Raw genomic sequence first — 72,089 nt, 5'->3', positions numbered from 1 at the left:
CACCGAATCCTCCCACAGGACTGTGAGACGATCTGTAATGAATTGGACCAGAGAACCAAGTCTGGCCTAAGGTTGGTGGTAGCAATTTCCGGTGGAAAAGTGAGTGGTTTATTGACATCCACTAGCATTTTCCAATCACGGGCCACGTTCATCTGTCCTGTTTCTGGCTTAGGAGCGAGATTACCCGAATGAATGCTGCTGGTGTCAGAACATTAGTCGTTCTAGGGGACAAGGGGTTAGTTATTATCCTCTTGGTCTCTATTGCCGCTGCCAGAGTCTTCAAGACTTGGTTGTGACACCAGGTGTATCTGCCTTGGTGTGAGGCTGGTTTTACAACTTGCAAGGATATGCTGGAGGGTTGCTGGAATTGGGCACAGGGCACAAGCTGGGTCCTCACTGAACCACTGGTGGTGGCTTTTGTGTGAGAGAATCACATCATATGTAGCTCCAATGTGAAAGCTCAGTATGTTTGCTTCCGTCTCTCATATGTCCTTCCAGCTGACTTTTCTCCTCTCAGTGCGTTTCCACTGCATCCATTTTCCCTGCTTAGCCAGAGTCAGCCTTTGCACTTCTCGCTGGCTCTCCTTGTCACCACACTTCCTCGCCAACCATCTTCCTTTGCTCTGGAATTGTGGCCATGTGTCAGGTGGGTCCACTGGCTGCCAGAGCAAAGCTTCCCTGCCTGTTGGACTTGCCCCACAATGTCTCTATCCCTAAGGGCTGCTGTTGCTTGCTGCACCGCATCAGCTGGGGTCCATTTCAGCCCAGTTGATAAGGTCCGTGCTGCGTTACTGACGGTCTTGTCATGAGAGTCTTTGAGTGTCATCTGTAGACGCACCATAGAACACTTGAATTCCTCCGTAAGGCCAGTGAAAGGCAGTTCAGGGACTCCTTTACCATAGAGACTGATGTTTCTGAGACACCTTGAGACACTGAGCCACCTTACAAGACGTGCTTTTGTTTAAATGTTTTAATAGTACTGAAATTTCTGTAATATGAAACCACCCCCCCCAGTCAACTCCTCCCCTTTGAACGCTTTCTGCTTTCCACAGGAAACACTGTCTACATGACTTCTTGATCTGCTTGTGTCCCTCCCACCCCCAGTCAACTGCACTCAGTCCCTGGCACATTCCCTTGCAAAGATTGGGACCCTTGTCCCTTCACTCCCGACCTCACCACCATGTGTCGCCACCCACAGCTCCAATCTGCTCATTAAATTTGCTGACAACTCTACACTGGTTGGTCTAATCTCAAATAATAATGAGGCAGCCTACAGAGAGGAAGTCATCACCCTGACACAGTGGTGTCAAGAAAATAACCTCTCCCTCAACATCATAAAAACAAAGAAGCTGGTTGTGGACTACAGAATGAATGGAGACAGGCTAACCCCTATTGACATCAATGGATCTGAGGTTGAGAGGGTGAACAGCTTTAAGTTCCTCGGCATAATCATCACTGAGGATCTCACGTGGTCTGTACATACCGGCTGTGTGATGAAAAAGGCACAACAGCGCCTCTTTCACCTCGGACGGTTGAAGAAGTTTGGCATGGACCCCCAGATTCTAAGAACTTTCTATAGGGGCACAATTGAGAGCATCCTGACTGACTGCATCACTGCCTGGTATGGGAACTGTACTTCCCTCAATCACAGGACTCTGCAGAGAGTGGTGCAGACAGCCCAGCGCATCTGTAGTTGTGAACTTCCATTATTCAGGACATTTACAAAGACAGGTGTGTAAAAAGGGCCTGGAGGATCATTGGAGACCTGAGTCACCCCAGCCATAAACTATTCCAGCTGCTACCATCTGGGAAACAGTACTACAGCATAAAAGCCAGGACCAACTGGCTCCGGGACAGCTTCTTCCACCAGGCCATCAGACTGATTAATTCATGCTGACACAACTGTATTTCTATGTTATATTGACTGTCCTGTTGTACTTACTATTTATTATAAATTACTTTAATTGCACATTGCACATTTGAATGGAGATATAGCATAAAGATTTTTACTCCTCATGTATATGAAGGATGTAAGCAATAAAGTCAATTCAGTTCAGCATGACATGAAAGCCACTACAGATAGTGTACTACTCGGATGCTGCTGAAATGACAGGACTTTGAAGTCTACCCTGTGTTAGGTGGGAGCCTTTGCTGAATGCAGAGACCTGCATATTAATATGAAAACTAGTGATAAAATCTGAGTTCTGAAATAATATCTTCATATTTGGTTTTCCGGTCTTCACTAGCTGTAGTTAATTCACCTCATGGTTAAATAATGGTGGGTTGTGTGCATTTCAATAAGAAATCAATCCATAAATAATTGTTCCTCAATTTCAAAGGGCCACTGAGGACAGAAAGAAATGTAACTATCCCAGTACCTAGCTGATAATCGATTAATGTTGACCTATACTTTTAATATAGGTTATTAATCACATTCAAATTTCCACTGTATTTACTGTAAGGTTACCAGTTACATTTGAACAGCGGGGTCATGTGCTTCAAAGTTAAGCTAGCTTGGGAGTTTCAGAAACCTGCCTCAGACAGATCAGCCATTTATTTTAAGCTGGTATCTGTACAGACCCTTGCATGGTTTGCAGATTGCTGATGTAAATGAATCTGAGTAACAATAAGGTCACACAAAAAAGATTTATGGCATGCATGCTTGGGTAAATGTCTAGAATTCACCATTGTTGGGTTAAAAACATTCTATTCAAAGTTTGAAATGTTGGCAGGAGTTGAGCATCCCACACCAGTTGGATCTCAGCCATATAGATATCAGACTGAGATTTCACACCCTTATGCAGCCACTTTCATACTGATGACCAGCTAACCCACTTTCGTTCAATACAATTAAAGGTCTTTAAAGGCACGTACCACAAGCTCAAGTTCAGCTTCTACCCTGCTGTTATAAGACTATTAATTGGGTTATTAGTATGATAAGATGGACACTTGACCTCAGTATCTACCTCGTTATGATCTTACACCTTATTGTTTACCTACATTTCACTTTCTCTGTAGCTGTTACAGTTTATCCTGCATTGTTATTGTTTTACCTTGTTCTACATCAATGCATTGTGTAATGATCTGATCAGTATGAACAGTGTGCAAGATAGCTTTTCACTGTATCTCAGTACATTTCACAACAAGAAACCCATTCCAATTCCAGTTAATTGCCTGCATATGAATCATCTTCTTGTTATTCCTAACTCCAGCGGCCACCGTCTTTACTCCTCTTCCTCCTCTCTCCTAGACCATGAGCAACTGCTTACAACTGTTCAAAATTTTGCGTTGACATCTACTAACCATTAAAACGATTGAAAGGTTTCAGGCTAACACCTGGCAATAATCATTTAAATTATTCCCAGATTTAATACATCTTTTCAACAGCAGCTCTGGAGAATCTTTGGTAAGGTTATGATACTGGCAGCAATTTATATGTGAATAACCATGAACGTTTACAACTGAGGTTCTATCTTTTGTTTTTCTTGGCAATGGTTACATTTATTGGTTTTTTTTTAGAAAGAGATATATATTTTGTAAAGACAATGCAATATCCAAACAGGCATCTTTCAAATCAGTTGAATGAGATTAAATAATATTTTTAGGGAATAAACCAGCAAAATTATTAAATTAGGCATAATTTTATATTTTACTAGTCATTGTTGGTAGAGATGAATAGTTATTAGATGAACTATTATCATAACATCATCTAACTGCCTTACTTCAGCTCTTATTATCTCAAAAAATTTTCAGAGATTCTTTTTTCATTTAAGCACTTGCTTGACCATGGGAGGGGAATTACTTACAAAAGTTTAAAAATATTGAAGAGAAAGCTCAGAGACAAAAATTCCAAAGAGGTCCATTGCTTTGAGTTAAAATGATTTTTTCATTCTTTCATTTTTTTTCTCTCTGTTTTGACCTTGCTGGATAGTGGGATCAATACAGTGCTAATTGCCAGCTGGTGGTGTCGAGGCACCTGCACAGAACTTCGAGGTTTGAATCCTGCTGGCTCCTCACACATTTTCCATTTGCGCTGGGTTGAGCGTCAAGCTAGCAACTAGGCATTACAAAAACCAGACAAACGCTAAGGAAATGGAAAGGTTGATGCTGGATGTGCCACAAGGCGCAGAGAGAAACCACAACAACACTATTAATTAGACTAGATAACAATGTTGAACAATGGAGAAATAATGCATTCTCAGTTCCAGTTCCACTGACCAGTACTGGACAGAAGGACACTTTTACTTTCACCTGTCTTCAGCCAAATGAATAGCAAAAGATAGATAAGGCACCATGACCTTCAACTTGAAGTCTGGTAAATACATGGTCATGCAATAACATAAGTATTAAAGTATCAGTGCTATATGCTCAGGAATTTCTCCATAAGTATTTTGAAGACATCAGAAAAAAGGAGCAGGAGCTGGATACATAATTCTTTGTGCCTGCTTCACCAATAAATAGACAATAGCTGATCCTGGACCTCAATTTGTTCTCCCACCCAATTTCCATATATCTTGATTTCTTCTTTATCCAAATATTTATCAGTCTAATCCATAAAACACTCAATTACTTGGCAGCCACATCTCACCTAAGGGAGAGGAAATTCAAAAATGTACAACTTAGTTCAGCAATGTTTCTATTTGACCTAACAATACCTTCTCTATATTAGAGGCCATTTCCCCCAATAACGGCTGAGTTAAGCCTGACGTCTCTTTGCTTCCTGCTCATAACGCACTTTCCAACGTAGTTTTGCATCAACATAAGCGTAATGTCATTTCCTCTCTCCAGACCATATATGTCTCATGATATCACTTCCCTTTCTCAAAAAGTCCTTTGAGTACAAATTTTAGAAGACCACTGTCATCCCAGTACTCAACAAAAACAAGGTAACATGCCTTAACATTTACTGCCCAGTAGTTCTGATATCTATCATCATGAAGTGCTTTGAGTGGCTAGTCATGGCACACGTTGACTCTTGCTTTCCAGACAACTTCAAGCCATTGAGTTCTACGACTATATAGGGCAGAGGGTGAAAGACCGACAGACATAGTATAGCAGCAATGTGTTATTCCCCACTCTGACCTTTTAACCCTTCTCACCTGCCAATCACTTCTACCTGGGTCCCCTCCGCCTTCCCTTTCTTCTGTGGTCCACTCTCCTCTCCAAACAGATTCCTTCTTCTCCAGTCCTTGAGCTTCCCCATGCACCTGGCTTCACTTATCACCTTCTAGCTAGCCTCCTTTCCCTTCCCTCACCCCACTTTTCTTATTCTGGCATCTTTCCCCTTCCTTCTCAGTCCTAAGGAAGGGTCTTGGCCCGAAGCATCAACTGTGAAACATCAACTGTTTATTAATTTCCATGGATGCTGCCTGACCTGCTGTGTTCCTCCAGCATTTTTTGTGGGTGTTATGGAGTCGACTGCTTGGAGAGCTGAAGGGTTATAAGATGTGGTAATGTTTCCTTTCTTTCTGAGACACTAAGGTCAAAGGAACTAGCTACCAAAATAAAGTTAAAATGGAGGGTTCTGGCTCTTAAACACAGATATTTGTTCAGTATGGTGCAAAGTCAACTGGCTATGGTTGATGCCTGCTATTGGCCTACTGACAACTGGAAAGAAAGAAAGTACTAATTTTCTATATTTTTGTCTGTCTTTACTGGAAATTTTTGAAGTTCATTCCACAAGATAATTAGAGCCATGTTGATAGTACTCCAATGTCACCTTAAATCAACCCCAGTTTTCTCATATGTTACTAGTAATATGTTAAATTAATTACAAAACTAGTTTTAATATGAAAAATTGAAAAACATGTCTTTTTTACGCATTGTTTAAAATCTGGAGTGTTCCTTTAAAATTGTGCGTCAGGGCATTTACGTAACTGAGCACATTTGTATGTATTTGTATTTGGTGGTTACCTAGAAACAGTTTCCTGCTACTTGTCCCTATTAATATCTCCACTAGCCAATCAGAAAATACACTGAAGGCACACGCTCTGAATGCCATGTATGGATCTCAATACTGTATTCAGTTACCCACATTACAAATATAGTATGTGCATATTTGTGTGGCCACTAATTATAGCAACAAAAATAAACAAAATGCAATTCGGATAATTTAGGCAGAACTTTAGTTTGGTCATAGCAATGCGAAGGTATCTCTGATCTTTCCCCCACAGTTAAAACAGGGAACAAAAAAAAACTATCACTTCTAAGAGAGCTCTGACAACATTATATTCCCTCTGATGTTACTCACAGTGAGTCTGGTATTGTACTTTTTTTAACCAAATTTTTATCAAAGTGAAAATAATTCCATTGCCACTTATTTTCAATTGTTTACTCATTGACAATCCCTCAAGGTGAAAAATTTGTTTGTTTTTAAAGGATTTTAAAGTTAAACCATTGAACACTGAGTCCAAAGATGATGGATGAGTCCAATATGAAGTTAGCAGATTCTACTAAATTGAAAATGATTATTTCTGAATGGAATAGGTGTGGTTGGTTTGTTGTTCTCCTCCACAAATGCTCTTTCTGTCATTCTCACTTTTCCGTGTCCTGTTGCTCTTCATTGTTTCATTGTGTTGAGATTCTTGCAGAAGCCCATCTGGATTGGTCTAGGATGATGGTCTCCCACAGCTCACTTTTGCTTCTTTATGTTTTCCCTGAGATTGTCCTTGAAATGCTTTCTCCATCACCACTGAGCTCTGAGAAAAACAGTTTGGGAATCTAGAGTTCAGCTTGCATTTGATGTTGGATCTCCATAACTGCTGCCTCATCTGCTGCGTTCCTCTAGCATGATGTTAGATGGTCATTGTTTTAATGCTTGTAATGTTTTCATGGGAAAGAATCATCACAATGGTTCGCCTGTCCTCTGAATTTATATTTAACATCATGCACATATAAATTTAATGACACTGCTCTTTGCTTTGAGAAGTCCACTAAAAGTTGTCCATGTCTCCATTCCATGAAGAAAAAGGGGTTCACAATGTTTTCGTAAGCCATCAGCCAGATTTCAGATCTAAAATCATGGATGTCCAAAATCTGTTTCCGACTGGGTTTGCATATGTATCTCCAAATAAAGTAAGCATGGTAATGTCAGATTGTCAGATTCTTTGTAAAGCTTAAGCAATTGTAGGAGATGTCTCTGATAGGGCAAAACTGGAGTGAGCATGGGATAAGTTGTAAACAAAGCATCTGGCCAGTGAGTGAATAGGAGAGGAGGGAGGGAGTGAAAACATAGACAATAAAGACATACAAGTGTAGGAGTTGCAAATGCAGAACTGAAAGACATACCAGGAGATGCAGCTGGAATCTGAGGGAATAAGATGATCAAGATCTGGGACTGGTGGGTGGAAATATGGGGTAGAGGTGGGGAGTGATGTTTCTGCCTTCTGGATTTAATCTTCAATTCTCCAACTTCAGCTAATTTGATTTCTGCCTATACTAGTCATTCATCTATGAATACCGGCCCAGATTTTATTGTTTTTCCCCACATTTCTTTCCATTTCCTTTAGCAGTAGAGAACATGCCTCACTCACCTGCTGGAATTTCCCCTCTGTTGTGCACTTCAGAACTCCAACATTCTCTATCTGAGGTTCATTTCTCTGTGTTCTCACTCTCTAAGTGCTCCCAATTGTTCACAGGTCCTTATTTTTCAATAAATGAGTGTATATTTTTGTAAAACAAAATTAGCTACCAATATGTTTCTATAGATTTCTTTATTTCACTTACTGTTTCATAACAAACGTGGAAAAGAATGGTTTAATTGATTCCTGTTAATGTGGCATATTACTTTTCCAACCTTGTTGATACCTTATCTCCTGGAGTTTACGAAGCATTGACTGTGTTTGTTAAGGTATAATGTTCAGTCATCTCTTTATTGGATAATCCAAGTGTACATTTGTTAAACATAACAGAAAACTTCAGTGCTTCTCTATTACGCTTCTAATGGGCTAATTAGAATACATGATTCCTTCAATTGTAAGTCCAGAAAACTATAAATCTGAAAGGCTGTTTCCAGCTCAAAAATTTAGATAGCATTGTTGTTCCATATTTTCTCATTTTAAAAGAGCAAAATTCCATTGTCATTAAATAAGAAAATTGAATATTTTATTTGAGTATCAGGTTTGGAGGAACTCTTTAAGATATGAAACTCTGACTTATGAACTTGTACTTCTGATGTAAAAATATTGGCCTAGATTTTATGTTCAGTGGCAAAGGGCCTTTGCTGTATTCTAAAAAAAAACTTGCTCTAGAATTTATTTCTCAATTCTGATATTATAGAATATTTATCACCAACCACAAGAGATTCTTGTGAACCTACATGGAATACAACGTGCAGGCTGATTGACTGATCAGAACAAAACCTTCCCATTTATGAGAAAAATGGCAAATAAATAGCTCAAAATATTAAACACATTTAAATCATAGTTTGGAAAGTAAAATGCAAATATGGACAAACATCTCATGCCAAGGAAGAGACAAAAAGAGAAAAACAAAAACAATTTTAAAAAATATCTTAATTAAAAATCTCCCATTTCTGTGTTGCTCCAGAATCAGCTTTTCAGAGCCCGATAGATAGCTCAGCCATAATTATGCTTACTCATGACTGAATAAGATTTAAATTTAATGATTGCGTTGCAAGCACAGTGCTTTCACAATTGAATCACAGGACAAATTAAGGATGTTTATTGGATCTTCCACAAAGACTTGCAACAGAGAGGAACCAGGTGGAAAGGTCTACATTTAAGCATGCATGGGTAGATGCCAAATAACCAAGCTACACACATAAAAGTTGCTGGTGAACGCAGCAGGCCAGGCAGCATCTCTAGGAAGAGGTACATTCGCCGTTTCGGGCCGAGACCCTTCATCAGGACTAACTTGACTTTCATGTGTAGCTTGGCTACTGAGCCTGGTGGAACTATTTCTACTGACAGGAGAAGGGGCAAAGGCAGGTTACTGGCATGTCAAACCAGTCACTTCGGGCAGATGGGGCTCATCAGCCATGGTTGGCAGCTCATCAAGGAGAAGGAAAACTCTGATCTTAAACTTCCACTGCCTTGCAGCTATACCCTCTCATTGGGAAGGCTTCCAGAGTAAACCGTAAGGAAAAATTCAGAGCTAGAGTCCCTAAGGCAGTCCTACTTTGAGTTCAATGCTGACTGACGACTCCTATAGCTTCGCTGATGCCAAGCTATATCGGTCTCTGCCATTCCTTTTGATTCATCAGCTGTATGGAGAGAGGGAACCTGCTGCAGGGGCAACCGCTTGCTCTCCACATCGTACTGCTCTGGCTTGCATATCACGTAGACAGCTAGGACACAATATCCATGGTTAACCCCATCCAATAATTGCAGGTTCTTTTCTACCATTTCAACATGACTTCTATCCTCTTATATTAAAATATGAAGCTTTATATTTAATTGAAATTGTTGTCATGGTATTTCCTGGATGTGATGCACTTCCAGCACTCACTGCCTCCCTCCCTGCCATGTACATAATAAATTATATTAGGACTGATCTTCTCATCTGCAAATCCAGCTGACTTGACACCAGAGCCGGCATGACACATAGCACACTCCCATTGTAAATAGCGTCAGCCAAGGCATGCTCCCAGGATTAAATGGTGTCAAAACTGTTCAAATTGGAAACAAATAAATAAAGGTATCCGTTAGTCTTGCGAGGCCATGGATCTGCGCCTGGAAAGTCTTCACTCTCCAGGTGCAGGCCTGGGCAAGGTTGTATGGAAGACCAGCAGTTGCCCATGCTGCAATTCTCCCCTCTCCACGACACCAATATTGTCCAAGGGAAGGGCATTAGGATCCATACAGCTTGGTACCAGTGTCGTCGCAGAGCAATGTGTGATTAAGTACCTTGCTCAAGGACACACCACGTTGTCTCGGCTGGGGCTCGAACTCATGACCTTCAGGTCGCTAGTCCAATGCCTTAACCACTTGGCCACGTGCCCACAAATTGGAAATATTCACCAGCATTCAAAAACTATTAAAATAAATTACACTACTGAAAAAATAAAATTACAAGTTATAATTTTTCACCAGAAATAGCCAAACAATTAAATGCATTAATTTAAGTGGAAAAATGTTAATTAACTATGACCTAGCTCTTTCCTTCACAGCAGTTCCTTTTTGTCACTTAACCTGCCCCACATGCATGTGAATGGACTACTAATACTTTATACTTTATTGTCGCCAAACAATTGATACTAAAATGTACAATCATCGTAGCAATATTTGATTGTGCGCTTCCCGCTCTCTGGATTACAAATCGATTAATAGGGCATAGGTTCAACATACCCTGCCAAACTGCAGGAAATTAGCCTTCCACAACAACATTCCTCGAAGAATGTAAGCTGGTGGTCACAACACAACTACTAGTGTTTCTCAAAACAATGATCAACCATAGAAAGAACTTAATTAAGTATTTGCCTTCCTATATACAATTTACTTCTAAACCACAAGTCATTTTGGAATTAAGAATGACATTGAAAAACACTTAATTTTGGTAAAATAATGATATTCACAGAAAATATGTACTTACTATTTATGGAAAATTGCATAGTTAATAGATAATGTTCTGTAGTTTTTATGACCAGTTTATTCTATGTCATACACATTTTTAAAGATACCACATAAGCTAAGTCCTCTTGTGCATCACATGCAAGGTGACTTGGAGGCCTCCCACAGGAGTCTTTCCCAAAAGCTCTATAAAACCAAGTGTAAACAAGATGCAAACAGCTTTTATAATTCAAAAATGAACTTCATCCTTAATAATAAAAGATGAAACGCAATGCAGACAATTTTACACTTTTAGTGTCATTTGGCCATAGATTCAGTAGCATTAGCACATCTTTATCCTGTACAAACCAGAAACAAAATCAGAACCAGATTTATTATTACTGAGATATGAAGTGAAACTTGCTGTTTTGTAGCAGCTGTCCTGCGGAAGTTGCAGCAAGACAAGGGTTAACATAATGTCCAGGCAAGAATAGATTGCACATGGAGTGCAGGCAGCCCAGGCAAGAAAAGACTTTTGAAGAGCATAGTTTCCCTTTGCACAGCAAGGGGGTTGGAGACTTTTTTTTACAGATTCAAGACAATATAATGGAAGGATCCAAGGCACACACACCAACTAAAGGATAATACTTTACTAACATCATAGTATCATTAGTTGTCAGCTTATAGTTTCTTTTGACTTTTAACATCTGTGTTGTGAATGGTGATAGATCTCACAAGTAAGGAATTCAAACACACAGTTTACCAAATGCTTAAAATCTATAATCACTAGTCAGTTCTGTATAAAAATGGCACTTACCTGTTCAGATCTTGGAACAGTATAGTGACATGCTGTTCTCCTTGTGCACAGATAAAGTAAATTATGATTGGGGAATGAGTATGAGTTTTCAGAGTCCAGTTAGTCAGTGAAAAGACATAAATTGATAAATCACAAACATAAATAAATAGTAAAAAATATGGAATAATGAGGTAGTGTTCAGGGCTCATGGACCATTCGGAAATCTGATGGCAAAGGGGAAGAAGCTGTTTCTAAATCATTGAGTGTGAGGCTTCAGGTTCCTGTACCTCCTCCCTGATATTAGTAATGAGAGGAGGAGATGTTCTGGACAGTGAGGGTCCCAATGACAGATGCTGCTTTCTTGAAGCAGCACCGCCTTGAGGCAGTGCCTCGTGAAGGAGTCCACAATGGTACAGAGGGCTGTGACAATGGTGGAGCTGTAAAGCTCAGCAGCCCCTTGTGATCCTGTGCATTCGAGGCTCCATACTAGGCTGTGATGCAACTAGTCACAATGCTCTCCACCATGTGTTTATAGAAATCTGTAAGAGTCTTCAGTGATGTACCAAATGTCCTCAAACTCCTAACAAAGTAGAGGTGATAACACACTTCCCCTGAGATTATATTGATGTGCTGGGCCCAGCATAAATCCTCCAAGATGCTGATGTCCAGGAACTTAGATCTGCTCACCCTTTCCACCCCTGATCCCTCAATGAGGCCAGTATGTGTTTTTCTGACTTGCCCATCGTGAAGATTTTGCTGATGTTAAGTTTGAGGTTTTTGTTGCGACATACTCAAGCAGCCAATCTGTTGTGTTCCTGTAAGCCCCTACATTGCCATCTGAAATTTTACTGACATCAGTGGTGTCATCAGCAAATTTTCAGGTGGTGCTTGAGTTGTGCCTAGCCACACAGTCGTGGGTGTAGGGAGAGTGGATCGAGACATTGTGTTGATTGTCAGTGAGGAGAAGATGTTATTACCGATCACCGTTGCAACTCATTAGCCCCCGGGGTGATGCAGCATTCCATTGCCTGAAGGGATTCCCCACAGCACTCAGCACCTCAATGCCCAGTAGTGAAAGGACCTTAGACCGTGCCCTTTCTCCACATAATCTCCTGCATTTGCAAAAACACTTTACGACTGGCTTACTGCTAGCTTTTTGGCAAAAAAAAACACTGTTACTCATCCTATAAGAGTAGATATTTTGTTGGTGGACATTCTTTTCACTGATCTCCACATCTGCTGCTTCATACAATTGCCCAAACAGTACTTTTTCATTGTGCTCACTTGCTTATCGAGCACTCTGTAAGTGGTTTAACAAGTGAGTTCTATTGCTGTTTATTTTGTCCTTGGCTAAGGTTTGATCTGCATTCAGCTGATCATTCTACGCCTCCATGTTTGTTTATCCCTCTTGGTCTCTATTTGTATGAACTGACTTTCCCTTCTTCTGCTCTTTTGCTTACCTTGCACCTTGCTTGAGTACATCCTTTTTGGCAGTTGGTAAGACTCCACCATGGGCAGAACCACCTTCTGGATTGCCAGTGTATTCCGGGCAGACTGGAGGACTTGGCCTGTTGGTCCTTACAGAAAACATCCCCCAAGAAACAGCCTATGGAGTATAGAGTCCAGTTTTAATCAATCTAGTGGGGATGAACCAGTTTAGGTTTTAGCACATCTCTTTCACTCAAAGTGTCAGTCAACAGGAAATGAAAGATGGCCTTGTGGCCTCTACATCTTCAAGAGGGCATGCAGCAACTGCTGAGATTCCCTGTACGTTGCAGGGATGTACGTGCCTTCCACACTCTGATACCTTCTGGACAGTGCTTATAGGAGATCTTGACAGCAGATATCCAGCTAAACCCGCAGCAGCAGAGAAATACTAACTAATGCACTTCAAAGACCAAGGTACAGACTAACTGCTAACTCATCAGCAACTTATTGAGGTTATCTATGCCATTGGAAGATCAAAAGTGGAGTTTTTTCTGGCCTGAATGTATTATCAAAGTACAGTGCATATACAACCCTGAGATTTGTTTTCTTGCAGGCATACTCAATAAATCCCAAAACCATAATAGATTCAATGAAAGACCACTCCCGACAGAGCGGACAAAGACCAATGTGCAAAAGACAACAAACTGTGCAACTACGAAGAGAGAAAGACATGATAATAATATTAAATAAATAAGCAATAAATATCGAGAACATGAGATGACGAGTCCTTGAACGTGAGTCCATAAGTTGTGGAAACATTTCAGTGATGGGGCAAGTGAAGTTGAATGAACTTCAAGAACCTGGTGCTTGAGGGGCAATAACTGTTCCCGAAGCTGGTAGTGTGTGTCTTGAGACTCCTGTATCTTCTTCCTGATGGCAGCAGTGAGAAGAGAGTGTGACCTCGGTGGCAGGGGCTGCTGATAGTGGATGCTACTTTCCTGCTATATTACTCCATGTAAATGTCCTCGCTGGAGGGGAGGACTTTACCAATGATGAACTGGGCTGTAACCACTACGTTTTGTAGGGTTTTCCATCAAAGGGCATTGGTGTTTCCAAACCAGGCTGTGATGTAACCAGTCAATATACTCTTCAAACACATCTATAGAAGTTTGTCATAATTGCACTTAAGTGCTGGGTCCAGTACAGATCCTCTGAAGTGATAATACCAAGGAATTTAAAGATGGTTGCCATCTACACCTCTGATCTCCCAATGAGGACTGGCTCATGGATCTCCAGTATCCTCGTCCTGAAGTCAATAATCACTTCCTTGGTCTTGAGACATTAAGAGAGGTTGTTGTTGTGGCACCACTCAGCCTGATTTTCAATCATATTTTCAGTGTGATAGGATAGGCAGTAGAGTCTAGGGTAGAAGATGAAATACTTCAGATTTGCCTAGGAATATGCAGTTCTAATCAGACAAAGTTTTTATCACGATATTAGGCCAAGCATCTCTTCTGCTCGACAATCTTCCCACACCTTTAAACATTCAATATTCCCTCCATCCATCAACTGCATGCTGTGGTTTCATTATATACCAAATTCCCTAAATCTTCAGAAGCGCCTCACTGAGTTAAGGTTTTTATGATGTAGCAGGTGCATGGGAACACGTGAACATAAGAAACAGGAGCAGAAGCAGGCCAGTCACCCTCTCTGTCATTTGATAACATAACAACAAATCCAATCCTGGCCTCAATGCCACCCCCCCCCCCTCTCTCTCTCTACTGCCTGTTGACACCCTGACATTTAAATGCAATCAACAATCTGTGTTTGTTTATACCCAGTGGCTTGGCCTGTAAAACTCTCTGATTAGGGAATTCCAAAGATTCATGGCCCTCTGAGAGAAGATATTCATTTTCATTTCCATCTGAAGTGAATGATCCGTCAGACCATAAGGCATCGGAGCAGAATTAGGCCATTTGGGCCACTTTGTCTGCTCCACTATTTCATCGTGGCTGATTCATTTCCCTCTTAACCCCATTCTCCAGCCTTCTCTCCACAACCTTTCATGGCTTGACTAATCATGAACCTATCAATCTTTGTCTTAAATGCACCCAGTGACCTGCCCTCCACAGCTATCTGTGGCAATGAATTCCACAGATTCACCATTCTTTAGATAAAGAAATTCCTCCTCATCCCTGTTCTAAATGGACATGCCTCTGTTTTGAGACCATGCCCTCTGATCGTAGACTCCCCCTCCGAAGGAAACATCCTCTTTACATCCACTCTATCTAGGCCTTTCAACATTTGATAGGTTTCAATGAGATCCACCGTCATTCTTCTAAAGTCCAGAAATGAGTGATCCCTATTGTTGAAACTGTGTCCCTGGTTTTAGGGCAAACATACTCTCAACATCCACCTGTTATTGTCCTCAGAATCTTACGTGTTTCTGTGAGAAAACTTCTTATTTTTCGATATTTCACCAACTTTAGGTGCAACCTGTCCAATCTTTCCTTAAATATCAATGCCCTGATCCTAGGATTCAATTTAATGAACCTACTCTATATTGTCTCCAATGTAAATAAAGAAAAATCAAGTAACACCAGGAGTTATTTAGTCAGTGTTCTCTCCAAAGTTATGCCAATACTTTCCTAATGTTATGTTCTAAATCTCCCACAATAAAGGTTAACATTCCACTATCTCTTCTGATTATTTGCTGCCTTTTTTATTTCATGTATCAAGGCACCAGATCACTTCATACTGCAACATATTCTATTTAAAAAATCATTTGTTTTTTCTTTTCCTCATTCCTTCCAAAGTGGATAATCTTATTCTCAAAGTTCAAAGTCAGTTTATTATCAAAGTGCATATACTGTATGACACCATATACAACCTTGAGGTTTGTTTCTTAGATTTAGTTAGTTAATTCAATCTTCCTACATTTATTCTCTAGCTACCAACTTCTTAACCCCCGATTTAACCTTTTGACGCCCATTTGCAGGCTTCTTATATCCTCCTCATAGTTTAATAACCTACCTATTTGTATTATCAGCAAATTTGCTGCAGGACACCAAGTCTCTTCATCCTAGTTATTAATATTGATTACAAATAATTGAAGTCCCTGCACTGTTTCCTATTGCACTCAACTATGTATTGTCTGCCAATCTGAAAATGACCCTTTCATCCTGACTCCCTGTTTTCTGTTATTTATGTCAACTGATCACCCAAGGCCCATGCACTCTTATTTTGTGCAGTAACCTCATAGGTGTCACCTTATCAAAAGTCAAGTGAAACACCAAATACACTACCCCTAGTATGAGAGGGCATAATTGTAAGGTGGTTGGAGGAAAGTATAGGGAAATGTCAGAGGTAGTTTCTTTTTAAACACAGAGAGTGGTAAGTGGAACTGGGGCTGGTGGTAGAGGGAGATACATTAGGGACATTTAAGAGACTCTTAAATGAAAAAGAATATGGCTGAAAAAGAATGGAGAGCTATGTGGGTGGGAAACATTGATTGACAAGCCTTTACTGTGCTGTGATGTTCCATGTTCTATGTTCTATATTCCATGTTCCATGTTCTACATTCCATGTTCCATGTTCTACGTTCCATGTTCTATGTCCTACTGTACCTACTGATTCCCTTTTATTCACTCTGTTTGTTGTATCCTCAAAGAACATGACTAAATCTTTCAAACCCCACTTCTCTTCAAATTAGGTTGATTGTTGGTCTGTTCCCTTCAATTTTCCAAATATCCTGCAATTACCAGTTAATAATGGATTCCAGCATTTTCCCAACAACAGCGGCTGGACGTTGTTTTAGACATGACAGAACAGGAAGGATTAAATGGGGAGGGGTGGCATTACCAGTCAGGGAAAATGTCATGGCAGTGCTCAGTCAGGACAGACTGGAGAGCCTGTCTAGTGAGGCTTTATGGGCAAAACTGAGGAATAAGAAAGGTACGACTGTATTAATGGGTCTATATTATAGACCACCCAACAGTCCATGGAGTTTAAAGGAACAAATATATAGAGAAATTGCAGACTGTTGCAAGAAACATAAGGTTGCCACATTAGTTGATCTTAACTCTCCATATTTTGACTAGGACTCCCATACTATAAAAGGACTAGATGGGATAGAATATGTCAAATGTATTCAGGAAAGTTTTCTTAATCAATACATAGAAGTCCCAACAAGGGTGTGTGTGATATTTGATCTGCTATTAGGGAATGAGACAGGAGTGACAGAAGTCTGTGTAGGGGAACACTTTGTGTCTGGTGATCATAATGCCATTAAACATGGAAAGTAAATATGGAAAAGGATAGGTCTGGTCTGTTGGTTGAGATCTAAATTGGAGAAGGGCCAATTTTGATGGTATCAGAAAGGTTCTTGCAAGTGTGCATTGGGCAGCCTGGTTTTTGGTAAAGGTGTACTTCATAAGAGAAAGGCTTTCAAAAGTGAAATTTTGAGAGTACAAAGCTTGCATGTGCCTGTCTGAATAAAAGGTAAAGATAACAGGTTTAGGGAACCTTGGTTTTCAAGAGATTTTGAGGCCCTGGCTGAGGAAAAAAAGGTATAGGCCGGTAGGAACAAACGAGATACTTGAGGAATATAAGAAATGCATGAGAACAATTAAGCAAGAAATCAGGGGGGCTAAAAGAAGGTATGAGGTTGCCCTAGTAGACAAGATGAAGGAGAATCCAAAGGAATTCTACAAATATGTTGAGGGCTAAAGAATTACAAGGGACAAAATTGATCCTCTGGAAGATCAGAATGGTAATCTATGCATGGAGACAAAAGAAATGGGGAAATCTTAAGTTGTATTTTTTGGCATCCGTATTTATTCGGGAAGTGGACACAGATTCTATAGAAGTGAGGTAACACAGCAGTGAGGTTATGAACCTATACAGATTACAAAGGATGCGTTTGCTGTCTTGACATTAGGGTAGATAAATCCCAAGGTATTCCCTAAGACCCTATGGGAGGGAAGTGCAGAAACTGAAGGTAGCAAAGGTATTTAAATCATCCTTAGCAACAGGTGAGATAATAGCGTATTGGAGGATAGTTAATGTTGTTCCACTGTTTGAAAAAGGCTCTAAAAATAAACCAGGAAATTATAGACTGGAGAGCCTGACATCAGTAGTGGGAGGGTATTCTAAGGGACCGGATATATGAATATTTGGGTACACATGGACTGATTAGAGATAGTCAGCATGGCTTCATGCATGGTAGGTCATGTTGAACCAAGCTTGTAGAGGAAGTTACCAGGAAACTTGATGAAGGCACAGTAGTAGATATTGTCAACATGGACTTTAGCAAGGCATTTGACAAAGTCCCACATGGGAGGTTGGTCAAAAAGATTCAGTTGATTGGCATTCAAAATAAGGTAGTAAATTGGATTAGACATTGACTTTGTGGGAGAAGCCAGAGAGTGATAGTGGATGGTTGCCTCTCTGACTGGAGGCCTGTGATTAGTGAAGTGCCGTAGAGATTGGCTGTCATCTATATCAATGATCTAGATAACAATGTGGTTAACTGGATCACCAGATTTGCAGGTGTCACCGAGATTGGGGATGTAGTGTTCAGCAAGGAAAGCTATCATGCCTTGTAGTGGAACCTGGACCAGCTGGACAAATGGGTTGAAAAATAGCAGATGGAAATTAATGCAGACAAGTGTGAGTGTTGCCTTTTGGGAGGCCCAGCCAGGGTGGTCTTACATAGTAAATGGTAAGGCACTAAGGGGTGTGGTAGAACAGAGGGATCTGGGAATACAGGGCCATAATTCATTGAAAGTGGCAGCACAGATAGATAAGATCATAAAGCAAGCTTTTGGCACACTGGCCCTCATAAATCAAACTACTGGGAACAGGGGATGGGATATTATGTTGAAGTTGTATAAGGTGTTAGTGAAACCTAATTTGGAGGGTTGTGTGCGGTTTTGGTCACCTACCTACAGGAAAGAAGTAAATAAGGTTGAAAGAGTACAGAGAAAATTTACAAAGATGTTGCCAGGTCTGAAGGATCTGAGTTAAAAGGAAAGATTGACTAGGTTAGGAGTTTATTCCTTGGAACATAGAAGATTGAGGGGAGATTTGATAGAGGCATACAAAATTATGAGGGGTAAAGATAGGATAAATGCAAGCAGGCTTTTTCCACTGAGGTTGGGTGGGATCACAACTAGAGGTCATGGGTTAAGGGTGAAAGGTGAAAAGATTAAGGGGAACATGAAGGAAATTTCTTCACTCAGAGGGTCATAAAAGTGTGGAAAGAGATTCCAGCGCAAGTAGAGCATTCGAGCTTGATTTCAATGCTTAATAGAAGTTTCTATAGGTACATGGATATGGATAGGTATATGTTATGGTCCGGTCTGTGAAGTCTGCATTCCCGTTCACGGTCCGGTCTATCGATTTCTTATTGCAGGTTTCCTTGTTCCATTGGGTGCCTTAATTGAGGCACCTGATTCTTGTCTTGGGCTGGCACATAAATACCTCTCAAACCAAGGATTCCCTGTGGGACTGTCCCCTTTCCCCCTGAAGCCTTGCCTGAACACCTGTCAAGTTCAACTGCTGGAGTGAGACTAGAGCCTTGCAACTCAAAGATAAGGAACTATCTATTGTTGAGTTTGGAACTATTTATTTGTGTCCCTGTGCTTAGTGTCTGTGTCAAAGAAGAGTGCTGACCCTGGGTCCTGTTCCCTAGGAGGGGTCCTGACTCTGTGTAAAGTCTTGTTCCCAAGGAGGGGTCCTGGCTCTGTGTTCCGTGTTCCTGTGTTCCAAGTTCCAGGTGCTGTGTTCCAGTCCTGTCTAAGTCAAGGCTTCGGGTTCTCGTCCTGTCCATGTGCCTCGTCCAGTCCAGGAGTCCCTCGGCAAGTGTCCTCTGCAGTCATCCCGGTCCTGTGTCCAAGGAAGGGTCCTGCGCTTCAAGGAGGAGTCCTGGCTCCATACCCAAGAGCCTAACCAAGCTGAGTCCAAGAGCCAAGCCAAACCTAGTCCAAAAGCCTCGTCCTGCCCTGGAGTACCTCGTCCAGTCCAAGTCCAAGGCTCTGAGCGTCCAGTCCAAGTTCAAGGCTCTGTGTTCCTGTGATCCAAGACCAAGTCCAGGCACCGTGTTCCAGCCCTGTCCAAATCTGAGCTTCGTATCCTCATCTAGTTCCGGTGCCCTGCCTTGCCTAGCCTGGTGCTAGAGATTCCTCGTCCTGTCCCGTAGCCACGTCCTGTCCTTGCCAAGATCCTAGTCCCTAGTCTTAGCCTCGACCCGGGTTCCGATTCTGAGTCAGGACCCAGGTTCTTGTCCAGGCTCTGGTTCTGGAGTGTTCCATGTTCCTAGTCCAGGCTCCTTGTTCCTAGTTCCCTGTCTGGGTCTCGTGTTTCTAGTCCAGGTCCTAGCCCAGGTCCTGAATCCTAGTCTTGTCCAGGGCCTGTGAAGTTCCAGCGTTATTTCTTCCTTACTCACCTTGCTATCTCGATAAACCTAGTCCTGTTCCTAGTACTTCAGTGTCTGTGTCTTGCATTTGGGTCTGCCCCCAACGTCCCCTTATGATAGTATAGGGCATGGAGCACTATAGTTTGAATGCATGTCAATGGGATTAGGCAGTCTAGCACAGACTAGATGGGCTGAATGGCCTGTTCATGTGCTGTGCTTTTCTGTGACTCTATGACTAATGACATCACAATAAAGTTCCCTTCCAAGTCACAACATGAAATTAGCTATTTGGCCAAAATCCTGCAACCATCTACCTAAGCACCGTGAGGCTCAATTCAATGAGTGGAAAGCAGAGCTCAGTAAATCATAAACACAAGAGATGCTGGAAATCCAGAGTTACACAGGCAAAGTGCTGGAGGAGCTCAGCAAGGTTAGGCAGCATCCACTGATGGTTTGGGCTGAACCCCTTCAACAGGACCAATGAGATCCTCCAGCATTGAGTGAGTGAGTGTGTGTGTGTGTGTTACTCATAGTTTTTGTGAAGTCAACTAAAATCTGGTTTTGGAAAAAATAATCATACAACAGCAATAGATACTGATCTTCCCATAATGCCCGACTCCAATGATTAAAAAAAAACATTGGATTGTGTTCTATCCAGAATGGAAGCCCTTGCCATGAATATATTGCACATACTCGATCTATGGCGAATAGTGCCTCTGGTATCATAAATAACAGGAGTCTGTTTTCAGAGTTTACCACATAATTCAAACCACTTGCTCCCTCTGTCATTGCAACATTTAAACAATTATCGTAAAATTTATTTCCAACAGTTTCATATTCTTTTATTTCCAGAATATTCCTGAAGCACCATTAGAACAAATACTCATCTCACTGTTAAATTGTTTACTCTTGAGAGATTAATCAGAGGGGTAGAAGTCATCTGATACTTCACAGTTTCGGTTTAAGTCACTACCACGTGGAAACACAAACAGTGAGTCAGCAAGTTACTGATGTAACTGACTGGTAACCAGTACACCTTGAAAGAAACGAGGATAAGCAACTTTATATTGATATAAAATTATTTTTTTCAGTAATAATATTCACATATAAACGTAGAATCTCTGAATCCTGTGCTGATGGACACCAAAATATTATTCTGAGTGGAGTTACATTATTCGGCATTAAATCTGGATCTTTAGATTTTAATAACGTAAGCCAATGTTTTACTGATTTTTTCCCCCATCTGTAAAACTGTCTAGTGAAAGTTTGCGATGTCCATCTGTTCGATTACAGCACGCACGGTCTTCCCGCACCACGTGGCATTCCTTGTTGCATTTTAATGCTTTATTTGTTATTTTCGATTCGAGCCACGACAACATTCGTTCCCGGCCTTGCCTTCGGATCAATACAACAGATCTCAATGCCTTCACTGGGCTGCAGTTGCGTCATCTGAAAAAGGGCTCGGCGCAGGATGAGTAATCCGTTTTACCAGAAATCTGCGTGTCGTATCGAAAGTAGGAAGGGTGTCGTATCCTTGGTTTACCCTGCTCCCAGTTTCTTGTCAGTTTCATTAAATGTAAAGATCATGTGAAAATGGGAATTCGATTATCACTGTAAATCATCTCTTCTTATTACTTGCTGACAATTCCCCAAGGGAACGCATTCTGTTCCTGGAATTACGTGACTATTTCACGAATTAATGAAGGTCTTAAATCACTGTTGTTATTACCGTCTTACTAGCAAGCAGTTCGGCGAATACAGTAATTGAAAACATCACCGTGCCCCAAATTCGAGCACTGAATCCAGTAGTTTAAAAATGCAGTTTTTCTGCAATATCGGAAGGTCCTATGTGTATGCGCGTTCTTAGTCATCTTCCTGTTTTTTTTTGCAACCGCGTTAAACATCATCCTTACAATTACAGAGAAGGTTACGACTTCAGGAAGGGGGCGGTGCTCTTGCTAGTGTTTATTTCAAAGTTACTGAGGTGCACAAGGTTGAGAGGTTCGAGGTTCAAGGGATGAACCTTATTTAAGAGGCAAACAAAATTTGGCACGTCCCCTTTGACCCTCACTATTTTTTATCAATGCTCCCAGAAAACATGCTATCTGGATGCATTGTGGCTTGGTATGGCATCTGTTCTGTCCATGGCTGCAGCAAGCTGCAGAGAATGCTGGACATATTTCAGCAAATCGCAGAAACCAGCTTCCCCTTCACTGTCTCTCTCTATTCTTTTTGCTGCCTAAGTAAACATAATCAAAGAAACACACATAAAATTCTGGAGGAACCCAACAGGCCAGGCAGCATCTATGGAAAAGAGTAAACGGTTGACAATTTGGGCTGCGATCCTTCACCAGGACCCCATTCACCCCAGACATTCTCTCTTCTCCCCCTGCCATTGGGCAGAAGATACAAAAGCCTAGAGACATGTATCACCAGGGTCAAGAACTGCCTGGTTATAAGGCTATTGAACAGTTCTCCAGTGTAAGATGGACTCTTGATCTCGCAACCCACCATGTAATGAGCTTGCACCTCACTGCCTGCCTGCACTGTACTCTCTCTGTAAATGTAACACTTTATTCTGCACTCTTAACTTGTACTATCTTAATCCACTGTTAAAATAAATCAATCTGTATGAATGATAAGTTTTTCCGTGTATATTGGCATAAGTGACAATAATATACCAATTTACAACTAGACTTCGTATAGCAATGGTGTTAAGAGAGGAAAGATTGCCAAGGCAATTCAAAACAAAAAGATCCTAAGTGTAACATGAGGGCCATGAAACCGATGTCAAAAATAGTGGGTTTTGAGCAGGAAAGTGGTGAGACTTTGCTCACAACACACTGGAGGAACTCAGCAGGTAGGGCAGCATCCGTGGAAACAATCAGTCAACGTTTCGGGCCGGAACCCTTCGTCAGGACTGTAGAGGCCCTATAAAGGTGGGGGGAGGGTGGGAAGGAGAAGGCTGGTAGGTTCCAGGTGAAAAACCAGTAAGGGGAAAGATAAAGGGGTGAGGGAGGGGAAGCAGGGAGGTGATAGGCAGGAAAGGTGAAGAAGGAATAGGGGAAAACACAATGGGTAGTAGGAGGAGGCGGAACCATGAGGGAGGTGATAGGCAGCAGGGGGAGGGGACAGAGTGAGATAGGGATAGGGGAAGGGAGGGGGAGGGAATTACCGGAAGTTGGAGAATTCTATATTCATACCAAGGGGCTGGAGACTACCTAGACGGTATATGATGAGGCGTTGCTGCTCCAACCTGAGTTTAACCTCATCCTGGCAGTAGAGGAGGTCATGTATGGACATATCCGAATGGGAATGGGAAGCAGAGGAAGTGGGTGGCTACTGGGAGACCCTGTCTATTGTGGCGGATGGAGCAGAGGTGCTCAACGAAGCGGTCCCCCAATCTGCGTTGGGTTTCACCAATGTAAAGGAGGCCGCACCGGGAGCACCAGATGCAATAGATGACCCCAACAGACTCACAAGTGAAGTGTTGCCTCACCTGGAAGGACTGTTTGGGGCCCTGAATGGTGGCAAGAGAGGAGGTGTAGGGACAGGTGTAGCACTTACGCTTACTGGGATAAGTGCCAGGTGGGAGATCTGTGGGGAGGGACGTGTGGATCAGGGAGTCGCGGAGGGACCGATCCCTGTGGAAAGCGGAGAGGGGTGGAGAGGGAAAGATGTGCTTCGTGGTGGGGTCCTGTTGAAGGTGGCGGAAGTTGCGGAGGATAATGTGCTGGCTTTAGTTGGGCACTCTTGGTAAGGTGCAGAGGCAGCCATCCAAGAAACCAGAGATTATTGAATTGTAGAACTTTATAGCACAGGGGACCATTCAGCCCAACCCTTCATACTGTTAAAATGGATATCAAGTTATGCTCACTTCCCAGTTCTTGGTGCAGGGTGCAGCAGAGTATAACTGTTTAGATGGAAAATGAAGAGTACAGTTTTTGTTGTGCCTTTGAGTCTGGGACAGACAGTAGATGGTTCTTTGGATGGAGGAGATTAGAAAAAGTGTTATTTGATTTGGAGGTACTGAAGGACAATGGTCAGATGTCCTCAGAAAGAGTATTGGTGATAATACAGGTGTAGTACAGAATTCTGCAGCTCATTCATGGATGAGGACAGTTTTTCAAATATGGGTGGGTGAGGGAAGCCATAGTGAAGTAGGTCAAACAAATTTGCAGGCGACAAAAGCTCTGCCTGTCGCTTCTGCTAAGGTAAGAGTGTTATGGATATAGAAATGGGCTGACTTTGTTGAGAGGATCTGCACTTTCAATCCCATTTTTGGATTAAGAAGCATAATACATTCCAAGTAGTCTTGCCAGAATTTGTATTTTTTTTTTGATTTTTACATCCAAGTAGTGAAGTTCAGCTTGTAGCAGTGGTTTTCTTTCTTCTAATAAGAGTTTAGGATTTCACAAATTGAAACAACAATTCGCAAAGAATACTAAAGAATTTGTTCCTGAAATCACTTTGATAGTTTGCCGTCAAGATAATGTAGCCTACTGCAGTAATCTTGTGGATGAAGCACTGCTGATTATTATTGCAATATCACTATAGTAGGTACTTGAGAGTTTACATGTTAACCTCTGTGCTAATCAGTTCATGATTGCTTCTGTGAATCAAACTGCTCACAAAATGTTAATATCAAAATTTTGCATTCAAATAGAAGCATTCACTTCCTTTTGTTAGGCCTGCACAGGCAGACACCTCCCGGCTAATAGGAGTCATCGGTCACTCATTTCAGACTTATCACCTGCAGCCTACTTAACCCCAGTCTCATCCGCAGTCCTTGTTCACGCTTTGAACCAGCCAGTCTCAACTAGTTGCTCCTAGCCTTCAGTTACTTTGTTACCTAATGTGTTTAGTATCTGTTGTCTCTTGTTTTGTGGCCCCTTGTGGCTTGTTATTTAGCAGTCCATTATTTAATTTCACTCATCCTGTCAGGAAATGTAGAGGAGGCTGGACCAAAAAGCAGAGCAGTGGAAATAATTCAGCAGTGAATGAAAACTTTAATAACAGACTGCAAGATAACAAGCCGGGGGGGGGGGGGGACACAAAACAAGAGACAACAGACACTAAACACAATAGGCATCCTGGTAACTAAAGGCTAAGAGCAGCTGGTTGGTGAGCAAGGACTATGGCTGAGAGTTGGGGTTAAATAGGCTGCAGGTGATGCATTAGAAATGAGTGGCAGGTGACTCCCATTAACTGGAGATTTTGAGTTGTCTGCCTGTGTGGGCCTGACACCTTTCAAAAGGTCCTAAGCTGTTTTATTTTGTAGGAATCATGGGAGTCAATTTGTGCATGGCACACTTTCATAAGCAGTAATGTGATAATGGCCAAATATTGATTTTTGGAATTGCTAAATGAGGATTAGCTAGGGCTTGAGGATAATATTCCTCCTCTTCCTCAAACTATTGGAAACTTTGTCACTTTGTCTGAGATTCTCCCACTAACGAAAACATCTCAACATTTATCCTGTCACATCCCTTTAGAATCTTTATATGTTTCAGTCAGATCACCTCTCATTCTTCTAAACTCTGAAGAATAGTTTCTTTAGCTACTTGTGATAGCACAGCCCTCTTGTCAAAGGAAAGTGAAACCAACTATATGACAGCTCGTTCATAATTAGACAGATAAGTTGCCTGTTTCTGCTCTGAATCATTCTAAGAACACTTTTCAGCATCCTTACGTTAGCCCTGTCATCTGTAACTTGCTAGAAATAAAACAACATCCAGAGAGATGTGTATAATAAAAGATACAGGCTTAATATTTATATTCGGTATCCACACCACAACAATCATTTTGAATATTAAGTATGATGTAAAGGCTACAAAGACTTTTCAGTTTATGTCATTAAGCTACTCGATATAAAGGTTTTCTTGTACTGATTAAGCCTGTGTGTTGTTCTGCTGTTTTTGCTACTCCTGGGGCATCATGTGTTTTTGCAATTTTCAGACAATTTTCATTACCTGAAAATAAAGAGGTGAAAAAGGTTGAAGTTTACTTTAGGATATATCTAAAAAGTGGTTTGGGTCCCAGAGGGGAGCTGAATAACAACAAGAGACAAACATCTCTTTGAAAAGAAGGCTTTGTGTATCTCCATTTAAAAAGTCGTTGTTTTAAAAAAAAGATCTTTGTTTGGCATTTTCATCCGATTTCTTTATGTTCCCATTGGCTTTCTGGCAGGCAAAATTAGTTACTCAGCAGCCACACCTTAGCTGGTCAACTCTGGAGTCAACCATTAAATCAGGAAGATGACCAACTCAACTTAGTTGCTTGGTTTCCCAATATTCACTCTCTTTGAATGAAAGAGGTAGGACAAAAAACGTGTGCTTAGTTCCATAGAGCAGAGACGTAACCATGATTGATGCACCATTATTTTAGATACTAAGGAATTCTTTATACTTGTACAATTTATTGCATTACTTGCTTCTTCTACCATATATTGCTGATTTAAATACTCCTGAAGAGTTCGATTTACACTTGTCAAATAGTACTTTAACGGTCTAAAGTTCCCATTCTCAAACACCTAATTGCTAGGTTGCAATGCTTTCATGTACAGCTAAGAAAAAGCACATTTAGCACTGACATAATTTTAATTTAAAGTAAAATAGTCCGGCATCTCTGTGAATCAGTTCCTGATGTTAGCATCACTTCATCTATCTTCTTTAACAAAGTGCAATCATGAAAATGTTGATTCTGTGAGGGGAGTAGATAGGCGTTTCTGCGGCCGCAAACGAGACTCCAGGAGGGTATGTTGCCTCCATGGTGCAAGGGTCAAGGATGTCTCTGAGCGGCTGCAGGACATTCTGGAGTGGGAGGGTGAACAACCAGTGGTCGTGGTGCACACAGGTACCAACAATATAGGTAAAAAACGGGATGAGGTCCTACAAGGTGAATTTAGGGAGTTAGGAGATAAACTAAAAAGTAGGACCACAAAGGTAATAATCTCTGGATTACTACCAGTGCCACGTGCTAGTCAGAGTAGAAATAGGAGGATATTTCAGATGAATACGTGGCTTGAAAAATGGTGCAAGGAGGAGGGATTCAAATTTCTGGGGCATTGGAACCAGCTCTGGAGGAGGTGGGACTGGTACAGACAGGACGGTCTGCACCTGGGCTGGACTGGAACCAATGTCCTAGGGGGAGCGTTTGCTACTGTTGTTCAGGAGGATTTAAACTAATGTGGCAGGGGGCTGGGAACAAGTGCAGAGAGACAGAGGGGTGTAAAATGAGGGTAGAAGCAAAAAGTAGTAAGGTGAAAAGTAAAAGTGGCAGGCCGGCAAATCCAGGGCAAAAATCAAAAAGGGCCACTTTTCAACATAATTGTATAAGGGCTAAGAGTGTTGTAAAAGCAAGCCTGAAGGCTTTGTGTGTCAATGCAAGGAGCATTCGTAACAAGGTGGATGAATTGAATGTGCAGATAGTTATTAATGAATATGATATAGTTGGAATCACAGAGACATGGCTCCAGGGTGACCAAGGATGGGAGCTCAACATTCAGGGATATTCAATATTCAGGAGGGATAGACATGAAAGAAAAGGAGGTGGGGTGGCATTGCTGGTTAGAGAGGAGATTAATGCAATAGAAAGGAAGGACATTAGCCGGGAGGATGTGGAATCGATAGGGGTAGAGCTGCATAACACTAAGGGTCAGAAAACGCTGTTGGGAGTTGTGTACAGGCCACCTAACAGTAGTAGTGAGGTTGGGGATGGCATTAAACAGGAAATTAGAAATGTGTGCAATAAAGGAACAGCAGTTATAATGACTGACTTCAATCTACATATAGATTGGGTGAACCAAATTGGTAAGGGTGCTGAGGAAAAGGATTTCTTGGAATGTATGCGGGATAGTTTTCTGAACCAACATGTTGAGGAACCAACTGGAGAGCAGGCCATTCTGGACTGGGTATTGAGCAATGAGGAAGGGTTAGTTAGAAATTTTGTTGTGCGAGGCGCTTTGGGTAAGAGTGACCATAATATGGTGGAATTCTTCATTAAGATGGAGAGTGACCTAGTTAATTCAGTAACAAAGGTTCTGAACTTAAAGAAGGGTAACTTTGAAGGTATGAGACGTGAATTAGCTAAGATAGACTGGCAAATGATACTTAAAGGGTTGACAGTGGATATGCAATGGCAAGCATTTAAAGATCGCATGGATGAACTGCAACAATGGTTCATCCCAGTTTGGCAAAAGAATAAACCAGGGAAGGTAGTGCACCCGTGGCTGACAAGGGAAATTAGGGATGGTATCAATTCCAAAGAAGAAACATACAAATTAGCCAGAAAAAGCAGCACACCTGAGGACTGGGAGAAATTCAGAGTCCAGCAGAGGAGGACGAAGGGCTTAATTAGGAAAGGGAAAAAAGATTATGAGAGAAAGCTGGCAGGGAACATAAAAACTGACTGTAAAAGCTTTTATAGATATGTGAAAAGAAAAAGATTGGTTAAGACAAATGTAGGTCCCTCAGAGTCAGAAACAGGTGAATTGATCATGGAGAACAAGGACATGGCAGACCAATTGAATAACTGCTTTGGTTCTGTCTTCACTAAGGAGGACATAAATAATCTTCCAGAAATAGTAGGGGACTGAGGGTCTAGTGAGATGGAGGAACTGAGGGAAATACATGTTAGTAGGGAAGTGTTGTTAGGTAAATTGAAGGGATTGAAGGCAGATAAATCCCCCGGGCCAGATGGTCTGCATCCTAGAGTGCTTAAGGAAGTAGCACAAGAAATAGTGGATGCATTAGTGATAATTTTTCAAAACTCTTTAGATTCTGGATTAGTTCCTGAGGATTGGAGGGTGGCTAATGTAACCCTGCTTCTTAAAAAAGGAGGGAGAGAGAATCCGGGGAATTATAGACGGGTAAGTCTGACATCGGTGATGGGGAAAATGCTAGAGTCAGTTATCAAAGATGTGATAACAGCACATTTGGAAAGCGGTGAAATCATCAGGTGAAGTCAGCATGGATTTATGAAAGGAAAATCATGTCTGACGAATCTCATAGAATTTTTTGAGGTTGTAACTAGTAGTGTGGATAGGGGAGAACCAGTAGATGTGGTATATTTAGATTTTCAAAAGGCTTTTGACAAGGTCCCACACAGGAGATTAGTGTGCAAACTTAAAGCACACGGTATTTGGGGTATGGTATTGATGTGGATAGAGAATTGGTTGGCAGACAGGAAGCAAAGAGTGGGAATAAACGGGACCTTTTCAGAATGGCAGGCAGTGATGAGTGGGGTACTGCAAGGCTCAGTGCTGGGACGCCAGTTGTTTACAATATATATTAATGACTTAGACGAGGTAAGTAAATGCAGCATCTCCAAATTTGCAGATGACACGAACCTGGGTGGCAGTGTTAGCTGTGAGGAGGATGCTAAGAGGATGCAGGGTGACTTGGGATAGGTTAGGTGAGTGGGCAGATTCATGGCAGATGCAATTTAATGTGGATAAATGTGAGGTTATCCACTTTGGTGGCAAGAACAGGAAAACAGATTATTATCTGAATGGTGGCCGATTAGGAAAAGGGGAGGTGCAACGAGACCTGGGTGTCATTGTACACCAGTCATTGAAAGTGGGCATGCAGGTACAGCAGGCGGTGAAAAAGGCCAATGGTATGCTGGCATTCATAGCAAGAGGATTCGAGTACAGGAGCAGGGAGGTACTACTGCAGTTGTACAATGCCTTGGTGAGACCACACTTGGAGTATTGTGTGCAGTTTTGGTCCCCTAATCTGAGGAAAGACATTTTTGCCATAGAGGGAGTACAAAGAAGGTTCACCAGATTGATACCTGGGATGGCAGGACTTTCATATGATGAAAGACTGGATCGGCTAGGCTTATACTCTCTGGAATTTAGAAGATTGAGGGGGAATCTTATTGAAACATATAAAATTCTAAAGGGATTGGACAGGCTAGATGCAGGAAGATTGTTCCCGATGTTGGGGAAGTCCAGAACGAGGGGTCACAGTTTGAGGATAAAGGGGAAGCCTTTTAGGACCGAGATGAGGAAAAACTTCTTCAGACAGAATGTAGTGAATCTGTTGAATTATCTGCCACAGGAAACAGTTGAGGCCAGTTCATTGGCTATATTTAAGAGGGAGTTAGATAAGGCCCTTGTGGCTAAAGGGATCAGGGGGTATGGAGAGAAGACAGGTACAGGGTTCTGAGTTGGATGATCAGCCATGATCGTACTGGATGGCGGTGCAGGCTTGAAGGGCCGAATGGCCTACTCCTGCACCTATTTTCTATGTTTTTATTTCAACAGGATGTAATAGTGGATTAATTCATAAAAAATTCTGAGGCCAAGCTCGAATTCCCTATTCCAAATTAGAGTGATGAAGATAAAATTACTTTCAAGGATTTCAAACAGGTCAGTATATTTGCAATTGGTCTATGGGAAACTGGCAGTAAACGTTCTGGAAAACAATCATCAGAATGCAGACAGTACACCAAGTGGAATGAAAATTGTTGATGAGCAAAAATTTATTCTCAGATATTTTGACTAATGAAAAATTAGATGCAGGATTGAATGGATGATGAGGTTTAGAAAATCTATTTTTGACACCTGAGCATTTGAAGTTACAGCTTACATTCACATGGGACCTTGCTGCCTCTCTCTATTTTAAAAATTACCTTTTTTTTGCAGGACTGAAATAATTTAAGTGGAGAAAATATTTTGCTAATTATCACTTTCCTGCAGTTGTCTAAATTCATGAATGATTTGAAACTCATGTTGTTGAGCATGGGTTCATTATAGACAGTGGTTCAAACAACAATTGTGGTTTGTGTATATAGCTTCATACCAGCTGGCTGGATAGTTCCAGGGAATCCTTGCTAGGTTGTTATTCAGGGCCATATTGAATGTTCCAATATTTCATACTCCCTTTCCAACCATACACTTTGTACTTATTTTAATTTTCTCTTTAGTCTAACTACTCCTGATTGCACACTTTAATAACTTTATGCTTCTCATCTTCTATTCTTCCCCGTGCTCATATCTATTTTTCTACCAGTTCTCCTCCCTTTACCATTTTCTTCATCTTCCCTTTTCTCACTTCTTATTTTTTGTGTACTTTTCTTATTTTCATATATTTGTTATGTTCAGCTTTGCTTGTGCTCCAACAAACTATCACTTATGTATCTTCTTTGCAATTGCTCTGGAATGTTGCAAATGTTCTGTTTTTGTAGCTGTTTCAATTATGAACACTTTTACATATTTAGATACAGCATTTATTTATTATGTTTAAATAATGTTGCAGTGAATTTCTGGTGCAGTATGCAGCATTATTCAAAATGGAAGGGTATCTTTACATGGTATATATGTACTGTTTCCTCTGTATTCATATGTTTGTTCATAATCTGATGTTATTGGACAGCAGAGTCATGTGACCTGGCAAATTTAGAGCCAAGTCACAAAGAGTCTGGAATATTCACTCTGTCGGCTTGAAGTCTCAGTGTGTAAATTGTTTAAGTGCATTGCCTTGGAAATAATTAATGAATCTTGTTGCTGTGTTTCAATGCATTTGAAGTCTTAACAAAAATAGATCAGCAGCAAAATAAGAGCCCAAGCATAATACTGATTTCTTTTTGACACCACAAATTCTTAGGTAGTGCTTTTAAAACCCTGATGTTCATGTCAAACACAGCCACACACTCTGTCTGAATCTAATGCATTACTTCACTTATTATGTAAAAATGCAATCACTAAGTTTGAATGCTTGTTTTGAAAGGGTAGAGCAGAGGTCCTGTACAGGTTGAACTATGTTGGTGAACTATCATATGACAGAGTAATTCTGTGATTACACGTGAGGTATCATGGAAACCTCAACATCATAGCTCGTTTCCTACAGATTACATGCCCTGCAAGTGTTTCTCATTCTGATGACCTGCTTGGGAGAGTAACAAACTATAATGTTCATGACAACAATTCTCCCACAGATTCTTACAAAATTTGTTCCCAATGTAATGTATTTGCTATTTTCTGATTCCTTTCTCCCGTGATAATTATTTTACTGTTTCTGACATTGGAGTTACAGCTAGATATGGATGAAGGAGAAAGAAGGAGGTTCTGTTGTCAATCAGTATGAGCTGCCCTTTTCACTGGGAAAGTAATAGTCTAAATTGAGCAGCAGGGCAATGATACGTAGGAATACAGGTTCAACAGCTACTAAAAGCAAGGTGACGGGTTTAAAAGGGCCATAGAAAAGAAAAGCTACCGCTGGGATTCAATTCTAAAGGAATACAAATGAAGAGAAATTGCAATCAATGTACAGAATTCTTCGAAGCACATTTTGGTAGATGGGTAGAGTTCTTATTTACATATATAAAAAAGATGTAGAAGCACTGGATATAATGCAGTAAAAACTACAGTGACGGTGCAGATATTACCACTGTCAGCAAGGGCTGAATATGCTGGAGGTCTCTTTAAATTTCTGAAGGGTTTGAGAGAATATGTACAAATAAAATGTTTTTACTCATTTTGGGTGGGTGGGGTGGAAACAAAACTAACTTAAAGAGATAAGAAATAGAGGCAAAGTTCAAAGTCAATTTCTTATCAAAGTACATATATGTTTCCGTATACTGCCCTGAAATTAATTTTCTTGCTGGCACATACAGGAAAAAAATAAGAAATACAATATTATTTTACAAAACTATATCTATATCTATAGAACACCAATGTGCAAAAGAAGACAGTCTGTGGAAATAAAAATGATGCTGGGAACATGAGTGTAAAGAGTCCTTGACAGTGAGTTAGTAGATAGTAAAATCAGTTCAGAGTAGTGGCAATTGAAGTTATCCCCACTGGGATCGGGTGCCTGATAATTAATGGGTAATAACTGTTCCTGAACTGGTGGTGTAGAACCAAAGGTGTCTGTGCCTCTCCCCATCCGAACCTTAAAGTCTATTCTGCTATTCATCAAGATCATGTCTGATCTTCCACCTCAGTGTCGTTCCAGCTTCCTTTGACTCCCTTAATTTTCAAAAACTTAATGATTTCTATTTCTCTTCCATATTTTCCTTACTCTCATATTGTGTCAAAAAACCTGCAGATTCCTCAGTCGGAGGGAAAATCTTTCTTGTATCTTGCTTGTCGAGCAATTTAGAATTTTCAAAGTTTTGGTGAGGTCTCACCTTATACTCCTGAACTTTAAAGCACACTTAGGAGGTAAGTATAGTTCTAATTTACACATTATGGTCCAATTGCTCCATCTCTCCTCGTGGAAAACCTACCGCACCTGAAACAAGTCTACTAAATAACTGCTGCGCAAACAAGAGAGAATCTGCAGATGCTGGAAATCCAAGCAACACACATAAACTGCTGGAGGAACTCAGCAGGCCTGGCAGCATCTATGGGGAAAATAATATAGTCAACATTTAGGGCAGTCCCTTTAAGGTAAATACATTTGTTCTTAGGTGAGGAGATCCACAATGCCCCTGATGAAATTTCAATAAGATCCAGTACAATTGCAATAAAATTCCCTGACTCATGCAATTATAAACCTTTTTGTATTAAAGGCTATTATATCTTTCCCCCTCTTGATTGCTAGGTTCACCTTCAAAGACCTGTCTATTAGCACACCTGAGCTCTACACTATTCATCACCATTTAACAAATACTTTTCTGTTGTGCATCGGGGTGAATGGGCTCACATTTTACCACATTTTATTCCATATCCTCCACCATACTCATAGTCCCATCTAGTTTAATAACACTGGCAAGTGTGAGGACATCATTTTGTTCCCCATCCAAACATAGATTCTGAATAGCTGGGGCCCAAGAATCAATCCCTGCAGTTCCCCTTCTGACACGAGTTAGTTATTTATTCCAAATCCTTATTTTGTATCCAGTTTTAAGCCCATACTGGTACATTACCCTGAATCCATCTGCTTCATTTTGATGTAGGTGCTGTTTACTGTGATTTGATTTAATACAATTGGTCTCCAGAGCTATGAGTTACGTTGGGAAAAATCACCCGAAGGTTCCTCTCCTAAATTCTTTCTGGCAATTCCTGAATGTAGTTTGCTCGAAAGTGAGGAGAGGAATGGTTGGCAGTCTTCTAGCCTGCTGAATTGCATGGTCATCATTTAGAAGTGAATAATGGTTGCTTGACTAAATTACTTGAATTCCTGCTAGGATGTATGGTAAGGGACAAGAGGTAAGACTATGAAGTTAATTTTCTTTAATATTTATATTTTGTCTGGATAAGATTACTCATAAAGTTTTCCCTTTCACAAGGACAAGAACTTGGAGGTAGTCACCCCTAAGTTGCAGGAGACAGGAACCTGGATGACTATCAGAAGAGGGAAAGGGAATAGGCAGCTAATTCAGAGTACCCCTGTGGATGTTCCCCTCAATAATAATATACCACTTTGGATACTTTTGGGGGTGGATGACCTACCTTGGAGAAGCCACAGCGAGCAGATCTCAGGCACTGAGTCTGACTCTGTGGCTCAGAAGGAAGGGGAGGGGTGGTGCAGAGGCGAGCTGTGCTGATAGGGGATTTGTTGGTTAGTGGACTAGAAAGGAGGTTCTGTGAGTGAGAACGAGATTCCCAGATGATTTGTTGCCTCCCGGATGCTAAGGTCAGGGACATCTCAGGTTGAGTCTACGGTAATCTTAAGTGGGAGACTGAGCAGCCAGAGATTTTTGCATCACTGGGCTCACTTCCAGGTAGGTGTGAGCTGTACAGAAGAGATCATTTGCACTTGAATTGGAAGGGGACTAACATCATAGTGGGAAGGCTTCCTAGTGATAGGTCTATTGTTGTTGATCTGGATGATAATGTGGTAAACTGTATCAGAAGATTTGTGGATGGCACCAAGATTTGGGGTGTAGTGAACAGTGAGGAAGACTTGCAAAGCTTGTAGTGGGATCTTCACCAACTGGTGAAATGGGCTGAAAAATGGCAGATGGAATATAATGCAGACAGCTGTGAGGGTTTACACTTTCCAAAGACCAACAAGGATAGGTCTTATACTTGGGCACTGAGGACTGTGGTAGGAAAGAGGGATCTGAAAATATAGATCCATAATTCCTTGAAAGTGGTATCGCAGGTAGATAGGGTCATAATGCTTTTGGCACTTTGGCTTTTTAAATCAAAATACTCAGTACAGGAGTTGGGATGTTATGCATAAGATGTTGGTGATGTCTAATTTGGAGTATTGCGTGCAGTTTTGGTTACATACCGACAGGAAAGATGTAAGTAAGTTTGAAAGAGTACAGAGAAAATTTACAAGGATGTTTCTGGGACTGGAGGACATGAGTTTTAGGAAAAGGTTGAATAGGTTAGAACTTTATTCCTTAAAATGCAGAAGGTTGAAGAGAGGCTTAATAGAGGTAGACAAAATTATGATGGGTATAGATAGAGCAAATGCAAGCAGCCTTTTTCCACTGAGGTTGGTTGAGACTACAATAGAGGTCATGGGTTGAAGGTGAAAGAGGAAGTGTTTAAGGGGAACATGAGGAGGAACTTCTTCACTCAGAGGGTGGTGAGAGTGTGGAATGAGATACCAGCGGAAGTGGTGGATGCGGGGTCGATTTCAACATTTTAGAAAAAATTGGATATGTACATGGATGAAATTGGTATGGAGGGCTATGGTCTGGGAGCAGGCCAATGAGACCATGCAGATTAATGGTTTGGCACAGACTTGATCAGCCAAAAGGTCTGTTTCTGTTCCATGACTCTAACAGGAAAACTCAACTTCCAAAGCAGTGTCACCTGTTTTTTTTACCTGTAACAGTTAGTAATACATAATGTAAGTAATGCTTTTCTTTTGTAACCATTTTTCTTGATTATTTTCCTTCATAGATATATTTAAACATCAAATATATTTCACAGCAGAGACTTATTTTGGAATGTAACTCAAAAGATCATTGTAGGAAGTTGATTAATAGCATCTAAAAAAGTGATTAAAATATATAGCAAAATTGTTTCTCTGGTTTGTCAGAATACATTGAATGTGTGAGTTTCATTGGCAATAGTTTTTTGTGGTTGTCCATGTGGTTGCGGCCAAGAGAACTGATGTGGTGGAATAAGAGAACCATCATCAAAGTTGTCAACAATACCCTCATTATCCTTCAGGAGTCATTTTGCACTCCTTGCATAAAACAGTCTGCTAACCACAGCTTATAATTGAAAACCCATGACCAATTGATTCATCTTATAGGTGTGCAGACATGGTTTCTTTTAAATCAACTGCATTTTGTCTCTCTGATTCACTTCCAAAAGTGTTCTGTTTCTGCTAACATAATCATAGGATGGTTCCTATTAACAATTTTAGAGAAATTTATAATTTTTTCAAGTAATTCTATTCAAGTATCAGCTTGATGTGCTCAGTTTATTATTTGTAGAATAGTTACATAATTCCATTCTTTCCCTCCCCTCCCCAATGTAAGCAATAAAACTCAATTCAATGAATATTAAATGGAAGTGATAGTAAATATATGTAAAGTTTCAAAATGAACAAGTGGATAAAGCTGTGTATGTTGTTCTCTCCAGCTGTACAGGAGTGTTAAGACTGTCCTAAGTTACATTATCCTACATTAGTACTTTAAGACCTTCAGATAGGGAGGAGGAAAAAAAATCAACAGATTTATTTACTTTGGCCTAGCATCCAAAAGTGTCCGTTAGAAAGTATCTGAGTAGACCGTGTGTAACGAGTGTGCCCCATCACAAAAACAATCTTTGTGTAACAGTCTTATGTAACAAGTGTGCCTCATCACAAAAACAGTCTTTGCAGAGATCACTGTGAACCCCCAAATTCAGGGCACTGACCAAGGAGCGTATGAACTGCCAGAGCTGCAGGCTGGACAGCCTGGGTCTCCACCAGTGATGAAGACATAAGAGTGCACCGCAAACGGACCCCCGAAAGAGGGAAAGTGAAGATTAGCAGTGTCTGATATGTATATGTTGTGTTCACTCAAATAAAAATAAGTATTTGATAGAGTTAAGGAGATTATTGATTGAATGCTAAAGTAGGTGCAACTGTGAATCTCCAGGAAAGTATGGATTGCTACCTTTGGTGAGCTCAGTATTCAAGGCTACTTTGAGAAAGAGATGGAAAATTTGGACTTGTTTCGCTGGTTAAAGAAGATAATGTCTTCTTCTCCAAAATATGTTGTCCAGTAGATCTGATTACTTTGTCCGAGGAGCCTGCCAGACCTCAGTGAAGCAACAATATACTGGTTGGTAGAGTTAAACCATCATCCCATGTTCTGGTAGGCACAAAACTGGTGTGTTTGTATTATCCCCATTGTGCCATCAAGAATATGGCCAGTTAAATGAGAAACAAAATGAAGGATGAAAGCAATATCACAGTTAGGTACACAACTAATATTTCTTTTCTATAAAACTACATATTGCAAGAGTAAAATATTTCAATATACTAGTGTTTTCAGCAGGTAAGAGGATAGGGAAAATATTTATATTACTATAATTACACAAATTATTCTGTTTTGCTGCTATTTTGTACCCATGAATCCTATGGCTTTTTACTTGCATGCTGTCTATTTATTAAAATGAATGCAAACTGAGAAAAGGCTACAAAAAGTGATGGATACAGCCCAGTCCATCACAAGTGAAGCCCTCCACACTGTTGAGTACATTTACATGGAGCACTGCCACAAGACAACAGCATCCATCATCAAAGACCCCCACCATCCAGGCTATTCCGTCTTCTCACTACTACCAGGAGACACAGAAGCCTTGCGTCTCCCACCACCAGGTTCAGGAACAGATATTACCCTACAACCATTAGGCTCCTCAACCAGCAGGGACAACTTCATTCACCACTGCTCTGAACCGATTCTACAATCTACAGACTCACTTTCAAGGATGCTTTACAACCCCTGTTTTCAGTATTATTTAGTTTTGTTTGCACAGTTTGTCTTTTGCGCACAGTTTGTCTTTTGCACACGGCTTGTTTGTCAGTCTTTGTTGATGTACTGTATACTTTTTTTGTGAACCTCTATTTTTTCCTTAAAATGCCTACAAGAAAACAAATCTCAAGGTAGTAGATAGCAACACATAGGTACGTTGATAATAAATTTACATGGAACTTTGAAAACTTGAAGTATGTGGAAATATTCTTCAATTAAGTTGCAATTCCAGGAAATGTACAATTTCCTTGCAGGATATCTGGAATGTGTAGGCACCTACACATTCTTTCGACACAGTTTTCAGACAGTGGTACTGTCATGAATTCTTGAGTATGCAGACATTAATGTAAAACCTTATATAATTTTTCATCACTAGAGCATGTATTAAGTTGTAAAAACAAGATACCGTGTATCAGTCATCTGTTCCATTCACCATTGGAACCTGTGATTAAGATAATGTGAGTGAGTTGGATATCTCTTCTACACTGTATCCATCCTGTAATGATTCATATTAAATTAATTATGAATACGTGCTAGTGTTGTTGGAAATTCAAAATGATAGGCTGTATTCTAAGTTTTCAACTTTCCAAAGTTCAAAACTTAATTCTTTCAGTGCTGAAGAAGGGTCTCAGCCCAAAGTGTCGGCTGTTCGTTCATTTTCATGGATGCTGCCTGACCTGCTAAGTTCCTCCAGCATTTTATGTGTGTTGCTTAGTTTTCTAGAATGTCTGTATTGTGGCCTTTCTCTCAAAATATACCAATAAAGTTGTGTGGAATTGTCAAACTACTCACTCAGGTGTATCACAGACAAGAGAAAATCTGCAGATGCTGGAAGTCCAAGCAACACACACAAAATGCTGGAGGAATTCAGCAGATCAGGCAGCAACTATGAAAAGGAGTAAACGGTCAATGTTTCGGTCCGAGACCCTTTATCAAGATACACATCATTCAAGTGTGTCAATTAGTTTTAAACTCAGAGTGAGATTAAAGGACGGAAGACATAGAAAACAATGTTCTACCATTTTCCCAAAAAGTATCGTTTTCCCATATTACTTAGAATAGAGGTTTAGGGGAATGGATAGAAGGCAAAATTTAGAACTCATCTAACTTTTAGTCTCTGTTGTCAAAGTGTACAAGCAAGGAGGGTATAAAATTAGTCTTGAACCCAATCCTGTCTTTATTTCAATGAAAATATTAATAATTTTAATTAATTGATTTGGAAATCTATACTATCCAAAGTGAATTCTTAAGGAAACTGACTTTCAGAACATGAAATATATAATTTAATGCAGAATATAATATGAGAGGATAAATTTAATTTTATACAGTGGAAGTTATGAAGTGCCTAATCCAGGTAACATCACCAAGGGTTCCTTTGAATGACAACAATTTTCCAAAATTATAATGCATTTGTTTTTGTAATAAACTTGAACTTGGATTTTGGACTATTTGTGCAAATCTACAGTGACTATTTTTGGGATCTCTCATTTGTTGTGATACCACCCAATACGTTACAAAACGGCTTAGCTATAATTTATAGCTTGTTTTAACACACCCCCAGTCCATGACATAAAATTGTACTATAATTATAAAAGTATTGAATTTCCAATCTGGCAATTTGGAACTTTATTGAAATTGCTGTTAATATGATTAGCCAGCATACAAAAGATATCTTTGAAGGCAATGCTTTTATCTATTCCACACGTAAACTAAAGAGAACTTGCCAGGGTAGATTCACTCGATTGACAGCCTACTGGCTACCGAATAATATGTCTTGCCTCTCAATAAGAGCATAATTAGAAAGATAAATCATTTAAGAACTAAAGAAAAAAATACTGCACCTCTTCCTAGAGATGCTGCCTGGCCTGCTGCGTTCACCAGCAACTTTTATGTGTGTTGCTTGAATTTCCAGCATCTGCAGAATTCCTGTTGTTTGCGTAATCATAAAACAAGTTTTAAAGAGTTTTTGAAGGCAAAGAGAAGATGGGAAAGAGGTTTGGTAGAATTTTTAGGACTGGAAATGAATGGAAGAAGGCTAGGTGAAATCAGAATTTGAGAAATATAGGCGTACAGTATATTCTTGGAGAACGATACTCAGGTCGAATATAGTACGACGCTGCCTAAAACCGGGCTAAATTTCTAATAGTGTATCTGCTGTACTTTATCTGGAAGAGCAGTCAGCCAGATCTTTGGATTTCTGAAGCTTGTTGTGAAGAATTGTTCATATTATTTATGTTGTGCAACCTTACAATTTATGATTCAATACAACGTTTACCGCCCTTATGGTACTGCTTACTTTTCAGCTCTGTGACAAAGTTCACCTGCGTGACATCGGTTCCAAACTACTTAGGCAATGATTTTGATCCTAACTACAAAACCAACTTACTGGACTACTCTACGGCTCTGTACTCAGCCACTGTTCCCTATATCAATTAGCCGAGAAGTTAAAGTTTCTGTATTACAGAGGAAAAACGAAAACATTTAAGTAATTTCAGGGCTACAAACATTTAGGACATTATTTCATGAAGACACATACGGGTAAAGAACAGTATTCCAATGAAAATACTTCCAAACAAATGTCCGTTCAGTTTATATTCTTATGTGAACTAAAATAAACCTCTATAATCTACACTGCTAATAACGTCAAAATTACACCAGGAAAGTTTAAGCTATATTCAAGTATTATAGTCATTCGAATTAAAAATATAAATTGAAAATACTATACCCAATGTACATAAAGAAGTTGCTAAAGCTCAGTTAGGTCGAAAACATGTCACCAAACAACCAAGCCAGACCTGACGTGCAAAGGATCCGAAAAGGTGAAGGCTTCAGGTTTCTTTTCCCTTTTTAAAACATCTTTTACGCAGCTCCCAGACGTCAATTACCAGCGTTGCTGTATTCGGGAATTTCAAAGTACAATACTGGTTCACATCGGTACGAGTCAATGTTATCCAACTTCTTTCAAGTATCGAGACAGCTAAATCGGTGGTCAATTTTGTGGTCCCGCGTAGGCAGGGAGAAATGAGAACTGAGCCCTCGTTAGCCAAGTAAGAGTGGGTAAATTTATTGTGTGAGACATATCTTCCCGCTGAATAAAAACACTAATAACAGGGCAATGATTGAGAGAGTAACACCGTGAAGCAAATTCCAGCATTCGTAGTCATCGAAAATGAGTTAATTCACTGATCGCATGCGTTACTGACCACCGGATGCCAATTACTTACAATCATTTGACATTTATATTTTTACGCGTTTAAAACCTATGAATAAGGATTGAAGAGATTCAAACTTGTCCATGATTGGCGGATAGACCATTCTTACCTGGCGCCTACTGGATGCGCCCAACGTCATATTTCTACGTCTCGGTGTTCAACGAGATAATACATTTCAGCAAGTTGTTCCTTTTGAGTAATGATTATTTCAACTTTCATATTTGAAGCAAACCAAATACATTTGAGGATTATGGTAGTCATTCGATCAATGACAGATCGACGAAATATATTACAATGTTACCAAGAGACGAAGCTATTTGATTATTGGATATAGAAAGTTTGAAAGATGTATTATTAACAATGCCGTGAGTTTAAACTACAGCATTTAGTTATTTGACTGCATGTAATATTGACTTTAGGGCCGAAGTTATCAATAGCTTGTTCCACACTTTCGGTAAGAGTTCGTTATTTCTCAAGACCAAACATCACAGTCGAATTTGTCTAGCCTGATTTAAAAGCCGAGATGTAATTTTGGATTTTGTTTCTCTAAATTTGTCAGTTTTCCAACGGAAGAGTATCAGCGATACCAGTTTCTACAGTGGACTTAATGGTATCGATTTGTCCATCTAACGACAGGTAATAATTATGTATATGTTTAATTTTTATGGGAAAAGCATATATATTAAAGCCAGCACAGTTAGCACCAATCTATAATTTGTATTTCTCAAAATGAGATACATTTTTTAAAAAAAATGTCCTGAAGATGACTTGTCTATTTTAGACAAACAGCTTAAGCATCGAAGTTGGGGTCCTTTTCTCATCAGATGCCAGCTGTCTACGGTCATTTCGTTGTTCGGAGCCACATTTGCTCACTACTCTGCCATCTCTGGGTTTAATCAAACTGATATGGTCCTGTTATGGTGCGCAGAGCTCAGTTCCCTCGGAGCGGAGCTGGTTGCATCATCACATGGAAAGCTTCCCCGCTCTATAAATAGAATGACGTCAGTTGCCAAGGCTTGTAAATACCAAAGCTCAGACTCACTATATAAGGGCAGTGATGCAACCTCGAACGGTGTTCCGCAACTTTTTCAGAAACTGTACAGGTTGGGCGGCCGAGCGCCGAGAGAGCGCCGCTGATCGCAGAGTGAAGCACTGTCTGCCCGCGTACGGAGCCAACTAGCACCAGAGGTAAGTCGGCCCGGGGAGCCTCGGCTGTCTGAGCCCGCTTTTTTCAGGGAGACGTACAGCGGTTTGCCCCGACTGGTTCTGCTTTGAGACTTTGTTAAAGGGCCACGCTACTTCCCCGCGGGTTTTGTTTGGTTTGATGCCTAATCCCAAAAAAAACATTGCCCGACTGAAAGCCCAACCCCGTCCGAGTCCGGAGAATCATTCATCCCGTCCCGGAGCCGGCTTACTGCCCGACCTTTCCAGCCGCCTCTGGGCTGTAGAATACTCAAAGGTCTGCTGTGAACATATCTGCTGTCTACGGGGTCCCGCTGAATCGCTACAATCGTTTTACTTCGCCTGTAGAGTTTATTGAATATGATCATGGCGACTCTTCGCCATCGGTTCACCACGTCCGACCGCCTTCTTCCTTCACCTCCGCCCCATTAACAACATCACCGTTTGTAAAAGCAACAGAATTTTCGTGATCGGGCAACCCGTCCACCGCCCCCCCCCCAACCCATACAGGGTTAACCAACAGTCGAGATCTGCTTAGTCAGAGCACCGAGAAGCGGCGTCACTGTCAGATGACACGGCAGAGTTTCTTGTAAAAAGCGCCTAAGTTTTCCAATCTCCGCCTTGCTGCAGTTAGTTGCAAAGTTTTGAAGTTGCAGTGCTTCCATTTACTCGCATGATGGAAACACTGAGGATGTCCGATCTGACGTTGTGTGAGGGCGGTAGACGAGAGCGGGGGGTTATGTCCCACTGATGATTATATACCATTTCATGCCTGACCGTGCACTTTGCCTATCAAAACCAGTGGCATTAAATTTAAGAGCAGGCGTGGAGTTTATTAAAGGGAGAACTTGTCCACCTTTGACTCTGACTCTGGCAAACAGAGCCACTAAGTCCAGACATACGGGAGCAGATTTATCAAGAAGATTCCAAACAAGGCAGGCTTCAGTAAAATCTATTTGCCTCCTGGAGAGATAGTCAGTCCCTTCCAGAAAGTCTATTCACAACATCCTCCTCATTTGAAATAACTACCAAATGTACTCCTCTTACGTAAATACTGTATATTGGCCCATGTGTAGCTCCTGGTTATGGTTAGTTGTATTATCTGTGAACAGTCTCAGTATTTAGACACAAGAGATTGTCCCAATAAAGGATCTTCGCCGGAAGTGTCGACTGTTTATTCCTCTCCGGAGATGCTTGCTAGGGTTAGTGTAAAAGATGAACAAATTCTCCCATTAATAAATTCCATATGTGCTCTTAAGTTTAATGCATCCAACATTTTTGTGTGTTGCTCAGGATTAAGGGTTATCCTCTGGATCAATTGCAATACACACAAAATGCTGGAGGAACTCAGCAGGCCAGGCAGCATCTATGGCAATGAATGTTTCGACTTTTTAGGCCCAGACTCTTCTTTAGGAATGTTTCAAACATTTAGCAACCCTCCGATTAGCATTTAATATTCCGAATGATGAGACCATGTGTGCAAGTAAACTGCATACTGGAAATCTGAAATAAAAGCAGAACTGCTGGAAAAACTCAGCAAATCAGGCAGCATCTGTGGAAAGGAAAACTGGGTGAAGAGCTGACATCTATTTTAGCATGTAGTCAGTGCTCCTCAGGGTCAAAGTCAGCTATGGGCAAGTTTATGTGAGACCATGTGCTCATGAAATGAAAGATTTATCAAATAAAACATGTTTAAAGTGCAAATTTTAAGGGAGAAGCTTTCTGGAGGTAGGAATTCAAAGATAAGTAGCTTAAATGATTGTTTTTCTTGTGAAAATGCAATCTTGGTTCAAAAAGGGTGTTTTGTGTTGAGATGTGAGTGGGCTAGAATGCAAAAGAACTATTACTTTCCACTAAAAAATAGTCAGAGGTCATTCTCATCTTTGGTGTCGTATGTTTTACGAATTGGACATAAGTTTTCAAAATAGAGATTTTAAAGTTGTGTCCTGCTATTTTAGTCAAGGGGCAGATGGCTTTCATTGTGTCAACATCAATAACAGGAAGAATGACTGATACATTCTGTATTCTTAAGGCAAAAAAAAATCTTGCCTCATGCTCAGATCAGCAATATTTTCCTGTGTAGTGGGCTAAAATATTAAGAGCAATGACAGTAGATCACTTTTCCATTGTGGTATTTTATGTGTATATTGCCATATGTATTTATAAATATGTAATCATGCATAGCATTATAATGGAAAAACAGCAATGCAAAATACTTAAATGGCTTAATTGAATTGCATAATGTTTCAGCTTTGTATCATTTTACCCTTAATTGCTTAATGTGCATCTGCTTTCTATTTGGTACTTCACTTTCCCTAAAAGTTCAGATCATACGACTTTTTTAGCAGTATGCAGCTGAACCAGGACTGTTCCTTTTTTCTTTAGACTGTTTTCATGACAAATTATGCCAGTTGTGAAACTTAACCAGGCACTTAATTTAGAAAATGGAAATACTAAGTGCCGAAATTCCTTAGCAGGTCAGCCAGCAAAATTACAGACTGCTGAACCCTCTTCGGAATTGGAAGAAGGGGAAGGCATGCATGTTACAGGCTGCAGAGAGAACAAAGGGAATGTATGTGATAGGGTGCAGAGATGGACTGCAGAGGAGGATCTTCAACTTGAAACATAGTTGTTTTGGTAGTGCCTGTTGCAGCATAATGCTGGACAACTGAGTTAGATCCTCGGCACTGATGCGGAAGTCATGCAGGGAAATAAAATTCTTGGCTAAATCATTCGGGAAGTTGGGGGGAATGGTCATTACCTTAGATACTACCACACAATTGTAATTGCAGAGTAATTGTAGTACATTTTGGAGAAGGTTTAATTAGGAAGTTGTCTGATGTAATTAATGTAGTGGTTAAGTCCCATCACCCTTGGGGCACAGGTAGACAACAGTACATTGCCAGAGTCCTCTGTCGTGGGTCAATCTTGCAAGTTGTAGCCCATCTCCTTGGTGTATCCTTTCTTTCCCAGGGTTTAGGTCTTTGGAACTGCTGTTGGTGTTTCTTTATCATTGTTTTTATGGGATGCGATGGCTAGCCACATGCCCAACCCTCTTCCTTCTGCAGCTGGGCTTGGGACTGTCCATGGCGGAGTTAATTAATGTAATACAAAGCATTAACTCTTGCTTTGAACATAGCAGAACAGAAAAATCAATAACAAACTCATAAACATGGAAGAGTCTGCAGATGCTGGAAATCTAAAGCAACACACACAAAATGCTGGAGGAACTCAGCAGGGCATGTGGCATCCATGGAAATGAATAAGCAGTCGACATTTTGGGCCAAAACCCTTCTTCAGGACTGGAAAGGAAGGGCGAAGACTCCAGAATAAAGAGGCGTGGGGGAGGGGAAGAAGGAAAGCTAGAAGGTGATAGGTGAATCCAATTGGGTGCAGAGGAAGGAATCTGATATGAGCGGAGAGTGGATCATAGGAGAAAGGGGAGGAGGAGGGGACCCAGGGGAAAGTGATAGGCAGGTGAGAAGAGGTAAAAAGTCAGAGTGGGGATAGAAGAAGAGGGGAGGGGAAAAAATTACCAGAGGGAGAAATCAACATTCATGCTATCAGGTTAACTGTTACCCAGATCAAATATAAGGCGTTGCTCGTCCATCCTGAGGGTGGCCTCAACTTGGCAAAAGAGGAGGCCATGGGCCAACATGTCAGAATGGGAAGTGGAATTAAACTGTTGGCCACCGGGAAGTTCTGATGAAGCGGAGGTGCTTGCTGAAGCGTTCCCCAATTTACCATGGGTCTTACCATTGCGGGGGAGGCCACACCGGGAGCACTGGACACAATAGACAACCCCGGCAGGTTTGCAGGTGAAATGTTGCCTCACTTGGAAGGACTGTTTGAGACCTTGAGTGCAGGTGAGGGAGGGGGTGAATGGGTAGGTATGGCAGGAGGGTGATTCTCCACTATAAGTCTACATGTGTATAGAAAAACTATAATTGCTTGTAATGCAGCTTTGATTATTAAAATTAGGGACAAGCATCATTTTTTTTTGGGCAGGGTTAATCTTGATTAGTCATTGTTAAAGATGATAAATACTAGTCCCTATTTTCTATTTAGCTAATTGTTCTCAAGAGGAAATTCCACAATGTATCGTCATCACCATTTTGGGATTAAAATGAGAGGAAAATCCAATGTACTTAGTCATTCTTGGGTTGCACTGAGCTAGAAAGTGAAAAGTGAACATTTAAGATAATAAGTTATAGTGCCTTGCTATCTCAGTTGGAGAATCATGAAATCTCTTGCTTTTTGCCTAATATATCTTGTACATTAAACTTCATGTTGAATTTGTAAGTTTAAAATTTCACTCTTGCTGCTGAAATTAATTCCTCCACCTGACTGAGAAGCATTAGCAACAAGCTTTCATATTTCATATTCATAGTATTATGCTATTGGCTAAAATACTCACGTATATTATAGATATTGCTTTCCTTCTCTTATTTTACCTGTTAAACACAGACAAAAACAATACCTTTCTGGCAAGAGTTGGAAGATCCACTGTTACATGCACTTGAGGAGCGATGAACTATGAGATGAGAGGTGGGATTAACCTAAGGTCCACTCACTGTTGTAGCAAACCATGATTGAATAACTTCCTCAGGTGGTAAATTTCAATGAAGTGTGGAACTCTTCTTCAAATGGAAATAGACAACTTTAAAATTTGTGCTTGATATTACTTTAAAAACAAAGGCATTTAAGGCTTTTGCATGCATGGGTGGGAGGTAAGATGTGTATTTATAGTTGGGGGAAAGACCACCGTAATGGTGAAGGAGGAAAATAGCCCACATGTTTTCTTGAGATCAAATATTAAGCCACTGTCTGTTTCTGACTCTCATTTGAAGAAACTTCTGTTTACTCAGCAGAAGCACTCAAATGGTGATGAAGTGTCCTGCATACCTGTCAAAAATATCCTGTGTATTAAAGTTTATCTTAAACTTGTAGGTTTAAAATTTTGTCCTTGTTGAAATCTGTTCCTCCACCTGACTGAGGAGCCTTAGCAACAAGATTTTATTCCAATATACCCTTGGTGTCAAAAAGGTATTTGTCCTGAACTCCTGAGTTTAAGGCATGGGCATTTTTAACAATGGTCTGTCAACACACTGACAAGTGTGTACAAGTTTGTTCGTGTAACTTGCTTATATGAGCAACTTGAACACATTCAATTTCTGACCACGTGATACTCTGCAGCAATAACATGAAGACTATTCTAGACAGCACAAGAAATGGGCCATTCAGTCTAAGAATTTTTCTTCCACTTATTCTTGCTTTTATTCCTTTATCCCTTTGATACTTGATTAATCTGGATGTGGGTTCACTGAGGTGTAGATGTTTCCATTCTTATAACTGTAAAGAAGTTATTCCATCCAGTATGGATGGAAAGCGGGCAAGGAGTCATCCGGGACCCCTCGCCTCAAAGGCCATTGCCGATGCCGCTATGCTACCGGCTGGCTACTTCACTTCCTGCAGTGTGACAAAATCAAAATTTTATGTTCTTCATCAAATCACCACAACTGATCTATCCTCGATTATTTTCCCACTTAGGGAATTTGATTTAGCCTTTATTTTGTGTGATATCTCTTTTGTACTCTCTGCTAATGCCAAATCAGAAATCACCATAAAAATTGTAAAGTTAGGACATACTTGCTTTAAGAAATTTTTATTATGGTTCTCTCTCTATTTAGGGGTGGCTTTAGAATGCTACCTGTGTATTTCCTGGCAGTATGTAGTGGTTATTGCTGTGCATTGTTTGGGAGCAAGCAATAGACAATTTCATAATGGGCTGGACCTCCACAGGAATAGGGTATTAACATTTCAAACCCTGCAAAATTATTTCTATCTGTAATTTTCATCTACAGTTTTATATCAGGAAACATAGGCGCAAATTGATCCTATTTGTATTAGGAAATCTTAAACTTAAGAATTGTAAATTAATTTTTTTTCTTGGAATTTGTAAAACTATTGAATTTTCATTTTGTACAAGCATTAAGCATACTATTTGGACAGAAGACATTCCGTTTGAACTTAAGGGAAATGGAATTTACTGGGCTTTCCAGGAAGAAAATTATTCATCAGAGGCCATGTCAGACTATTTGTATTTCACAGGCACATTAGTCATCATGGTTATCCGGCCATATTTCAAGAAAAGGCTTTGTTCCTTTCACACATGCCCTAACTGTCCTCAGTTTTCCATTTTAGAAGCATTACTCAATATCAATAGAGTTATTTAACAGAAAACTTATGACAAATCCATGACTTGACAAAACTTGCATCAATAATTCTTTGGCTATGCTTTCAATTTTGTTGTGGTTTTAAAAGAAAGCGAAGCAGCATGGGAGATTTTCACCATGTTCCATTTCATTATCTGATTATTGCAAATGAAAGCTTGTCGACATACTGATTACATCAAACGTAATGTGAAAGCATTTCAAGCCTTTTTATTCCTGCCAAATAATGGGGATAGTAGGAGTGAGTATTTTGGGTTATGGAATTATTATTTATTATTGTTATACCACCTTTAAACTGATCTCCCAAAATATGTTAAACTTATATTTATTTATTAAATTCTTTTGGGAAGAAATCGCATGATCCAAATGTGCATCAATGGCAAAGAGGCTTAAAAGGCTTGACAGTTAGAGTTTCTTGCAGAAAGTAAGGTCACTGTATTTCTGGTTGTAGTCCTACATGGAGCAGGAGGTGCTTCTATCAGCCCCGGAAGTGTAGGGTTTGGAATAATCTGAGGCTGGTCTCAGATACTGTTTTGTTGATGCTGAATAACCTGGCTGTTAGGGTAAATCTAGCAGTGAAGTAACCTCAATAGCACACAGCTTGCAAAAATTGTCTACCAATGTGGCTTTGCTATGGATGGGAACCAATAAGATGAGAACTTTAAAGAGGTCCCCCGTTGGTATTGATCAATACCTATCACCGTATTGAGAGTGCTGCTTTTGTTGTCTTACACTCTGAGCACCAATATGGACAATGTTTGTATGATTAAGGTAGGATGTTACTGGGAAAAAAATCAATGCATTTCTGTTGGTTAAATGCGTCTATTGATTTTCAATGTATTGATCTTGGAATTCAAAAAACTTAGCCCGAACTTCTGAATTAATTTCAGAAACATTTAATCTAAAGTATTGCACAGAAGAAATTTAACTTTCTTCCTACAAAGTTCTGCTATTAACAGAAGCCGTGAGTATTTTTATGCAGTTACAGTGCTGAGGTCCAGTGTCATTATATGAAAGCAAATAATCATGATTATTCTACTGAAGATTTTAGAGGCTTTGATAGTCAGACTGTTTCACTAATGTAATAGAACTGATTAAGAGCAGGTCTTTATTATTGTCTCCTGTGAAATAGGAGCAAATAGTGCCTGCAATCAGAGTTAATGTGACATTGTCATCAAAGTTATGTCACTGAAACCCAGCAAGTTTTTTCAGTGCAAACCATTCCAACCATAAACGCCACGTAGCTGTCAACTTTCTTGGAAAGGATTTGACAAGTTTCCCCACAGTAAATAAGGTGGAAGCTTTTTTTTAATGAAAGGGGCAGAACTTTAAACTAGATTTAATGAGTACAGTACTTCTACTGTACTTACGCGATGAAAGCTGAGCAGAAGCTCTAACTGTCATCAGAAAGCTTTTATTTTCACATCTGTGTGTCGTCATGGCTTTTGCTCTTTGACTTTAAACCTTGTAATGTTTTAACACAAGTTAGGTGTTTCAGTTTTTAAATTGTTATATATCTGTTCAAAAAACCTTTTCGGAGTTATGCTCCAAGAAACGTTTAAGTATCTGTGCCATGGTTCATTTTTCTATTAATCTTAGTTCTAATGCCAAGTGCAATAGGTGCCAGCAGTTGTATTAAGTGGTGGCTGTAACTTCTCACGCATTTAATCAGAAATATCTGACTGCCAGTCACAACGTACATGCTAGTCATTGCCATCAATCTGTTTGATCTTGCCTGATGATGCAACATTTTTAGGTGTTGCCTCATTGCTGTGTGAATGTTTATGAACAAACCAAATATTGATACTGTACAAACTGATTCTTCCTGTAAGCTTGCGTTGAACATTTCCGAGAAAATGTCACTTGAAAGGTTATAACTTTTTCTTTGTACAAACAGTGAATTATTTTTTTCCTCTTTGCTTTTTAAAGATATACTAAATTGATTGGGGTTTGATCAGTCAGTGACAAAGTGATACGATTGCAATAGCTACCTGTTGATGTATACACATCACTTCTGGAACTGGCTACTTGTGATGGAGAAGTGCCTCTTAAAGAGGATTTTGGACTTCCATGAAAAATTGCTAATGCCAAGGAAGGTGAAGATTGTGAATCTGTTTTCATTCTAATATTCTGGCAAATGATGCGTTAATTCTGGATGACAACAGCAGAAATGCCTGATCTCAAATTTAACCAAACTGCAGACTAATACTGGAAATGGATTCACTGGGAAAAGGTAGACCCTATTTAAACCCTACTCGATTAATCAGTAAGATCTCTTTATTTCAGCTTTCACCTGAACCCCAGCATCAACTGTACTGAACTGATAGCCTACGTTTCCCTTGATACTGATCAGTAAGATTTTGGCACAACCTCCAATTCTGACTTTTCCCAGTAGCACAAGATCAAGATTTGTGTATGACTTAACTTCATACGCAGTCCACATTTCCTGTTTCCTTTAATGCCATTGTAGGTGCAAACTGAAAGGCCACGCAGATTAGGCATTTGAAATAACGGGAGATTTATTAAAAAACTGGTGCGCACCATGAGATCGGTCCAAGCTGATTTCCCTGAGCAGGACTTTAGTACAGGTTTTATTTTCTCAGTTGATGAGATTACCAGTAAAACTAAATTTTGGTAACAGAATGATGCCTTCATTTTCTGCCACAGACAGCTGGTTCATCTGCAGCCCATGGGTTTGTCTTTTTAGCTTATAGAAGTTGTTCTGTGTTTGGAAATCCTTTTGTTTTAGAAATAGTTTTCAATTTGAAAGTCTTATAAGATAGAAGTCCTCTTGAGTTTTAAATATGTTTTAAGGTTTTTGTTTGAATTTAAACGTGTATCGAACATAAATTAACTGCATTTAAACTATCTGAAAAATGACAGATGGAACTTAATGCAGACAAGTGTGAGGTTTTGCACTGGGTAGGACCAGCCAGGGAAGGTCTTGCACGGTGATCACTAGGGCACTGAGGAGTGTGGTAGAACAAAGGGTTCTCTGAATATAGGTCCATAACTTTTTGAAAGTGGCATCACAGAAAGGGTTGTAGAGAAAGCTTTTGGTACATTGGCCTTCATAAATCAAAAGTATTGAGTACAGGAGATGGGATGTTCTGTTGAAGTTGTATAAGACGTACGCGAGGCCTAATTTTGAGAATAGTGTGCAGTTTTGGTCACCTACCTACAGGAAAGATGTAAACAAGGTTGAAACAGTGCAGAGAAATATTACAAGGATGTTGCCAGGTCTTGAGGACTTGTTATAAGGAAAGATTGAATAGGTTAGGGGTGTATTATTTAGAATGTAGAAGATTGAGAAAAGATTTGATAGAAGTATACACGATTATGAAGGGTATAGATAGGATAGATGCAAGCAGGCTTTTTCCACTGGGGTTAGGTGGGACAACAACCAGAGGTCATGGGTCAAGGGTGAAACGTGAGAAGTTTAAGGGGAACATAAAGGAAAACTTCTTCACTCAGAGGGTCATGAGAGTGTGGAATGAGCTGCCGGTACAAGTGATGTATGTGAGCTCAATTTCAATGTTTGAGAAGTTTGGATAGGTACATGGATAGTAGGGATATGGAGGGCAATAGTTCCGGTGCAGGTTGATGGGAGCAGGCAGTTTAAATTGTTTCAGCATGGACTAGATGGACTGAAGGCCTGTTTCTGTGCTGTACTTCTCTGACTATGACTATCTATTAACAAACATCTATAAATTTCACTAATATGAATTGCCATTTGTATGAAATGTTACAAATTTCTACCATTCTCTGATCTGATTCCTAACTTCAGTCTAGTTTATAAACTCTTGAAGCTGACAACCTCTCCAATTTTTGACATGGACAGAGATTGGAGAGCCATCAGCTTCACGTATTTAGGATATAGTGAGTGTGAAGAACAAGAGCATTGGGATAATCCAGTTTGGATTATGAAGAACAAGAGTAACATTCTTGCCCTTGCTTCTTGAGGAAGCCCTGTCTGAGAGGTTTCAGTAAATCATTGTAATTACCTCAATTATTTATTATAAGCCATTATGCAAAGTGCTCTAAGAACAGCATTCCCAATTTTAATAGACATCTGATCCACACATATCTAATAAAAGTACATTAGTATTGTGACTGTGGTCAAATTCACAGGAGAGACACTGAAGGTGGTGACTTGGTGGAATCTCCCAAACTCAAAAGTATATAACATATTTATCCCTTACATACTGTTTTAGTCAAATTTGACCCGTTTTGACATTTTACAGCAGTAAAAACACCCTAAATGCCATTCTTTTAAGCCGAAATTTGATGACTTAAGGAGGTGGCTCTAGAAATCGTGGACACATTGGTAATCATTTTCCAATGTTCTATAGATTCAGGATCAGTTTCTGCGGATTGGAGGGTGGCTAATGTTATCCCACTTTTTAAGAAAGGAGAGAGAGAGAAAACAGGCAATTATATACCAATTAGTCTGACATCAGTGGTGGGGAAGATGCTGGAATCAATTATAAAAGATGTAATAGCGGCATATTTGGATAGCAGTGGTAGGATAGGTCCGAGTCAGCATGGATTTATGAAGGGGAAATCATGCTTGACTAATCTTCTGGAATTTTTTGAGAATGTGTCTATGAAAATGGACATGGGAAAGCCAGTGGATGTAGTGTACCTGGACTTCCAGAAAGCCTTTGTTAAGGTCCCACATAGGAGGTTAGTGTGCAAAATTAGCGCAAATGGTATTTGGGGGTAGGGTACTGACATGGATAGAAAATTGGTTGGCAGACAGGAAACAGAGTAGGGATTAATGGGTCCTTTTCAGAATGGCAAGCAGTGACTAGTGGGGTACCGCAAGGCTCAGTGCTGGGACCACAGCTATTTACAATATACATTAATGATTTAGATGAAGGGATTAAAAGTAACATTAGCAAATTTGCAGATGACACAAAGTTGGGTGGCAGTGTGAAATGTGAGGAGGATGTTATGAGAATGCAGGGTGACTTGGACAGATTGGGTGAGTGGGCAGATGCATGGCAGATGTGGATAAATGTGAGGTTATCCACTTTGGTGGCAAGAACAGGAAGGCAGATTACTATCTTAATGTGTCAAGTTAGGAAAAGGGGAAGTACAACGAGATCTTGGTGTCCTTGTTCATCAGTCACTGAAAGTAAGCATGCAGGTACAGCAGGCAGTGAAAAAAGCTAATTGCATGCTGGCCTTCATAACAAGGATTGAGTATAGGAGCAAAGAGGTCCTTCTGCAGTTGTACAGGGCCCTGGTGAGACCGCACCTGGAATATTGTGTACAGTTTTGGTCTCCAAATTTGAGGAAGGACATTCTAGCTATTGAGGGAGTGCAGCGCAGGTTCACGAGGTTAATTCTTGGGATGGCGGGACTGTCATATGTTGAAAGATTGGAGCGACTGGGGTTGTATACACTGGAATTTAGAAGGATGAGAGGGGATCTGATTGAAACATATAAGATTATTAGGGGATTGGACATGCTAGAGGCAGGAAACATGTTCCCGATGTTGGGGGAGTCCAGAACCAGAGGCCATAGTTTAAGAATAAGGGGTAGACAATTTAGAACGGAGTTAAGGAAAAACTTTTTCACACAGAGGGTTGTAGTTCTGTGGAATGCTCTGCCTCAGAAGGCAGTGGAGGCCAATTCTCTGGATTCTTTCAAAAAAGAGTTAGATAGAGCTCTTAAAGATAGCGGAGTGAAGGGATATGGGGATAAGGCAGGAACAGCGTACTGATTGTGGATGATCAGCCATGATCACAGTGAATGGTGGTGCTGACTCGAAGGGCTGAATGGCCTACTCCTGCATCTATTGTCTATTGACTTTTCCTAAAGTGACTCAAAATGCGCAAAAATGAAAAAAATTCATTAAAAAATATCTTGCATTATTTGATTTTCCAGCCTGCTCATTTTGATTTTAATACTTTTGTATCATTTCATCTCTTCTGACAACTGACAAGCCAAATCATAAAGATAGCTTCCTATTGCCTGTTTTTTTTTAATCTTCTGCAACATCTGGATTGGGGAGAAATGTAGAAAGGGTCTTGCGTCATTCTAAGCCAAAAGGAAGATAGAAAATCCCACTTCTTAGCTTTTAGTCAGAATCATACAGAATGGACACATCCCATCCCCCAGTCTTCTGTGCCCAAGAGATTCAAGTGTTTATCTACGCACTTCTTAAATGCTGTCAGTGATCCAACTTTGACCAGTGCATTCCAGATAACATCCTTTCTTTTAGCCTGTAGTGTTGCGGCTATGACATTTCAAGTGCTCATTCAGGTACCTTTTTTTAAAAAAAAGGTTTCTAATTATATTCTTCCAAGTGAAGAGTTCACCTTTCTTTGAGGGAAAAAGAATCCTGTAATCATTATTCTAATGACCTCTTCAAGCAACACAGAAAATGCTGGAGGAACTCTGCAAGACAGGCAGCATCTATTGGAAAGAGTAAAAAGTTGACGATTCGGTCTGAGACCCTACATCGGCTGAAATGTCGACTGTTTCCTTTTTTCCGCAGATGCTGTTTGGCCTGCTGAGTTCCTCCAACATTTCCAGCATCTGCAGATATTCTTGTGTTTGTGACTAATTACTTCTTGCCTGACTTGATGCATATTTAATTATATATACCTCAATAAAATGTCCTTCTTTTCATCTCGATTCTTGTGTCAAAGGAAGGAACTTCTATCTAATTTCTCTTCATAACTACATTCTTCAGCCCTGGTAGTTCTTGTAAATCTCTGCACCATATCTGGTGCTTCTGTTTGTATTCTGATCAGACATTACAGGAGACATGTCAAACTCTTAATGATGGTCTAATTAGGTTTTGTGCAACTTAAGCATGACTTCACTGCTCTGTATTTTGTCCAATAAAGGTCCTGGTGCACAACATTCTGTGCTGCCTCTCCATTTTACCTTTACAGATCTGTGGCGATGTATCCCAAGTATTCTTCTTGTTGTCTATACTTAGTGTTGCTATGAATATTACTTAATGAAATGATGCTACTTGTGTAATACAGTAAACATACAATAAAACATATGGGCCTGTTATTTCCACAAATTTAAGGTGTGCATTGTAGGGGGCATTTTTCTCTTTTTATCCAATGGATGTGGGTTATTTACAGAAACGCTGAATGAGTTATCCCTCTATTTTGAAGTAAACAGAAAGAAAATGTGCTTGTTTCTTTGTTTTATTCCCCCCCCCCACCCATCTTTCAATGTAAGACCATGGACATAGGTGCAGAATTAGGCCCTGTGGTTTATCAAGTCTACCCCACCATTCAATCTTGGCTGATTTATTTTCCCTCTCAACCCCATTCTCCTTGGAATATGAAGTATCCATATTTCTATTCCAAGGACTTCCAATAAGGACACAAACTTAGCATAAGGGGGATGACATACACTTTTCTTGCTGTGTATGGTGTAGTTGATTATTGGTGGTTGTAATAGTTAAGAATGGAGGTTAAAGTGCTATGTACTGAATGGAACACTGAGTTCTGGCACTAAACATTCCTAGGTGCTTGTGTAACAGTAATAAATTGTTTGCCGAGGTGATGACAGGGCTGCATCCAGCAAGTGTTCATGTTGAGCTGTCAACGAGCAGCTGTCTTCTAATCTCTTAGCTATATTAGATTTTTATAAAACCACTTGTAGTGTGACATCATGTCCCTTCATTGACAACTCTCTGTTGTTGCATGTATACAACATTCTTCAGATTGTCCTTTGACAGATTTGCATGACGTCAGTTCCAGTATAATTCATTTACTGGCAACATCTGCTGGAAAAGGATTTCATTCATTAGTGACTAAAGTATAACTCTACCCACTGGCGGAATTGGTTGAAAAAGCTGAGTAGACTCCAGTGCAATAGAATAATTGTACTTGATCTTTTAGAAATAGTGCTGGTTCCATCAATATATACTGGAATGTTCGAAGTATTCTGAGAAAGGTTAGAGTGGGAAGGGAAACTATGTGAAAACACTTCATACTGAAAGTAGTTTTTATTTCTTCCATCCATCATTGCTCCAGTTTCATTATCTGTATGCTATCTTGTTATCTGGCATTACTGTATCTAAGAAACAGCTGAAATACAGAATGGTCGAGTCTCTGCTCTGTGCTTATTAACCTAATTTCAGCCAGTAATGAAATTTGTTATGCCAGCAATTGCCTCAGTACCCTATGCTATAAAAAGCAATAATGTGTAAAGGGAGAATGATTTTCAATTTTGAGGTTCATATATAAAAAATATTTTGAACAATAGAGCTGGAGAATGGATTTCTAAACCAATCTCTGTAGGGGCTTTTATTAGTAGCTGATTGTACGATAACTGTACCTGAACACAGATCTGTTTCCCTATAGAAAAAATTATTAGGAATATGAATTGAACTTTATAAAACTAATATCGGATGCATTGCAAGGTCATCCTTGCTCATTAGATACATAAAACTGGAACTTGCCTATTTTAATGGATGGGAAATTGTTGATTACTGCTAGGTGCACATTCCTAAACTGGACCCTTGAATTTGAGTCTTGAGACTCCGTGGTGGTCAGTTTGTACCAAAAAGTTGAACACAAGAAAATCTACAGAGGCTGGAAAGCCAAAGAAACACGCACAAGATGCTGGAGGAGCTCAGCAGGTCAGGCACCATCCATGGAAAAGAGTAAACAGTCGAAGGTCCTCTGCTCGAAACATCAACTGTTTATTCTTTTCCACAGAAAAACTGGTCAGAGATACAGTGAGTGTTGTTTGGTCACGGAGCACTTCTGTCCTTTCTCTTTCCTGCCCACAAAGAGGATTTAACAATGGCAGGGGTGAGATTGTAAATCCTGTAAAATGGGTGTGCCCCATAGTAGGACACATCATATGATTACACCAAGCTGAGTTCAATTTAGATCCTCTTTAGTAGCTTCAGAAAGCTATTTCTTAAATTTAATAGAAATAGAATTGCAGCATGGTATGACCAGGCACTATGTTTTGTTTTTGCAGCTATGTCCGTGGGCCATTTCAATCTACCATGTTAATATCAATCACTTGCATTATAAGTCATACAAAGACCTTAAGAACATTTTGTTGCAAAAAAAGAAATTAGCTGCCATGCATAACATCTGTTAAATTATTTATCTTACAAACCTTTATCTAAGCATGTAATTGTATAAGGTTAGAGCACCATGCATACTGGGCCAGGGCTTGTGTAGTAACAGCAGAGGTTTTAACCTCTTCAAGATAAATGGGTTAGAAGTATTTCTTGATTTCAGCATTCTAGTGTATAAAGATCAAACACCCAATGTGTAGGGAAAAAATACAAATTGTGCAAACAATAAAAGTAAGCAAGTAACATTGAGAAATGAAGTTCATGTAAGTGAGTACACAGCCGTGAAATCAGTCACTACAGATCTGGGAGCCCAGCAGTTGCAGGCCACAGCTTAAATCCAGCACGTCGGCGAGTGTATATTGGGAAGATCAAAACTTTTAGCTTTGAGCTTGTCATAACTCTGACTCCTGGACACCAATACTATATCTCATGGCAATTGTATAAATTCAAATCGTTTATAATGTCATTTTTTAATGATAAACTTTGCAACATATACAGCATCAATGAGACTGCGTATTTCTACCTCAGGGGTAACATTGTCTGACTCTCCCCATCTCATTTTATCTACAGAAATCCCTGTTCATGCATTGTTACCTTCCAAATCTGATTATTTCATTAGATCTCCTGTCCAAACTTGTGCCATTCACAACCACGTGCTCTGTTTTGGTTGTTTCTATTCAAGTATCATACTCCTGGTTTAACAACAACTCAATTTTGATCAATCAACATCAATCATCCTGTTCTTCACATTTATGGCCTGGCTCCTTGCTTTCTCTGTAATTTCCTCAAGCTTTCTGGATGTCTGTTCTCTTCCCATTCTGTTCTGTGATCACTCCTTCATTTTATTCACTTCATCACTGGTGGCTAAGTCGAGGTTCTAACCTCTGGAATTTTCTTCCTAAGCAGTTCCACCTCTGCTTCTTTTAAGTTGCTTCATAAAAGCTACCTAGTTTGTGTTAATCTTCTTAAAAGATCTTGAGCTGTTGCATTTTGGGTTGAAGTCCAGATCTATGGCCTGTGGTTTTTGAATCCCCGAACCCCTATCCAATTGAAAACCATCAAGAGTTTTCAGTTCTAACTCTTATTTGGAGTGGATACAAGTTGAGGTACTTGCCCGCTAGCTACTTTGATATATGACAGGGAGGGATGGGATGTAACCAAAGAAAACTGGGAAACAAGTACTTGAAACATTAACTGAATTGCACAAAGAAATTTAATCTTTGATGTTCTTTTGAATAGACAAAACCAACATGCTCCAACACGTTGGACAAGGATCTGCATCAGATGTCAGTACAGCAGCAGTTGTTCCATGTACCTCACCCTCGATGTCTTTGGTATTTGATGAGTTTACGAACATTACACCTTTGGTCAAGGAGGAGCTGCGATTTGCCATTCAAAGCAAACGGATATCAAATGGAGCACCAACCATGGAATTTGTGATGGGAAGTGAGAGCTCAAACGACGCAGTGGAAAGGCGGGTATGTTTTAAAAATGACATGTTTCTCAGTGTATTAAAGTAAGTCTACAATATGGTCAATGCTATTGTCAAAATATATCCAGTATAGATGATCCTGTTTGATGCTTCAGCATTACATCCATCAGGCACCTCTTAGAAAATTAATTTGCATGTTCATTCTTGCAGTTGACGCCACAAGAAGATGAGAGGAGAAGAAGGAGAAGGGAAAGAAATAAAATAGCAGCAGCTAAGTGTCGAAATAAAAAGAAGGAAAGGACAGACACACTGCAAAAAGTAAGTTCATGTGCTAATCAATAAGTACATTCCATTTGTTCTGATGTATGAATGCTACATTACTGAGCTGGTGTCAGTGATGTGGCCAAAAACTGCTGTAGTGAATGTTTATTTTCCAAAGCAGTAGTGCTATTTGATCAGACAGTATAAACATGTACCATGTTTATGAGAGTGGCTAAGGTCTGAAAGCTGATCCTTGGTCACTCCTCAAATAGATTAACTGTGTCCTGTGCTAGCTGTCTTGTGATATTAGACAGAATCTGAAGATGGAAAATCCTGGTTTTAATTGGCTGATGTTGCTTTTGTGGAAATGTTGCAATTAAATAATTAGTTCCTTTGGGATAAATCTTTGAGAGATTAGGGGAAAAACTGTGGTTTATTTTGGGATGTACAGGGTTAATATTGAACTGGAGTTGATCTAAGCCAGAGCTGTTGGTGCCATCACTGTTAACTCTTGGTTCTGTTGTTGCATCTCTCAAGATAGTGGTACCTTGGTGTAACCTTGAAGTGAATAATCTAAGACTAACTATTTATATGCACAATTCTTGCCCCTCTTTGTGGGTGTCTAATTATTATATGTGACGAATTATTTTGTGATTATCTCTTGTTAAATAGACAAAAGCCAAGTTGAGACTATGCAAGCATGATGCAAAATGCATTTTCCACTTTTTGTTTCAAGACCATATAATTGTGTAAAAATTGCCATTTTGGACTGAGTTATACTTCAGAGTACATGAAGTTTCTTGTACACAGTTAAAGGGTCTTCCACATCCATCACCAATCAGGCAATAAGGCACTCACAACATCTAAAGCACTGGCACAACCTTCAGCTGACCATTTTTGGCCTCCAAATTTATGGTGGTTATACTATGTGATTTGATATTGGAGCCACATATTCAACAATGCAAGTCAGAAACAAATTAATCATATTTATTTCTCATAGATAATGTTTTTTTTAAGTTCTCTATATAAATGCCAAAGGCTCCAGTTATCCATCCACTGCAGTATTTCTGAAATGTAAGAGGTTTGTCAGTCCTCTATCTTTGCTACCTACCTACCAGCCCCAAAAGAAGTTTTGTCAACCTGCTGCGAACACTTCACATTCCTGTTTCCTAACACTGTTTCAGTACAACCTATTAATATTTAACAATTGAAATTGAGCTTACTGAACTATACTTTTGAAAACACTATTTTTCAGTTTTGCTACTGTTTTTAAAATACAATGGCTACATTCTCTTCTCTCTCTATAATGGTTTTGACACAATCCCTGGGAGTTAATGGAATATTACTTTGAAAGTAACCTTTAATTTTCAAGAGTCAGTTACTATATCCCTGAGCACAGCCTGGGAAATTGTTCAGTCTTTCCATAACTTTGCACACTGATGGACACACCTCTTGTGAGTCATTCCAAGTTGCCAAACACTCTTTACATTGTACTCATACAAACTTCAATAACTGTTTTGTCACTTGCATTTATGTCTGCTTACCACTGTAGCTGTCTATTGAAAGAGTATCTTTTGAAGAATAACTTTTAAAACAGTGTCTTTGTTCATTGACATAAAGAATCCTAACTCAGGAAAATCTTGTCTCTAGGAGTCTGAAAAACTGGAATCTTTGAACGCAGAACTGAAAGCACAAATAGAGGAACTCAAAACTGAGAAACAGCAACTGATTTACATGCTGAACCTGCACAGGCCTACGTGTATAGTCAGAGCTCAGAATGGGAGAACTCCAGAGGATGAGAAAAACCTTTTCATTCAACAGATCAAAGAAGGAACACTACAGAATTAAACTCTAAAGGAAATGAATCCTAGATCCAGAGGCTGTCTCCCAGCCAGAACCAAGAACAGGAACAACTTAATGTTATTACATTACTGACTTTTCATTAGCCAGAAGAGCTTTGCACTTTCATCGTAATGGATGTCATCTGTTTCAATAACTGTTGAACTTGGAAAAGCCCTGCATATAAACTGCACGCAACTGGGAGGATTAAAAAACACTTACTCTCTTGCCTTGATATTAGGCTGCACAATTATTTTTTATTAGTGACGCAGGCGTCATGCCTTCTATTGTCTTTTGTTGCTGTTGGTGCCCAATTCATGTACGAGCATGCCAGCCGTGTTTGTGGTATTGTTACTTTTGAGACTGTGTGACTCTATACTTTGTAGCTTTTTACTCTGGTCTGAAGCACTTACACTCGTTCAGAATGTTATTATATGAGCGTATTACATAAATTTCAGAAGAAAAAGCAATGTTACGAAAGGATCTAAGCGTGTATGTACAGTACAAGTACTAAAGAATTTTAAATGGAGTGCTCTAATATTTTTTCTACACTGTGATAGTCGAGGTTTGCATTTGATACATTTAATAATAAAATATTGTCATATGATTGAATTTGGTCCTGAGTCTAAGCAACTTCTTGATTTCAGTTATGAAGAAAGGAAACGAGTAAGTAGTGTCTTACAGAATAGCCCAAAGCTCTGTAGAGACAATCAAATGCTTCAGAGGTGTTGCAACAGATATACACAGACACTTGTGGAAGCTTGCTTCATGCCAGTGAGTAATGTGATCATGTGTAGGCAAGCTGATTAGTAATATTGATTTGTGGTCTGCACCTCCCAAGGCTACAAATAGTACAGGACTGAGCACATTATCTTGCAATCCATCCATGTATTCCTGTAAACTGAAAGTGACACTACACCTTTAGCACCCAAAGGACAGTCAACTCATGCAAGGCTCCGCTATTTGCCTTGCAGTAACTATGGTGTCTTTACCTACTGGAGGACCTTCATCCCACCATCAACCACACTGTGAGATTACAGCCTGGTTACTTCATGGCAAGTGGTATGTTTTCAACATGTGGTTCGGGATATGTCATGAGATTTCGACAAGTACTGATTGCTTCGAGAACCATGCTGTCACAAGAAGCTTTGTACACGATTTAATTTTGCTCACCATCTCGTTTGACCACTGAAGCTGGAGAAAAGGCAGGAGGACAACTTCTATCAACTGTCAGAAATCTCAGCATCAGAATCAGGTTTGTTATCAGCAGCACTGATCGTGAATTTTTGTTGGCGGCAGCAGTTAAGTGCAATACATGGAAAAAAAATTACTATAACTTACAATAAGAAATATTATTAAATATTCCAAAAAGAGAACAAAATGAGTTTTATGAGTTCATGGACTGTTCAGAAATCTGGTGGCAGAGGGGGAGGGGGCAGTATAGTAGTTCCCAAAATGTTGAGTGGGCTTTCAGCCCTTACCACCTCCCTGATGGTGGTAATGAGAAGAGGGCATGTCCCGGATGCTGAGGGCCCTTAATGCTAGATGCCGCCTTCTTAGGGCACACATATATAACACATCTAAAAGCAAGACACGTATAAGAGTATGTTGACTGAACCAGTCCAAGATATCTATAGTCCTTGCCCATCATACTTCTGTAGAGTTAGCATCTGTGTAGCCATATGCAGCAAATGCAGGCATTGTTCCCGGAACAATGAAGGGAAAGAGAAACATTTCCAGGTCAAAACACTGAGTAACCTGCAGGTAGTGATGTTGGTCCCATGACCCTGATGCCATTCTTGATCATTAACATCACTGATTTAAGAGATGCTGTCAGAATACAGAAGTATTTCCATTGCTGAGTATTTCCAATATCCTGGATATCATCATCTATCGCAAACTCCACTGAGACCAGTCACCACGGCAACCAGGTAGGTCAAAGGCCATGTATCCAGTGCTGAGTGATGGGCAACCTGACACCCCAAAAAGTTTCCACCAAGGCACAATTCAGTAACGTGATGCGATATTATACACTCGTTTGAGTTAGTACACAGCCAGCTCTGAAGAAGCACTGTACCATCCATGATAAAGCAGCATGCTCTATTGGTCTATCATCATCATCATCATCATCATTGTATGCCGTGTTGTATGATGTAGGCAATCATGTGATCCCATGACCATAAATGTGCTTGGGGAATTTTTCTGCAGAAGTCATTTGCCATTGCCTTCTGGGCAATGGCTTTACAAGATGGGTGGCTCCAGCCATTGTCAATACTCTTCAGAGATTGTCTGCCTGGCTCAGTGGTTGCATAACCAGGACTTGTGAAAAGCACCTGCTCCCATGGCTTCATGTGACCCCGATTTGGGGGGGGGGGGCTCAGCAAGTGCTACACCCTGCCCAAGAGTGACCTGTAGGCTAGTGGAGGGAAGGAGCACCTTACACCTCAGTTGGCAGAGATGTATCTCCACCCCACTACCCGAATAGTACTCCAGTCAAGACTAGTCCCCTACCAAACTTGCAACCTCCACCACTAGACTTGGCACAGGCAGCAGTCGCATGAGAGTTCCTCCATCTGCAGGTTCCTCTCAAAGTCACGTACCTTAGAAATACATTGCCAATCCTTCATCATGATTGGATCTATATTATGGAACACTCTACCCAAGAATACTATAAGAGCACTGCCACAAAAAGGACTGCAGCAAGTCAAGAAGTTGGCTCATCATCCACTTGTTAAGATCAAGTAGGAATGGGCAATAAATACTGGCCTTGGAAAAACAAACCCGATGAATGTACTCTGAAGCCAAGGGCCAAATGAATACTGAGATCATTGGATGAGCTGCCTTTTCTTGGAAGGGATTGAATTTCTTCAGTATTTCTGGAGCTGCCCTTTCGGCAAGTGACGAGTATTTGCTGGGGCTCCTGAGTTACAGCTTGGTGTGTTATGAGCAGGTTGAGGTGTTGTAGTTCGGGAGGGTGCAATTGGCAGTTGAGAATTGGGATTAACAACCTGGGGAACTGTCAGTTGCTGGGAATGGGTTTTGGGTCAGTTCAGATGGCAGATCAATGAGTTGGCATAGCTGATCAGGAATTATTGGAGAGAGTAGAACCATTCCTGTGCATGTGCCTGAAGAAGAACTGCTGAGTAAATAAGGGGAAACTATGGACTGGATTCCTGATGTTGCTTTGGGACCTTGTGTGGGCGGTTCTGTAAACTGTGCAGACGGTAGCCTCAATTTCACCAAAAGGCTCAGTCATTGTGAATTACAGAATTATACAGCATTGAAGCAGCTCAACTTGTCCACGCTGATCAAGTGCCAGGTTTGAGTTAGTCCCATTTGCCTGCATCTGTTGTATATCACTCTAAAATTTTCCTATCTATGGTCCTGTCTGAATGTCTTTTAAATGTAATTATACTCACCTCTAAAACTTAATCTGGCAACTCATTCCAGAGGCCTACCACGACTCTCTGTATGAAGAAGCTTTCTTCTCAGAACCTGTTTAAATTTCCCCTCTCATTTTAAACCTCTTCCCTCTTGTTTTAGATTCCCCTACCCTGGGGAAAAACTGTGAACACTTAGATAACTTAATAAAGTCACCCTCAATGTCCTATGCTCAGATCAGACAATAGGAGACAGTATGTTGGAAAAAAGTGCATTCACTAGATGGTGCTGTGTGTCTATCCTGCCAAGATGTTATTCTTGTAACGTGGTTGACAATAATATCGAAAATTACACGTTAAGGAGAATAATGAAAGTTCTTGAATGACATCTGTAGAGAGCATAAAATAATGTGACATAAGCAAAAGAAGAAGGTGTTGGCCATTCTATTTCTCATGGCTGCTGTGCTCTTTGCTGACTTCATGGATGATCTTCTTCCTCTGTACCACTCTCCTACAGTCACCCTTGACTCCCCTGCCACCTAAAAATTCATTCATCTGTTTCTTGAATATACTTGGTTTCCACAGTCTTCTTGGGTAGAGAAATCCAAGCAAAAGGTATATTCTGAGTCAAGAAATTTCTTCAGTTTTATCCGAAATGCAAATCCCTTATTTGCAGGGACAGAAGCAGAGTGAACATTTCAGAATGAGTGTGTGATCTCACACAGGTGAAGTAATTTCCAAGAATCCTGAAAATTAGCACTGGTAATTCCTTGTAAATTTTTGCATAAGGCAGTGACTCACAGCTAGTGCTCACTCAGGCCGCATTACAGAAATGGTCGCATTAACACATAGCTATGGCTAACTCGGAAATCCAGTCCTCTTGATCAAAGACTGCAGAAGTATGTCATTGAGAAATTCTGGCTGAAATTAGAGGGTGGTATTGAAGCTATTGTTGCAGCTAGTCTGGCTAACAATCAGAGGAAGTATGGGTGTTTTTTTTGTGACACTGATGGAAGTAACCATGATGGAAAGGAAACAATTGGCAAGCCTGTAAAAACTATTGTGTGGTCCAAAGTAATGTCAGCATAATGAGACCAAGAGGTACTGAGATGAACGAGGCTTGCAGAGGTCGGTATGAGAAATGCAGAGAAGATAGCTTGGGAATAAGACATCAATATGAGAATGGCTAAAATGGAGGGATAGTACAGAAGATTGCATAACATCTGGTCTTAACTAAGGCAGACATCCCACCCTGCAAAAACTCATTTCAGGGAGATAGCACCATCAATTTGCGGGAGACTCCCGGAACTTCCAGGAGAGGTGGGATGTCTGCAATAGAGTAGCTCCTTAGCAGCTAGCCAGCTAGTTTAAATAACGTTAGCTATGCTAATGAATGAATGACACCTGTTAAACTCACCTCAACATGTCTTTTACAGTCTTAACCCACCATGGGCAATAGAAAAGTCACTGTTGCAAACAGTGCAGCGAGCAACACTGTCATTATTTTTGACCCCTATTAGGAAGGGGTACACTTTAGTGTAGTCTGGGGTGATGTACATTTTATATATTTTTTTGGAACACTCTGCCATGGTGCGCTCTCTCTCTCTCGCGCGCGCGCGCGCACGTGCTCTCTCCCTCTCTCTCTCTCATGGTCACTTCTGCGCTCGCTCTCTCGCTCTCTCTCATGCTCCCTCTTGCTCTCTCTCTCTCACTCTCGTGCTCTCTCGCTCACACGCTCTCAAAAAAATTGATTTCCGGGATATTGTATTAATTTGCGGGCATCAGGGAGCCACTATCAATATTGGAGACTCCCGGAACTTCCGGGAGAGGTGGGATGTCTGCTAAGGGGAGAGCCAAGTTAGTAACAAGCTGCTGGGAGCCCAGGTACATTGAAAAGCTTGTCTTGCATATTGTTCATACAGATCAACTCATTACACTGTTCATTGAAGTAGTACAAGTTACAACAATAACTGAAAAGCATAAAAAGCTACAGAGAAAATGCAGTGCAGGTACACCAAAGGGTGCAAGGTCATAGCGAGATAGATTGTGTGGTCAGCCCCCCACCCCAGTTCTGAACATTAACGTTCTTTCTATTGCCGCAGATGACCTGCTGAGTCAATTAGCTGTGTCAGTGTAGCTGACAAACAGAGACATGCTCATGTTCAGGGAAATGGGAAAATTGAAAGTGAAGTTGAAGACTTGGGGAGATCATTTATTGCCAGCAGTTTGAGCTTCAGAGTACCAGTGGAACGAAAGTAATTATTGGATGGAGAGTTAGCGGTCTGGGTAGATAGTAAACATCCAGTGAAACTGCCAATGAATAAAAAATAATTCACAGTAATTACTTACAACACTGCATTCACACATATTGTAAAACAAAATCCTGAAGGAATGCATTGACCTAAATTGTAGAAGATCTTTGAGAAACAATAATAGTTCTATTCAATTGTGAATACAATGCAGTTACAGTCATTAAAACCCGTGTGGATGAGTGTGTGCCCGCAAAGACTTACTGTACATTCCCAAACCAAAAGCCGTGGATGAACCAGGAGGGACGTCGTCTGCTAAAGGTTAGATCTGTGGCATTCAAGTCTGTCAACCCAGGTCTGTACCAGAAAACCAGGTATGATTTGCGGAGGGCTATTTCAAGGGCGAAGAGACAATTTCGAACAAGGTTGGAGGTGATATCAGATGTACAACATCTCCGGCAGGGTTTGCAGGACATTACTTCCTACAAAGCGAAACCCAGTAACATGAATAGAAGCGATGCTTCACTGCCAGATGAACCCAATGCCTTCTATGCCGCTTTGAAAGGGAGAATATAACTACAGCTGTGAAGATCACTGCTGCACCCGGTGACCCTGTGATCTCTGTCTCAGAGGCTGATGTTAGACTGTCTTTAAAGAGGGTGAACCCGCGCAAGGCGGAAAGTCCCGGTGGAGCACCTGGTAAGGCTCTGAAAACCTGTGCCAACCAACTAGCGGGAGTATTCAAGGACATTTTCAACCTCTCACTTCTAATGGGCGGAAGTTCCCACTTGCTTCAAAAAGGCAACAATTATACCAGTGCCTAAGAAGAATAATGTGAGCTGCCCTAATGACTATCGCCTGGTAGCACTCACATCTACAGTGATGAAATGCTTTTAGAGGCTGGTCATGACTAGACTGAACTCCTGCCTCAGCAAGAATCTGGACCCATTGCAATTTGCCTACTGCCACAATAGGTCAATGGCAGATGCAATCTCAATGGAACTCCACACGGCCTTAGACCACCTGAACAATACAAACACCTATGTCAGGATAACGCACAACATGCTGGAGGAAGTCAGCAGGTCAGGCAGCATCCGTGGAAATGAACAGTCAACGTTTTGGGCCGAGACCCTTCTCCACGGATGCTGCCCGACCTGCTGAGTTCCTCCAGTGTGTTGTGCATATTGCTTTGACCCCAGCATCTGCAGAGTATTTTATGTTTACCTTTGTCAGGATGCTGTTCATCAGCTATAGCTCAGCATTTAACACCATCATTCCCACAATCCTGACTGAGAAGTTACAGAACCTGGGCCTCTGTACCTCCCTCAGCAAATGGATCCTCAACTTCCTAACCAGGAGACCACAATCTGTGCAGATTGGTGATGATATCTCCTCCTCGCTGACGATCAACACTGGTGCACCTCAGCGGTGTGTGCTTAGCCCACAGCTCTACTCTGTCTATACCCATGACTGTGTGGCTAGGCATAGCTCAAATACCATCTATAAATTGGCTGATGATACAACCATCGTTGACAGAATCTCAGATGGAGATGAGAGGGCATACAGGAGTGAGATGTACCAGCTAGTGAAGTGGTGCCACAGCAACAAACTTGCACTCAACGTCAGTAAGACGGAAGAAATGATTGTGGACTTCAGGACGGGTAAGACAAAGGAACCCATGCCAATCCTCATAGAGGGATCAGAAGTGGAGAGAGTGAGCAGTTTCAAGTTCCTGGGTGTCAAGATCTCTGAGGACCTAACCTGGTCCCAACATATTGATGCAGTTATAAAGAATACACCGACTATACTTCATTAGGAGTTTGAAGAGATTTGGTATGTCAACAAAAACACTCAAAAACTTCTATAGATGTACCATGAAGAGCATTCTGACAGGATGCATCACTGTCTGGTATGGAGGGGCTACTGCACAGGACTAAAAGAAGCTGCAGAAGGTTGTAAATCTAGTCAGCTCCATCTTGGGTACTAACCTACAAAGTACCCAGGACATCTTTAGGGAGCGGTGTCTCAGAAAGGCAGCATCCATTATTAAGGATGTCCAGCACCCAGAGCATGCCTTTTTTTCACTGTTACCATCAGGTAGGAGGTACAGAAGCCTGAAGGCACACACTCAGCGATTCAGGAACAGCTTCTTCCCATCTGCCATCTGATTCCTAAATGGACATTGAACCTGTGAACACCACCTCACTTCTTTAATATATATTATTTCTGTTTTTTTGCACTATTTTTAATCTATTCAATATACATATACTGTAATTGATTTATTTTTAATTTTTTTCCCTCTTTTTCAATATTATGTATTGCATTGAACTGCTGCTGTTAAGTTAACAAATTTCATGACACATGCCGGTAGTAATAAACCTGATTCTGATTCTGATTGTGATTCTTGTTCTGGGGTAGATAAACGGGTATGTCCTGGGGATAGGAGATTCAATAGAATGCACGCTTGTGCAGATCACAGAAAACTGAAGGTAAAATGAAATGTGACTATAAAATTATTCAGATGCATTCACTGCGCTAAGGCTGTGCCCATCTTTATTCTGTAAACAGGACAAACTTTGATAGCTGAAGGTTGCACTGAACTAAAAGGAAAGGGGAGAAAGTGGTGTTTTTTTTTAACATGGTTTCTAGTAGTCCTTATCGCTTGGTAGTTTTCTGTTTCAGTTGTCTTCTTGGAGTTTTATTTTTAATGTGTAGCAGACCATTGCATTAATACCACAAGCCAACTCTGTGGTTTCGGTACAGTTTTTGAGGCTGAAGAAAATGCAGAGATAACAAGATTTGAGCATCCAGAGCTACTGTGTACAGCATCTCAGCAATCTTTAACCATTTCACTAATACTGATGTCTACTGAACACATAATATTTAATCTGTAGTTAGATTCCTCTTTTCCTAATTTTGTTTTCTTACCTAAAGTGAGAATCAATGCTCTTGATCTACAAAGTATAATGAGTTGGGAATAAATGTGTTTCAGAACAGAAAAAAAAGTTTCTTTCAAGTTTGCCCCTTGCTCTATTGAACGTCTGAGATATCTCTGCTGTTCTCTGACGCTTTGAGAATTTCCATTTTCCTAGCCCCAGCTACTTCATCTTCACCATGGAACTACAATCATTCCATACCAGCATCGCACACCAAGATGGTCTGAGGGCCTCTGCTTCTTCTTTGAACAGAGGTCCAACAAATATTCCCGCTCCGACAGGGGGTCCTCACTTTGAATATCTTCTCCCTTAACTCCCCTCCCTTTTTACAGCCTAATTGGTTCAGGGAACGCACATGGCACTGTACCTGTCTTTTCATGAGATATATCAAACAGTCCTAGTTTCAGTCCTATTTAAACCACTTCCCTCAGCTCCTGTTTCAGTGCACTGATAAATGGATCAGTGCTGCTTTCTGTGCTTATACAGAATTCACAAATGCCATTGCTTGTGCTGCCAATTACCACCACCAATTCCACTCACCAGCCACACCCCATTCTCACTTGCACACAGTCCTTTCACTTCCTTTTCTGGATCTTTCCATCTAAGGGATAGGTCGAGGAATTGAGTTCAAGAGCCGGCGGGTAATTTTTTCCCAGGATTAAAATGCCTAATGGTAGAGGGCATTTATTTAAGGTGAGAGGGGGTAAAATGAAAGGATATATGTGGGACTTTTTTTACACAGAGACTGGTGGGTGCCTGACAGGTGCGGCCAGGGATGGAGGTGGAGGCAGACCGAGGCATTTAACAGACTCTTAGATAGGCACATTTGTGGATGGCACAATATTGTAACACCACGACAGTGTGACACTATTGGAATGTGTGGGTAGAACCTCTGATGAGAGGGACAGCTCATCTACCTTTAGTCCTCACCTGACACTCAGCTCTCACCCGTGGCTCCAAATAGCTGTTCGCCTGCAACAACAGCCATACCCTGGAACACCACTTCAACAGGCAGGTGAGGTTAGCCAGTTTGCCTCAAATGCTGGTGAGACAGGGATATGCCTATCCTAGCATAGAAAGTCAGTTTTGGTGGACTGGGTGGATGAGATCACCAGTGAGGTCCAGTGGCCGTGAAGGCAGTTTTGCAATGCTCCGTGAGGAGTGAAGGAGAAGATATCATGGCGATGGTTCTGCATGGGTATGTTCCATTGAGGCAGGGAAAGGATGGTAGGGTAAAAGAACCATGGCATACAAAGGATGTAGAAAATCTAGTTAAGAAGAAAAGAACAGCTTACAAAGTGTTCAATAAACTAGATACAGTTAGAGCTCTAGAAAATTACAAGGTTGCCAGGAAGGAGCTTAAGAATGAAATAAGGAGATCCAGAAGTGACCATGAGAAGGCCTTGGCGAGCAGGATTAAGGAAAACCCCAAGGCATTCTACAAGTATGTGAAGAGCAAAAGGATGAGCTGTGTGAGAATAGACCAATCAGGTGCAATAGTGGAAATGTGTGCATGGAGCCGGAGGAGGTAGTGGAGGTACTTAATGAATACTTTGCTTCAGTATTCACCTGAGAAAAGGACCTTGGTAATTGTGAGGATGACTTACGGCAGACTGAAATGCTTGAGCATACAGTCATTAAGAAAGAGGATGTGCTGGAGCTTTTGAAAAGCATTAAGTTAGATAAGTCACCGGGTCCAGACAAGATATACCCTAGGCTACTGTGGGAAGCGAGGGAGGAGACTGCTGAGCCTCTGGCAATTATTTTTGCATCATCAATAGGGACGGGAGAAGTACCTGAGGATTGGGGGGTTGCAAATGTTCCCTTGTTCAAGAAAGGGAGTAGGGATAACCCAAGAAATTATAAGCCAGTGAGTCTTACTTCAGTGGTGGGCAAGTTTTTGGAGAAGATCCAGAGAGGCAGGATTTTTTGAGCATTTGGAGAGACATAATCTGATTAGGGACAGTCAGCATGACTTTGTCAAGGGCAGGAGGGGGAATAGTTTTAACGTGCTGGAAGTAGATACAAGGTGGATGTCAGAGGTATGTTTTTTCACAGAGCATGGTGGGTGCGTGGAAGGCACTGCCGGCAGTGGTGGTAGGAGTGGATACAATAGAGTGTTTTAAAAGACTCTTAGATAGGTACATGGAGCTTAGAAAAATAGAGGGCTATGCAGTAGGGAAACTCTAGGCAGTTTCTAGAGTAGCTTACATGGTCGGAACAACATTGTGGGCCGAAGGTTATAGATTTCTAT

The 72,089-nt window shown here is 40.5% G+C and overlaps 1 protein-coding gene across 1 annotated transcript; it reads left to right on the top strand.

The window, feature by feature from the left end:
- Window positions 1–42,292: 42,292 nt before the first annotated feature.
- atf3 (activating transcription factor 3) lies at window positions 42,293–61,882 on the top strand. Its single transcript, XM_072265167.1, has 4 exons — window positions 42,293–42,432; window positions 58,978–59,216; window positions 59,381–59,488; window positions 61,082–61,882. The coding sequence occupies exons 2-4, from the start codon at window positions 58,989–58,991 to the stop codon at window positions 61,277–61,279; spliced, it is 534 nt and encodes a 177-aa protein (XP_072121268.1). The 5' UTR covers window positions 42,293–42,432; window positions 58,978–58,988; the 3' UTR covers window positions 61,280–61,882.
- The last annotated feature ends 10,207 nt before the right edge of the window (window positions 61,883–72,089 follow it).

The sequence above is a fragment of the Mobula birostris genome, chromosome 8 (genome assembly GCF_030028105.1).
Source record: "Mobula birostris isolate sMobBir1 chromosome 8, sMobBir1.hap1, whole genome shotgun sequence".
Classification (NCBI taxonomy): domain Eukaryota; kingdom Metazoa; phylum Chordata; class Chondrichthyes; order Myliobatiformes; family Myliobatidae; genus Mobula; species Mobula birostris.
The sequence above is the reverse complement of the archived record's forward strand: the minus strand, read 5'-3'. Positions and strand labels throughout refer to the sequence as shown.

What these genes read in the sequence shown, in the direction of transcription:
- atf3 (XM_072265167.1), top strand. Translation starts at nt 58,989, where the DNA reads ATGCTCCAACACGTTGGACAAGGATCTGCATCAGATGTCAGTACAGCA. An exon ending in ACGACGCAGTGGAAAGGCGG is followed by an intron (nt 59,217 to 59,380) that starts GTATGTTTTAAA and finishes TCATTCTTGCAG; the next exon opens with TTGACGCCACAAGAAGATGA. An exon ending in GGACAGACACACTGCAAAAA is followed by an intron (nt 59,489 to 61,081) that starts GTAAGTTCATGT and finishes TCTTGTCTCTAG; the next exon opens with GAGTCTGAAAAACTGGAATC.